The 71,731-nt window shown below is 38.1% G+C and overlaps 4 protein-coding genes across 7 annotated transcripts in view; 3 read left to right on the forward strand and 1 right to left on the reverse strand.

Annotated features, from left to right (window-relative positions):
* Nucleotides 1–2,836: 2,836 nt before the first annotated feature.
* Nucleotides 2,837–31,010, reverse strand: tbc1d30 (TBC1 domain family, member 30). Of its 4 annotated transcripts, XM_022662053.2 has the most exons (14): nucleotides 30,010–31,010; nucleotides 28,219–28,383; nucleotides 14,427–14,488; nucleotides 14,216–14,281; nucleotides 13,192–13,317; nucleotides 11,819–12,004; nucleotides 11,389–11,557; nucleotides 10,932–11,100; nucleotides 10,016–10,121; nucleotides 9,716–9,822; nucleotides 8,574–8,713; nucleotides 6,995–7,201; nucleotides 6,172–6,237; nucleotides 2,837–5,880 (listed from the first exon to the last, which is right to left on the reverse strand). In XM_022662053.2, the coding sequence occupies exons 1-14, from the start codon at nucleotides 30,494–30,496 to the stop codon at nucleotides 4,877–4,879; spliced, it is 3,060 nt and encodes a 1,019-aa protein (XP_022517774.2). In that variant the 5' UTR covers nucleotides 30,497–31,010; the 3' UTR covers nucleotides 2,837–4,876. The 4 variants fall into 4 exon arrangements, with proteins under 4 accessions (XP_022517774.2, XP_022517775.2, XP_015462224.3 ...); XM_022662054.2 differs by lacking the exon at nucleotides 6,172–6,237 and having other exon boundaries at nucleotides 30,010–31,009; XM_015606738.3 differs by lacking the exons at nucleotides 28,219–28,383; nucleotides 30,010–31,010 and adding an exon at nucleotides 24,690–26,593.
* A 437-nt stretch (nucleotides 31,011–31,447) lies between these two features.
* Nucleotides 31,448–44,705, forward strand: gnsa (glucosamine (N-acetyl)-6-sulfatase a). The gene is made up of 14 exons (XM_007252734.4): nucleotides 31,448–31,794; nucleotides 32,025–32,084; nucleotides 33,268–33,474; nucleotides 34,905–34,970; nucleotides 36,621–36,719; nucleotides 36,807–36,974; nucleotides 37,060–37,142; nucleotides 37,518–37,636; nucleotides 37,724–37,827; nucleotides 37,924–38,025; nucleotides 38,291–38,401; nucleotides 39,391–39,501; nucleotides 39,763–39,923; nucleotides 41,353–44,705. The coding sequence occupies exons 1-14, from the start codon at nucleotides 31,618–31,620 to the stop codon at nucleotides 41,426–41,428; spliced, it is 1,644 nt and encodes a 547-aa protein (XP_007252796.2). The 5' UTR covers nucleotides 31,448–31,617; the 3' UTR covers nucleotides 41,429–44,705.
* A 4,480-nt stretch (nucleotides 44,706–49,185) lies between these two features.
* LOC125793959 (scavenger receptor cysteine-rich type 1 protein M130-like) lies at nucleotides 49,186–53,362 on the forward strand. Its single transcript, XM_049473430.1, has 4 exons — nucleotides 49,186–49,427; nucleotides 50,594–50,902; nucleotides 51,031–51,333; nucleotides 52,438–53,362. Exons 2-4 carry the CDS (start codon nucleotides 50,692–50,694, stop codon nucleotides 52,746–52,748), a joined length of 825 nt encoding a protein of 274 aa, XP_049329387.1. The 5' UTR covers nucleotides 49,186–49,427; nucleotides 50,594–50,691; the 3' UTR covers nucleotides 52,749–53,362.
* Nucleotides 53,363–55,253: 1,891 nt separating this feature from the next.
* LOC125793903 (scavenger receptor cysteine-rich type 1 protein M130-like) overlaps nucleotides 55,254–71,731 on the forward strand; it is a 31,020-nt gene continuing 14,542 nt past the window's right edge. The window contains exons 1-7 of the mRNA XM_049473426.1: nucleotides 55,254–55,506; nucleotides 55,689–55,807; nucleotides 67,147–67,348; nucleotides 69,551–69,619; nucleotides 70,685–70,993; nucleotides 71,106–71,171; nucleotides 71,476–71,634. Of these exons, the coding sequence (XP_049329383.1) occupies nucleotides 55,395–55,506; nucleotides 55,689–55,807; nucleotides 67,147–67,348; nucleotides 69,551–69,619; nucleotides 70,685–70,993; nucleotides 71,106–71,171; nucleotides 71,476–71,634 (1,036 nt within the window). The 5' untranslated portion in view covers nucleotides 55,254–55,394. The remainder of the gene's footprint in view (nucleotides 55,507–55,688; nucleotides 55,808–67,146; nucleotides 67,349–69,550; nucleotides 69,620–70,684; nucleotides 70,994–71,105; nucleotides 71,172–71,475; nucleotides 71,635–71,731) is intronic.

Genomic DNA, 71,731 nt, shown 5'->3' on the forward strand with positions numbered 1-71,731 from the left:
TCTGCTATGAAGCTTTAAATGCGGTGAGTACTTGTGAGGTATTTAGTTAACCATCAGGCTAAAAGCAAATGTAACAAACAGGATATAAATTGCAAAAGAACTGCAAACTAGAACTGCTTTTAAGTGTACATCACTTTAAACCTCTGTTAATCGTAATACTATTTTAAAGGCATTGTTATTAATATTGTTATTTTTAACAATACTATCAATAATATTGTAATATTAGTTTGTTTTATTCAGAAATTTCTCTTATAGTAATTGAAGGAAAACATTTTAACAGCACTTAAGATTTTTAGTCTAAACTAAAGTAAATTTTTAAACAAGCCCAAATTGGCCCAAAATGTGTCCATTTCACCAGAGCTTCATTACTAAGACATATCAATTAGTAAGAATGTTCTGGTGTTGGTTTCCCCAAATATACTCAATAAATTCTTTTATAGATAATAGTTATTGTGGCAGGCCTATGTAAAATGTCTCCCTTTTGAAAATAAAAAAGCAATATGTAAAGTTAATGATTATATCCAGTTAATGATTATTTTCATTTATTTATTTTTTGATTTGCCAATTTCTCAATGAATTCACTAATCTTTGGGAATTTAGACTTTTAGTGAGATACTCTTTACACTAGCTTTACTTTTCCACTTTATGAAAGACCTCTGTGATAAAAAAAACCCCAGCTTCTACAGAGATTAGTCTGAGTGAAATCTGTCAGTAGGACAGCAGCGCCCTCTACTGATGGTAATAAAAACCTATAAGAGGAGTAATTGAGTGTGTGTGTGTGTGGACAACCTTTCGTATGGCATGATGTAGTTTTAGGATAATGAAATAAAAAAAGCTCGCTATATTGATTTTATTACATGGAGTCAAATGTGTAAACATTAATGTGATTATTTTTTTACTTATGTTTCCCAATATTGTCTTCATTTCTATGCACCTACCTATGGAAGCCCATTTCCGCCACCTGAAGAAAAAAAAACGTCCTCAACTAAGTCATAATTATGAGATAGAAAAGTCATAATTATGAGATAGAAAAGTCATAATTATGAGATAGTAAGTCATAATTATGAGATAGAAAAGTCATAATTATGAGATAGAAAAGTCATAATTATGAGATAGTAAGTCATATTAATGAGATAAAAAGTCATAATTATGAGATACTAAATCATAATTATGAGATAGAAAGTCATAATTATGAGATACTAAGTCATAATTATGAGATAGAAAGTCATAATTATGAGATAGAAAGTCATAATTATGAGATGACTTTTTATCTCATAAATGACTTACTATCTCATAATTATGACTTTTTTATCTCATAATTATGACTTTTTTATCTCATAATTATGACTTTTTTATCTCATAATTATGACTTACTATCTCATAATTATGACTTACTATCTCATAATTATGACTTACTATCCCATAATTATGACTTTTCTATCTCATAATTATGACTTAGTTGAGGACGTTTTTTTTTTCTTCAGGTGGCGGAAATGGGCTTCCATACCTACCACATGGTTCTATTAGTGCTGGGAGAGTAAAAAATAAAAATTGAATTGGTCCAAAAAAAAAAACCTCAATGTGGAGGCTGAGCATCAGCTTACTGTGTATTATTAGTGTAACAAAGACTCACTTTAAAGACCAGCAGCTAAATCCTCCTCTTGTATGACTGGACCACACCTTCCACATGTGGCTGTGATATAAGCCTGTATGTAGAGACTGTAGGAGGGAAATCTGTCTGAGAGGAAAATCAGGGCAGGGATTGTGGACACCCCTTCTAAATAATGCATCCAGCTATTTTAAGTTGCACCCATTGCTAAAACATTGCTAAAATCTTGTCAAGTCCCTGTTCAGATGTATATCAAACAGAATAGGATTCTTAAGAGCAAATAAACATGAACCTATAAGCACCATGCCGAATGCAAGGCATAAGCTAGAGGAAATAGGAGGGGAGCCAACAATCTCACAACACTTCGCTGGACAGTTTCTTCAACAAAAGCAGAACAAAGCCTTTTTTATTATTTCAGAAAAAAGAGTAGGTGTGCCAATAATTTTGACCATATAGAGTGTACGTAATGGTGCGTATAACCTATTTACTCTATAAACAACTAAACATTTAAGACAAGGGTGCCTTTTGGACTTTGTATAAAACACAGCCTTATAGCTCCAGTAAAATAAAATTTAAAACTTCTTAATAAAACATGTTATTTATTTATGTGAAAACAGTTCAAATAACCCCTGAGAAGTTTAATCTGAATGGGTATGGCTATACTGCTGTATATAAATATATGGCAAATGTATTGGGATTTCTGCAAACTTTATACACAGCTCTGGAAAAAATTAAGAGACCACTTCAGTTTCTGACTTAGTTTCTCTGATTTTGCTATTTATAGGTATACATTTGAGTAAAATGAATATTGTTGTTTTATTCTATAAACTGCAGACATTTCTCCCAAATTTCAAATTTGCAGAAAATGAGAAATGGCTGAAATAACAAAAAAGACATTTTAGACCTCAAATAATGCAAAGAAAACAAGTTCATATTCATAAAGTTTTAAAGAGTTCAGAAATCAATATTTAGTGGAATACACACTACTTACACACTGCTTTTGGATAACTCATGCCACTCCTGGTGCAAAAAATTCAAGCAGTTCAGTTTGGTTTGATGGCTTTTGATCATCCATATTGGCTTTTGATCATCCATATTTCTCTTGATTATATTCCAGAGGTTTTCAATTTGGTAAAATCAAAGAAACTTATCATTTTAAGTGGTCTCTTGTTTTTCCAATTTTTCCATTCATATATGAACTGAACAAAAGATGTAAAATGCACATGCTTACCTTTACATGATTTTTATTTATAGCCAATATTTACTTCTTTTTTTAAACAAACAGAAAAAAATCAAAAAAGTAAATATTTCATGAGACAATCATTTCATTTATCAGTTCATCTTTAGAGTGTCTATATACATATATATTACTCTGGATATGATATATTCTCAAACATCAGATCAATAAGTGCAGTTCAACAGGCCTAAAGTGTCACCTGTGAAAAGGTTTAACATCCACTCTGTAAAGCTGATAAACTGAAAACCAATGAACAAACAATGTGAAACAATGCAGTTTTTTAAGATATCTGTAGAGGACAGCAGCAAAAGGAGAACAATGTGATGGAAGAGCATCTTTGGTGAAGAAAATTAGACATTATAGATAAGAGAATGAAAAGAAAGGTCATGTGAGCTGTGTTTTAATAAATACTCTTTGGGGAAAACAAGACCTTGTGTCTTTTGTAGGAATAAAAATGAGGCATTTACCAGCCAATAATTAGGATATACTGGAATTTCCTGGAGGTGGAGTGAGTTAACTGCTTTGTGTCACTTACATACTCATACATAATACGACTATGGCAAATGCATCCAGCAATCTCTTTATTTTTTACATTTTTTAACCCAATTTAGCTGTGCCAATTAACCCACCCACTCATAAAGACAACACTAGGAGAGCAAAGGCTAACACAAGCATCTTCTGATCCATGTGAAGTGTGAAAAGGAAAGTGCTGGATCCCCAGCTCTGACACAATAGATGAATAGATGAATGTGCCAGCCAGCATCACAATGGAAATGATTAGAGGAGAAAGCGCCATCTACCCACCCAGAGAAAATGGCCAATTGTGTTCTCTCTGACTCTGGCTGCTCATAGTAAAGCAGCAAGGCCACCAGTCAACACTTGTAGTTTCAGCAAAGACATTTTAAATATTGAGACAACTCCCAGCAATAGATGGCTGGCGCTAGAGGTAATACACTCTTGGTTTTCAGAAGAAGAGAAAATTCAGATGCGAAAAGAACAGAACAGAACACGATTATGTATGAATATATCAATAGGGATTTTCTTCCTTCATGTACCCATATTGTGTAGAGAAGGCCCAGAGCTCAGCACAGTTGAGAGAGTTTAAAAATCATCAAACTGTGCAGGACTCTCAGCCTTCAGGACTTAATTTAGTTTATCCATGCTCCACCCACTAATGCATGCTTTTGTAGCGCTGGCTGGGAATTTGACGGAAGCTTGACTGATCATTGGTAGCCTTAACATATTGAGAAATTCATGCATTTACAGTGTGCTATTTCAAATCTCTCACACTGTACATGATTTTGTCACAAAATGGAGGCAAGCTCATTATCAAGCAGTCAAGCTTTGATTAGAAAAACACAGTGTTCATAACATTATTTTGCGACTGTAAACCACAGGTTCCTTACCCTGATCCTGGTGCACCTTCTCACGATTTAAAAAAGGTTTGTTTAGTTTGATAATGTACACAATCATCAAAATATTATGACTACCTCCTTTTTTCTATACTCTCTTACCATCTTATAAAGCTCTACTGCTTATAAAGCATACATGAGCACTTTGTAGTTATATAATTACAGACACTGTAGTCCTGAATCTGTTTCTCTGCATACTTTATCATATTCCTTCCACTCTGTTATTCAAATGGTCAGGATCACACAGGACAGGGTGAGCTTCAGAGGAGCTGATAAGATGGACAGTGAGTAGAAGTAGAAACAAGGAGGTGTGTATAAGTTAAATCAAGTGTGTCAAGAACAGGGCATTAACTGTAAGGTGTAGCTTGGTAAATTTCCCAGCAGTGCTCTGGAACAGTACCTATTTGTCCAATCTAGCACAGGTAGCTACAAAAGTATGCATTAATGACTGGAGCATGGACAGGTCAATTGGAGACCCTTGTGCAATACTTGTTTCAAAACAGCTTGGCATGTGCATATTTCATATGATCTCAGAGACAGCACTTTGAGATCATGTGAGGAATAAAAGCAAACCCACTGAAAAAGTCCTTGCACTTTTTGACAACCTGCTCATCATCATCATCGCCGAGTGGAAGCAGAGGCACTAGCTCCTAGCCGGTTCATGGATTTGCTCATGTGAGGGAAGTGCACATTGGGAGTTCTTGATGTGGGGCCATAAAGACCCAAGTTCCTAGCAGCAGCAGACTTGCGAGGGGCTTTGACACAAGGAAAGGGGGAAAAGATCTGCTGCTGTTTTGAGGGGCTGCGCCTGAGAGAACTGCCGCCACTTTCTGAGCTGGATGAGTCAGAGGTGGTGCGACGAGTGGAGCAAAACTGGTGCGACTGGAGGTTGGATTCCGGCTGCAGTGGTGACTGTTGGTTCAATCCCACCGTCAGTTTTGGCTCTTCTGCTTGGTCTCTTGACTCAGCCTCAGAAGTCCTATTGCCAGACTGGATAGATTCTCCATCGCTAAGAGCTGGAGAAGAATCTGATGGTGCGGATGATTCCAGATCGAGAGTGGACAATCGCTGTTCCACCTCCTGCATCTCTTCTACCTTTTCTTCACACTCATCCTCCTGCAGATGCTGTTCTAATTCTTCTCCTTCTGCTGTAACCTCTTGGACAGGTTCAGATTTCTCCTTATTGTGCTGCTCCTCATCATCTACATCCTCCAAGTTCCTTTCCTCTTCCTCCTCATTCTCTTCTTTTTCTTCATCCTCTTCCTTCTCCTCTGTTCTTTCTCGACTTTCTGTACTTTCATCTTCAGCTGTTTCATGTTTGTGCTCAGGGCTGCCACTGTCGTCATCCATTGTGAAAGAGTCATCAAAGCCCAGCTGAGCCCGTGCCCTGGCCAGGTTTCTTCGGTGGGTACGCACATGGGTGCGCCAGGGAGACTGAAGCCTAGCCCGAGCCCCGTGGTCCAGGTTTGGAGTAGACTGAGCTTGGGGTATTGATCCTGCATGGACAATACCGCTCCTAGAGGCACGCTGGGCAGCTCTAGGCTTTCTCCCTAGAAGAAGATGGTTGACTACAGGTGACGTGTGGACCTGGGAAGCCATGACGCTTGTGGCTGGACATTTACCTACAGAATGACAAACATAATAGGGGCAATAAGGACCAAGTCAGTCAAGCTGCCTTCCAAAGAATATAAATATATTAAATGTACTAAAATCAATGGATAGAAGAGAATTAGAGAATAGAGATAGACAAAAGAATCAATGTATTAAAATCAAGTGTTTGTACTCATCAGCATCCCATTAACCTCATAATATTCATCAGCACAGTATTCCAAACCACCAATATAATTAGTGAATAATTATAAGAAGCCCAGCACCCAAACTGATTGCAGTAGACACCTATGAGGGGTCAGTACCAGAGTCATTGCTTGCCCATTCACTGGGCTGATGAGGAGCAACAGGCTCAGTTTCCACTGGCAGCCCTGAGGAGAACACATGGCAAAGAAGGCCTAAAAATGGTTCTAAAACATATTCTTGTTTATGCAATACTTTTGTTTTACTTATACAATGCTGTGAGAACGTTTTTTTTTCCTTTTTTGTCATACTTAAATGTTCAAACAAATGTAAATATAAAAAAATATAAAACAATGATACAAAAAGCATCTTCAAATGATTTAATTTAGTAAGGGGAAAAAAACAATCCAAACCAACATGGCCCTATGTAAAAAAGTAACTGGTGTTAATTACTTCAAAAGCACATGGACAACTCATCCAGGAGGTCAAAAAGATGACCATGCCTGAAAACCCTGCAATGTGGCTCTACTAAAACAATTCTGCAAAGAAAAAAGTGGGCTGAAACACTCACTGGCAATTATCACAAAGCCTGATTGCAATCGTAGCCACCAAGAATTATTAGGCTATAAGTTATTAAGTTTAGGTATACTTTCCTACATAGAACCAGGTTGGTCTGGAAAAAAAAACAAAAGAAAAGAAATCTGTACGGGTGCAAATATTTTTTTATAGCACTGTATGCTTGCCACACCGTTTTTCTTTTTTCCACACCCTTTGAACCAGATTTTTTTTTAATTGTGTTATTTTTTTTTTACTGTGTTTTACATACAGTACATACCCAGATATTTGTGAAAATAGGGATTAAAATGCAGTAGTTTTATATAATCTACCCTCCTCTAAGACTCTTGTTTCTGTTGTGCTGCAGTATGAGATTCTGCCGCCTCCTACCTGTGTGGATGTAGAGCAGGCCAGCCTGCTGCTGCTGTCGTCTCTTGATGCGTGAGTACTGCTTGGTCAGCGCTCTGATGTCTGTGCTCATGCGCTCCAGCATCATGCTGTTCATGGTGGCCTGATGTTCAGCCCGGCCAGCTCCCACTGCCCCCGGGCTCAGCTCTGCCATGTTACTGGAAGAAGAGGTCAGCTCACCTCTCTGCTCTGCAGGAAAAAGATAGAGAAAATGAATACTATGATTATTTAACAAAATTCAGCTGAATATTTTAGCATAATTGAGAATTATTATGAATACCCTAAATACCTATTATGACATACAGAGAGTGTTAAACAGAAAAGCAAATAAATTTGATCACTTCTTAAAAAATGATCATTGCTGGACACAGAGCTTATTATAACTTTAAAAAAGATACATTTTAGACTCTTCTACACCTCGGTTCATCATGCTAGACACATCAAAGCTTGGGAAGAACCAGGGAGTTCAAATTTACAGTTTAGTTCCTCTACAGTCTTTGACACAAAAAACTCACAAGTGAACTAGCTAAGAGCTTTCCTTAAGCAGGGCCAAAATCAAGCAGGTGTTGTCAGGTTTCTGTTTTCAGGTTCCTCAAAATTATAATTATATCATATTATATTTTACATTCCAAATTGGTAGGATTTGCAATTGCATGCATTCCTACACTCATATATAATAAATACAGTGCTGGAATCTTTTGATCAGTTCATAGCAGAGTTTCAATCAAATCAAGCCTTCAGATCTTTTCGTGTTGTGTTTTCCCTCACTCTGTTTAATGTCTGAAATTCAGAACAGCTGACAAGCCACAAGCTGACACTCTGAAAGATCACACACTGAAAAAAAGAGAGGGAATGGATGTAATCTGCAGCGCTGGACACACAACAAAGACATACTTCCAGGCATCAGTCCACCAGACTGAGCACATGGGTTCCATTTACAGCGCAGACCAAATATAAACACACACACACAAAGACATCATTCCCAATTCACTAATTAGTTAATGCGTGACAGAGTGAGAGACAGTTTAGAGAGCTTCCCCAGATCATCTCAGTGTCACAGTGTGCTGTCCTAGACGTCCCAATGTGAAAATGCACATTTTATTTAACAAAATAAGTCTCACAACTTCCCCTCCTGCAGGAAGTGTGGGAGCAAACAGGAAAAAGGAGCGGCACTGGTTACAGTGGCAGCCAGAAAATCCAAACAGTTACAACCTCATGATCTCTGTTATTACTAAAAATCTAATAATAAAAGGGATGTACTATATGGACAGAAAATGCAAATGTTTGACAATAGTGTGGGATATTTCAATATCAATGTGAAACATGATTACTAAAAACCCAAAATAATTTAAGTCCTAGTCTGGAGTGTGCGTTCACTGAGGAGCTCTTCTTCATTCTACATGCAGCCTCAGAACACTTTGTGAAAACCATTTGCAGTATAAAGAGTCCGCCACTGTGGATGCTCACAGATGATAAAATTTAGTTTCCTGTTTACAATGTTATCACAGCTCTTTTTATGTGTCCATCATAAAAACTCAAAAACAATGACCTGCAGTTGTACCTTTTAAGTGCTTTTGGTATCTCTGGATCTCAGGAGCCAGGAGACCACCCAGCGGCCCCAGGCAGCCCAGAGCAGTGACGATAGAATCTTCATCGTCCATGTCACCATCATCATCACTCTCCCATCCGTGAATCCCCTGGCTACGGTCAGAAAAAATTGAACACAAAACAAATGACATTTACAAAGTCATATTTTATATAATATACAATATACAAAAAAAACTTCTACCTCTAAAATAGCTGGTTTACATGAGAAGAAAATACCTTCTTAACTTATAGTGGAGTAAAATGTAAAACATTTTTATTTAAAAAAATTTAGAGCATTTCTGTTGGTCCATTCATCAGGAAAATGTAATGTAAATAACATGAATCTGGATGTTTTTCTTTATACTGTGTCAAAAACTTTCATCCAAAATCAAAGGGGATTAAAAAGAGCTTATTCTGATTTTGTTGGAGTAACTGTCTCTACTGCTAAAATAAGACATTCTACTACATTTTGAAGCATTGATGTGAGGATTTAATTGCATTGATCAACAAAAGCATTAGGGAAGTGAGGATGTTAAATGATCAAAACTCCACCTCATTCTTAACTCCCCAGTTCATCCCAAAAGTCATTGATGGAGCTCAAAACATAGAACACTGTTCCATTGTCCCACAGCTTAATGCTCATGACTGGAATTCTGCTTCAGGTAGTCCTATATACTATATACTGTATACTATATAATATATAATATACTAATATACTAATAGAAATTCTCCAGAATTACTTGGAAATTTTAACTTTTTTAAATCCATTGACTTCCACTGAAAGATGTTTTTTTTCTTCTCCTATAAAGTGGACACTTTTACTGTACCTTTCTTCCAGACCTACAACCCGGTTAATAAACAACGCTTCAAACGCAAGTATAGAATAGATTTACAGCACTGATAGAAAGCAGTTTATCTTTAGTTCACTCACTTCACTGAAAGCTGTCCGTTAAGTGCTTATTTGAATGTCAACTTTGCATGCCTTCTCTCACTTACACATAGAAGGACACACGCTTAAACAACAGTACAAAATGCTAAACTATGTTGATAAGACTATCTGTACACACACACAGAGTAACACAGCGTAACCCAATCCTACTTCCTCAGGTTACACACCTGCCATTGGCCTTGACGGGAGCAGGGAACGGAGTGATGTTATAGGTGTATTTCTCCCTCAGCTCCGCCAGCTGGGGGAAAGGGAAGTCAGCCATGGAGTAGACCGTCTGTCAGGGCAAAAACACACAAATATACAAACATATTTTCAAGTTTTGACTATGATGTAGTCCTAAAAAAAAAAAAGGGGGGGCAGCGAATGGAAAGAGCAGAGAGAGACATTCCTACTATTACTGCTACTGTTTTGTCTAGGACACAGGTAGCTAAGTAAGGACTGAAAAACACCATCAGAGACTTTCTGACCTGCATGAGCTCATTGGAGTCGATCAGGTTTTGCTCCAGCATCTCTTGAGTCAGAATTCCCATTGTGCTATAAAACTCATCTGCAGTCTGACACTCCTCAATCCTCCTGAGAAAGAAAGAAAGAAAGAGAGAGAGAGAGAGAGAGAGAGAGAGAGAGAAAGAGATAAAAACAGAGAGAAGGATATTGATTTTTCTCTGGCACAATATGCACGGACATGCAAAAGTCATTGAAAAGCATTATGTATTTTGACCATAAGGTGTTATTTTGGTAAAGTGTATAGGTTGTAAGGTATTATCTTGTGAAGAATGCTGAGGAACATTCCAGCATGCTCATGAGGTTCGATAGTGATATGTCCTATGGTCAGGACATTCCATATCTGAAGTTGTGCATTTTAAATGTAATATTTCTCAAACCACATTGCCACAATTGTAGCAGGAATTTATCAAAATAGGCATGATGGTGTAACGATTGGGACCTGCAACATTTGGCTAGAACAGTCCATGATAGCAGATACATTTTTAACAATTTTTAATGATCAAACAAGTTCTGATATTAATAAGTCACTCTATGCATTAAAGATAGTCGTAACGTAAATGATAATGAGCAGATATAGGTTATGTACAGTTTCATTTTCCATTCCCTGTCCTGCAATGTGACTAACACATATGTACACTTTAAGATGACAACACTGAAGCAATTTATAGGTCAGTGCAGCATTCTTTAACTTTCATGGAACATGACACAATTCATGGAATACAATACTAGTCCCATGTCTCTGCACATTCTGAACATCTGAAGTTTAACATTTTCTAACTCGAGTACTCAAAGTTTCTATTCGCTGTATTTGTATGTAAAAAAAAATAAATAAAAATACAGGCCCTTGGTAAGAAGAAGAAAATCCACTGGCTAACTCACTCTCCAAGTTTGGCCCAGATGGCCAAAGCCACTCGCAGCAGCACCTCTGAACCCTCAAAGAAGACAGAGTCCCATATCTTCAGCACAGTGTGGTGGGGCAGACAGGTAGCAAACATGGTAAGGAACCACTGCATGGTGAAAACGTTGGTGAGAGGAGGCTCATAGCTGCCTGCAAAAACACCAGAAGAACATCAATTCATCCAGTCCAAAAGGATAAATCAAAAAAGATTGACTTTATTTGATAAATAACCAACAAAATGCGTTGTATACATACATTTCCTGCTCATTACTTCCTTTTTTTGTATTTTAATACTAATTTTCTATTTGTTGTTGATTATTATGATTCATGTTAGTGATGAATGTAGCCCAGATAGTGTAGCAAGATGACCAGCTATTAAGAACTTATTCATTAGGGTGTTAAAAGAAGTGGAAACCACATGTTGAGGGAGTTACCCACCTCCTCCAGTCCGATTAGCTACTTTCTGTAGGTGGTGAAGATGCTGAGATAGCTCTGGAAGCTTTATCCTCAGCAGATCCCTGAACACAGCCATGTCCACAGACAAAGCTCGAAGGTTATTGGCAAAGTAGCTGTCGGGAAGCACCTTATCAATCAGGTAAATCATCACCTGAAATACACAGTGAGTAAGTGTTTATCAGCATTTGTTTTTGGTCTTTTCTGTATTTTCTGGATTAGACAAGTACAGAGGTTAACAGAAGCAATTGTTCAGTTAGCTTTACAGATCACTCTTGTTTCAGTGTGAGACATTTTAAGGCTTGTGATAAAATACAAGTTTCCCACTTTTCTGTTTTGCTACTACAGCCCACGTAGCACAAAATAAACATATAACAAATACAGTATGATACAAATAACAGACAGCAACTCAGACCTTTAATGCATCTCCCTCATTGCCCTCAGTGACCTCCAAGATGAGTGCAGCCAACACATTAAAGCCCTGACAGTAGCCCACAGTCTTGTTCCATCGCGCATATGCCAGCAGCACCCGCTTCAGCACCACCCGGTCCTGCTCTGCCTCCTGACCACAGTATGAACTGCAGCCTGTCCTGTGCAGATCCTGAGGAGAGGATGGAGATCAGGAGTGAGTGACAGGAGAACTTAGCTCCTTCCAAACGTCCACTTTTTTACAGAAATTCAAAGGTAAATAAACTAAGCCCAGAAATAGAAACATACATTTTATATCAATTGTGAAAAGAAGTTGAAACAATTCTCACTGAATAAATCTCACAGAAAAACATATAAACTGAGCTGCTGGTGGCATATAATAATATAATAATATAAATGTGATCTACATATACAATGTATTCAATTCATAGTTGCCTCACATGTAAAGCAGAAACGCAGACAGAAATTCAGATGAGAATCTGAATATGTTTTTTTGTCTAAATAAAACTCAGTTTGTAAAGATACATATTCATTGTGTGGCCATGAGAGAGAATGAATGAATGAACATGGACTTTGCTCTTATTTGAACTGGTGATGAATCACTGAGGCACTTTGTAGGGAGGAGGCCACACACAGTTCCATTATCCACTCCCAGCTGACGCTCCACACACAGCAAACATCCTGCTGGGCCTTTTAACATTTAATCAGAGTGCTCCAACATCACCATTAAATATCTCCTCTAATAAACATCCGCTCTCTGCTTTCAGCCTCCGTTCATCTGCCTCACAGCATTCAAGTATTCACATAAAAGCAGCCTGTTTCCATTGATTCATAGTCCTGCACTTAATAGTGCAGAACTACGTAACGGCATCTTGTTAATGTGAAAGGCTTTTTTTATTTCTTAATTTTATTTCTATTTTTTTAATTTATCCCATTTTCTCTCCAATTTACACAACCAATTACCCAACCCACTCATTAGGACTCCCCCTATCACTAGTAATGCCCCAACACCAGGAGAGTGAAGACTAGCACATGCCTCTTTTTAAAGTGATGTGTAAAGAGAGCGCCATCTACCCACCCAGAGAGAGCAAGGCCAATTGTGCTCCCTTAGGGCTCCGATAGCCAATGGCGAGCTACATGAATGGGATAAGAACCAGCGATCTCCTGATCGTAGTGGCAGCGCTTAGCCCGCTGGACCATTTGGAGCCCACATAACTAACTTTTTTAGGCAATTGTCTGTTTAAAATAAATAAAAAAAGAACCAAGGTTACCTTTTATATTTTGAAAGGTTTGTTTTTGTTCTATTTGTGTACCATCACACCCCTATAACAATATTACACACCCCTATATAAATATTACCTTGACAATTTGAATTCCAAGAGAGTCATCATCAGGATTGCTGCGCTCATTGAAAGCAAATCTCATGGTCTTCTCCCAGTCTATGGAAATACTGTGAAGGTACTGATCGGCAAGGGTTAACCAGACCTGGTTCAAATCAAAGCACATTCTTAGAAACAATATTTACCACAAACAGTTTTATTATTATTAATACTCTTAAATAGCACTAAAAGGTAATGCTTAGAGATTTACTATTTTTTACAGCAGAACTCATTTTATACCTGCATGTGTTAAAAAAATTAACTTGAAAAACACTATGCAGATGACTTTACCTGGAAATAATAAAAAAAGAAGTCTTTAAAAGGCCCGAAGAAGAAGTTAGATATATGCTTTATGGAACACACAAAAATATTAATTTAAAGTTTTAAAATAAAGGTGCAATAAATGGTTCTTAAAGCTATGCCACAGAACCCATATCTTTAAATTAATATTTTGAATGCCATTTCCAGACCTGGATAAGTAAATGCAACTGTTTAGCCATATAATGTCACACCAACCAATGATCACAGGTATTGATTATGAATTCAAGGTCCAAATTTGAACACCTCTACCACAGAAAGATAATTATTTTCAGAAGTATTAGAAGTATTATTTTCATCATTTTGTATCAAGTATCATTTTTGATAAAGTTTTTCCAAATCTAATCTAATTTGGCATCACTCTGGCCAGCTTAACCTGGTATACTACCCAAATAATTACTCTAGTTGTGAAGAAATGCTATGTTAAACTGCATAGAAATATGCAATAGTGCAAAACACAGGACCTTCTCCCTGTATTTACTTCCTTGCTCCCACCCTATACAGGTCTGACCAATAAGAGGAAAAAACGTTCTCACGAAAAACACATGGGGCACATTTTGGTGTGTTTGATTTTTCACTGCTTAAAAAAACAAACCAAAACAGACTCAATATCCAAACTTTCAATCAGTAAATTACTGGTGTGAAAAGATCATGATTAAGAGGAGAAAAGCACCACATGGACATACCTTCCTCCTCCACTCTTTGGGGATACCAGTGGGAAGTCTGGCCACAGATTTGAGGGCATCGTACCACTACAGTAAACACATTTCAGAACATTTAGTGCCAAAGCACACACAAATACACACTTACCCACTTACTTTTTTCTCATCAATATATCCAGAATCCAGAACAGTAATTTGATTCCATTTACAGCAGACAATGGGCCAGTCAGCTTACCTGCTGAAATCCATTCTTGCCAAGTGACGGTTCCAAAGTGAACTTCAACCTGGTGTCCACCCCTACAAGAGAGAGAAAACCATAAGGAAATACAGTAAAAGTAAACTGAAGATAGTGGTGGAAAATAAAGTAAAACTTTCAAACAAAAAAGCAGTGCAAATGTAGGTCATGCTTATCTCAGTACTACTGCATCTCTGTATTTGTGGTTAAAAAAAAAGAGCGCCCTGTTTTTCTAAAGCTACAAACAAAGAGTGTCATATCTGGGTGACTGTCTGCTCACACAACTGAAGATATCCAGAGATTGATTCAGTATAAAGCTTAAAAATTTTTTAAAAAAGCAGCCCTAGCGAGAACAAATAGAAACCCCATATATTTGGAGTCAATATATGTTGAATTGAGTTTAGTAAAAAAAAAGAAATCATCAAGCGCCTACACTAGTGGCATTGCTTTTCGGTTATTTAATCTAATGACAACAACGTCTAACAAAGTTAGAATTTCATTGTGTTGCATGGATGTTATGTGTAATGATGATGGATTTTTGTTATCATAAATTAAAACTAAATGTTGTTTTCACCAATGTGATGTTTGAAGATGTTGAAATCATGGTAACTTTAACTTCAAGTGAGATGCCTTCTCTATTCTTTGTAAAACTGATGCTGGCATTAGACATCCTGACATCACAACCTACATTCAACCTGACAACAAAGTCTATCAATGTGGGTGGCCAACTGGGATGCTACATTTTAGTCCAGCCCTTCTTATGGATGTGTTTTTGTTTGAATTTGATGAATTAATTGGACTACAAGCATGATAAACCTGACCAAAAAACAAAACAACACAAAACAGAATATGACCAAGCTGTTTGACCAGCAGAACCAGGCTGGTAAACCCAGGACATGCATGACCAGTGTGGGGGAAAATCAACATTTATTCCATGTATTCCTGATTTACTTCATGTATTCATAATCAATTATACTGATTATTACTGTTAATCATTCAATATTCATCCTGTTAATCATTCAATCAGTATGTTATCATTGATTTTATGTGAACTGTGTATTCTCTGCTCCTGGGACATACAGGCTCAGATTTGAGGCCTAAAGAGATGAAAATTGAGTTCTGCCTGGAGACTAGCGGGTCATAGCAAATGGTGTTTTCTGATTTATGAATTATTCTCTCCTAAAAAGCTTATCTTCTGGTACGTGCAGTTTCTGTTCCTCTTTTTATATTTGGTAGTGATCTGTTCCAAACAGATCACGAGTTTGGCATTGCCTCATGTATGCAGGGGGGGACTGTATAAAAATGCCCAGTCGACACAGAAACGGGGCTTTTTCCGACTTTCCTGACTACTCTCATTCTTCATCCATTGCTTTTGCTTTATTTTTCCTTTTTGCAACTTCAAAATAAAAACCTTCTCTTTTTGGCATCCCGGCTCGTTGACTGTCTTTGTCGATTTCCACGACAAATTGGCGTCCCTGGGTGGGCTGCTCGTGCACCGGGACCTCTAGACCCTGCAAGAAAAGCGGAGGACGCTCTTGGGTTAAAAAAAAAGAAACCCAACCTTAGAACCTCAACTGTTTTTTAGAGGAAAAGGCGTTTTCTCTGGGGGTCGAGGGGTGTCCGGGGCCGCTGCAGCCGCACCACGTGTGAGTATATTTTTATATCTTTCTTCGTCTGGTTTGAGCCCCCTGGCACACAGTCTGAGTTGATGTGAAGAGGTTAGAGGCAAAAGGAGGAACCTGTAATTTTTTTTTGGTGCTGTGTGTTTGCCTCAATCCAAGATTTGGGGCATAGCCCAGAAAAAACTGGTTCCTGGGGCCGGATAACCCGCCTTTGTATGACGATATTTAAAGGTTAAAGATTTTTTCCCCTGGTTTTTTGGTGAGAAAACGGAGGGCACAGTCTGACGGGGCTGTGAGCACATAGGCACAGCGATAGAGTCGCGAACCTGCTGGTAAAGAAAAATGGATCGATCCCTCATCTGTGTGTTGAGAGCGGGGGGTTTCGGGCCAGAGGGGAAACTTTGTTAAAGTACATTTTTCTAAGGGGAAATGAACGGGGATGCCGAAAGACAAGTGTCTTATAAATTTTTTTGCTATCTAAATTTTTTTTTGGCTTTGCTCCGCACCGCTTCCGTTCTTTTCTCACTTCTAAATTTTTCTGTCTGGGTTTTATCCTCTCGTCTTTTCCTGTTTAGAGTGAGTGAAACAGAAGTGTGTGCGACAGTGCGACTGACAGAGAGGAAAAGAAAAGGGTGTACGAGTGTCTGTTAAAGGGATTAAAAGTGTACCTGTGAGTGTGAAAGTGTGCGGGTCCAGTTTTCCTGAGAGAGAAACAGAAAATGTGTATCTTGTGTTGGCGGAGAGAAAGAATGTGTGTGTGGCAGTGAGTGAGAAAGTGTATGGCAGCGAATTAAAGAGTGTGTGTACGAAGTCGTGAGTGACAACGAAATAGGAAATGGATGAGTCCCACTGCAGGGGAGGAGTCCAAGGTGGAATAGGTGGAGTTGGTCCAGCCTATTGGGTTTTAGACTGAGAGGTTGATTTTTAATTGTGAATTAACGCTTGTGAGATATCATAGAAAATAGAACATAAGTTCAGTAGGGAAATAGAATAATACACAGAGGCGAACAGAAAAGGAAAAGGCTTTTGTGTGGGTAGATGTGTATGTATATATATATATATATATATATAAGAAAATATAAGGATATAAAAAACCTAAATATACAAGGTAAAGATCTATCTGTAAACGGAGCAGTGCAGTAGATGTTACTAATGGTCATAAATAATTAAATAATTAACAGAGTAAAGTGCAATGACATCTATTATGACAGTGACTAATGTGAAATAGAAATATAATATAATATACATATGCATACGCTATAAGACAGTTCTAAAATAAAAATGTGAAAATGTGGATACCCAATCATGAGTACAGTGTACTTTAATGTAAGCAAGGTTGGGAAAAATGTTAATATAAATAATTAAGTTGTTGAATAATGTCGGAGAGGTATGTGACTGGATAGAATTTATAGAATTTAATAAAGGGATTATGGGGTTGGTTAGCAAAACAAATTAAAAATAAAAGTAACTGGAAATTCCAAAATATACTATGCCATGCAGTACTGCTGTGTAAGATGTCCTCAGAGCAGGACAAATAAACATGGTTTCTTGTTTGATTGTTAAATAAATAAGTTTAATAAATAGAAAATGCTACATAGTGAATAGTGAATGAATTAATGAGTGAGCCATTCCAAACACAGCTTTTTATCAGGTGATTTAGTCAATTATCTTACTATTCGTTTCTCATTCAGACTGATCTCAGTTCAGTCCTAGCTGAATGAGACTTATATAAGACGGATGTAATATCTAATTTCTCTATGTTACATTTTGATCCTCATAAGAGGGATAGTTGATTTCAGAAACCAATGAGAAAAGACCTTATTTATTTGAAAATGAAGGTCTTTCTCATTTTAAATAAGGGGAAATACAATGAGTTTGAAAATGCAGCTCTCTGTTTTGCTTTACAGTATTAAATTAGACTAGAAAGAGATCTGGAAAACGGCATAGATTTAGTTTTCATGCTTATACAATGCCACCTATAAAACAAATGCATAATTTTCTGGCTGTAGCATGAACAAAATCAGCTAAGCAATATAAAATTGTTTCATCTGCATAATGGTAAAGTTTGCAATCTGAAGAAGCAGAGCCAGTAATATAATTTATATATATATATTAAATAAAACTGGACCAAACTTTAACCTTGTGGTACATCTGTGAGATACAGATGCCAAATCTGAATAATTATTCATTGACATGCACTCTTTTGGGTCTATTCCAGAGCAGTGTTATCAAAGCAAATAATTTAAGCTAAATTCAGTGGGAGAGAAGGGGTGATACTGATGGTAATAAGGAAAATCTGTATACAATAATAACAAATAATAAACCATGGGTACTCGGTGCCTTGCACAGGCTTTCACGGCGAACACCAGAGTGTGAGTTTGTGACAGTGTGACATACCTGGGTTTGTGCTCCCTGCAGAAACACTACAGCACTGAATGTTGATGAAACAGTGCTGCTACGCTGTGTGTGGTTCAGTGGGCTAGGCTGGTTAGCCAAAGACGGGTAAGATCCCAACATATTACACAGGGACAACCTAAGACAGGCACAGTCTCGATCTGACCACCACATGCATTTCAACAGAAAACGGAGAAAACATCGTGGAAGGGAAGCGCAGCCCAGGGGGGAGTGAGTGGATGAATGACGTGATGGGGTGTGTGTTCAGTGGAGGCCTGGGCAGGGCAGACCAGCCCAATGGACAGTAAAGAGGGTGAAGCAATTTTGCGTTAAGTTTTCTGAAACAGAAATTCTGTTTCAGAAAAAGGGGGAGAGGTAAATAGATGATCATTATTGCCACCATTATTTGCCCAATAATTATTTTATAGATATAGAGCATTTTTTTTTTAAACTTTTAGCTTGTTTTATCTTTTAAAGTTTGGTTTTAAAACAACCTCTATGCAGATGAGCAATTACTCTCAGCAATATTGTAACAGTCTTAACTTTAAGACACACCCAATCCTAATTTAAAAAGAAGAAATAAGAAACTTAGAAATCACAAAATTGAACTTTCACTATTCAACATGTGAGACACTTTTGGAGCAAGGGAAACAGTAAGTGGGATTTGATAAATTGTTTAAGGAAATATATGTATTGTTGATAATTGTGAAAAGCAATCTGCTTGGCATTGTATATGCATAAATACATATTGAAAATATTGAAAAGTAAATGTAAAGCATTGCTCGGATTTACTTGCTATAATAACGTGGACAAAGCAAAGCATAACATCTGTGTTTATTAATATTGATAATATTATTGTTTGTAATGGAACGATTGATACAGAGAAAAATAATCACGTTCCACTTATACCAATTCTTAAAGCACTAAATAAAATCAACTAAATCTAGAAATCAAGGCTTTATAAAAATCTTGGGAACTGAATAAAGTCAGAATCATAATTTCTTAATAAATAGCACACCGCAGAAAATTAAAGTGGCAGGTAAAATAATATAGCCACAAGCGGTGATGCAAAAGTTAAAGCAAAAGTAACCCAAGAAAGCCCAGTACATCAACATGGAACCATTCCTGAGACAAAAGCCACATTATGTGTAGTTTGTGCAGAGTTTAAAACTTTGGGCCCTGATATTCTATCAATCAGTGTGGAGATGAATGGGAGAATAGAGCAGCTGATCATCAAAAGTTTGCATGGAGCAATGATAATAAACATGATTCAGATATATTTCCATATGTTTGTTCCTTATTTATTATCTATGTAGTATTATCAATACAATATAAGAAGATATGCAGGAAGCATTCAGTGGTAGGTTTAACAGCAGGTGCGTTTAAAGCAGCAGCTTTGGGCTGTGAAGCAGTAAAATATGGTCTGTACAATGATGGTGCAGAATTGAGGTGTGTGATCTTTAACTTTGGTAGTGTTTGTGAGAGTGGAAGTAGAAGTGTTTGAGTTTGTTAATGTGTACTTGTGTGGGTGAAGTTGTGTGTGTGTGTTTGTGTGTGTGCATGAGACATAGTGTGTGTCTAGTGGTAAACTAGGTGTTTGTAAAAGCTAATTTGGCTATAAGAGATTAGTTATAGCCATGGGGAAGCAGTTACACTAAAAGGGAAAGGGATGTGAACAAAAGTAAGGGAAAAAAAACAGTAATTAATGGTGTTGATAATTAAATGTTGCAATTTAAAATTGAAAATGACTAAATGTTAGGGATTTAAAGCACTTTTGACAGTAAAGATCATGATTGAGTATAACTGAAAATCAGGACAACTGAGGAAGGTAAGAAAACAAAAATTGGGCTGAAATCTGTGCACAGACAAAATTTAAATATGAAATAATTAACTTCCAAGGGGAAATTAGAGCTCAAGTTAAGTGTGATAAATGTATTTTAACCATGTATTTTAACTTGCAGGAAGGAGACACGGAGGACCCCTTAACAGACTTCCAAAATGAATAGAGAACCTTAAACATGATTATAACGAATCGAAAGTCTTGTTTCAGATCTGTTTACACAGGGGGAGAAGGAGAACGTGGTGCAAAGGTGGACCAGTCCAGACACAGAGTGAGGGCTACTCCGCCATTGCGCACGAAAGGGGAACGAGCATGGCTGGATTGAGCCTTTCCAGGTGACTGAGAGAACAACGCACGCAGATCAACTGAAAGGCGAGGGTTCTACAGCTGTGCAGCAACAGAGATCGCTCACAGAGCAAGCGGGAGGAGACGAGACAGCAGCAGCTGAATCGTCTGACTCAGACGAAGGCCGCAGCAGGAAGGAGGGGCAGCTGAAATTGCCCACAGCAGCAGACAGCACACAGCAGGGGCGTCAGTGCCTGGCTGTGACGAGGAGAGGAATTGAGGAAGTAACTCATTCAGCAACGTTTCGTTTGCGTCAAAGTACACTACATACAAAGACTCTTAACACATCTCATTAAAAACACACATAGTCTTATCACACACCAACTCATACTTTTCATTCACTGATATTGCAGACATCAAAAGCCAGAATAAAGCTCTTCGTACGTGGGGCTGAGGTAGTCTACGAGAAAAAGGAAGCCAAACCACTATAGACGATGATTTTCATGTATTTTTTCCTTGTTGCTCTGGGAGCAGGACAACAGCAGGACATTGTGCATTTGACCATCACAGATATCATTGTAATCAGCATTTATGTGTTGAAAATTATTATTATTATTATTATTTTTTTCTTATTGTTTAATCAAAATGAAAATTTTTGATTAAAAGGGGGGAAATGTGGGGGAAAATCAACATTTATTCCATGTATTCCTGATTTACTTCATGTATTCATAATCAATTATACTGATTATTACTGTTAATCATTCAATATTCATCCTGTTAATCATTCAATCAGTATGTTATCATTGATTTTATGTGAACTGTGTATTCTCTGCTCCTGGGACATACAGGCTCAGATTTGAGGCCTAAAGAGATGAAAATTGAGTTCTGCCTGGAGACTAGCGGGTCATAGCAAATGGTGTTTTCTGATTTATGAATTATTCTCTCCTAAAAAGCTTATCTTCTGGTACGTGCAGTTTCTGTTCCTCTTTTTATATTTGGTAGTGATCTGTTCCAAACAGATCACGAGTTTGGCATTGCCTCATGTATGCAGGGGGGGACTGTATAAAAATGCCCAGTCGACACAGAAACGGGGCTTTTTCCGACTTTCCTGACTACTCTCATTCTTCATCCATTGCTTTTGCTTTATTTTTCCTTTTTGCAACTTCAAAATAAAAACCTTCTCTTTTTGGCATCCCGGCTCGTTGACTGTCTTTGTCGATTTCCACGACACCAGACAATGAATAAAAAAATCTTAAATAAATAAAAAAAAAATCACGTTTTTAACAAATAAATAAGCTTTAATAAAATGAAACCGGCTCAGAAATGGCTTACAATGATTTAAAAAAGAATGCATTTCTGGACTGATCATCCTGACCAATCTAGATAACCAGTATGACCAAACCTGACCAATATAGCCAAGCAGGTGGTTCAGAAAGAACAGCATCACAAAGCTGGTTGAGCAGCAAAACCAAGCTTGTTAACCACCATGACCAAAAGCAAATGCAACATACACGTTACTGGTGTTAAATGTTTTTCAGCTTTAGTTTTTCAGTTTGGACTTTTAACTGTCTGTCTATGATGTGAGACAGAGAAAGGGAAAATAGCAAAATAGCACCATAAATAATAAATCAGGCTGGACCATTTCCTCCCAGTAGCAGCTGTAATATCACCGTAGTATCGATCTACAGATGTACTAAAAATACTGTAGCAGTCAATAAACGCAATTATAAAGTTATTTTACAACGAAAAGAGCTGCAGTGTCATTTTAAACTCAACTACAAACAATGTAAGCTGCTGTCCGCCTCGCTGCGGTGCTGAATTGCTTCCTACCACAGTTAGCTAGATTAGAAATAACGATTTAATACGATAAATATTAGTACAATTCAAGATGTATGTTCATCGTTTTCTTTTTCTATGCCCTACTTAAACCAACAACGTTCGCTAAACACACTGCTGAATAACAGCTTTAGCCTGAAGCTAAGCGCTGTTTTGTTGTTATATTCCCCTTTAGCTTAGCAGTTAGCTAGTTACCCCAGCTACATGTAGCTATTGCTAAATGCCCCAAAGCGGCAAACACAGGCTAACAGGCAGAGCAGACAGGAGATAATACAACATTAAACACCATATCTAACGCCAAAATCACACCAACATCTCTCAAAACTCCTTAAATTTAAAGACAAACCTGCGTCAGTCTCAGTCATGGCTCTCCGGCTAGCTAAAAGCTAAAAACAGCAGAGCTCAGCAGACCATCATCCACCCCTTTACTCCTTTAAATTAGACCATTTCTCTCCGCAGCTCTGACTGCTGGGGATTATCCAGCACGATTATGTGTGTTAATCTCTGACCCACTCCTATTTCCCCTTTTATACAAGAGGAGAAAACCCTCGGTTCTGAACAAAAACTTCACATAAAAAACTCCTGTCTGAGCTATCTGTACAGCTAAATATGCTAAACTGGTTTGGCAGGCTTAGCCTACCTAGCTAACTAGCTAGTTAGCCAACCTATAGATCAGTAAACACCTAGCCAGCTAGTTAATTACCCTAAAAAGTCTACACAATACCTACACAAAAAACATGTCCAACATCTTCAAACAGCCAATTCAATGCAAACAAATACCCTAAATTGTAAATAACAATGATGTCTACCTATTTGTTAATGTCATATGTTAACAGCACATCAGGCTGTGAAATAACTTTAGTAACTTACAACTTCTGCACAAAATATACACGCTGCAACAGCAAACATCTAACTAAATCTTCTCCTACAGAACACATCCTCAGAACACACAATTTCATGACACCCCATGAGTCTGTGAAAACTTTAGCGTCTTCAAATCCCAGAAAAAATACCTTCAGCAGTTTTAGACATCAGAATAAAATATCTTAAAATAAAATATCACCTTCAGAACAGACCAAAAAAGGTTAAAATGTCCTAAGAAAACGTCTTTATAATAGAAATGAATAACCCAAAGTAGAATTTAATCTTGCTAATGCAAATACATCAGATTATAAATCTTAAGTACATTTTAAATCTTAAAATAAATTACATGAATCAATCCTAGAAAAAGTAACAAAAGAAGCTGGCATAGCACCTGACTGACACCTGCCTGCACATCTTGCAAACACTGCATGCTGATACAATACTTTGGTGCCGCCCTAATGCTATCTTAGCACATTAGACTAGAAGACAGCAACTCCAAATCTCAGAGGAAACAAAAAAGAATTAGCATGCTGAAATCTCACAAATAACAATAATATTCAGAAAACAATATTCTTCTAAATCCACTAAAAATAATTTACAATTAATCTACCAATTAAAATGCTGTTCTATGTTATGTCTATACCTACGTCTATTCCAAGGTGCTAACTCAGCACATCAAACTGTGAGGCACCTTTAAACCTCAAATCTCTCTCTCTCTCTCTCTCTCTCTCTCTCTCTCTCTCTCTCTCACACACACACACACACACAAATATAGCATGTTATAAAGTATATAAAATACTCGCTATAAAAAAAATCGCATAGCAAAAGGTCCATGAATTAACAAACTAATTTAAGGCTAATATGTGCTATTTGATAACACATGAGGCTGCGATACGCCGTCGTCATCTCAAAGCTCAGTAAAGCTCATTTATCGATTAGATATTAAATGTAAAAATACCTTAATATTATTTACAGAAACGTCCACAAATAAAAAAGCTAGATCATGCAAAATAAAAGTGATTGGAAAGACATTTTCCCCAAAATATGCATGAAATAAATTAAATGAAAACAAAAAATAAATTATGAAATATTATTTTAAAGGAAACATGTTAACAGTATGAAGAGACTATGATACACAATCATGATATGAAATCTTAAGGCAGAAAACACCTATTTCAGCTACATTACAGTATTATGGGGGATATTAAATGCAGGCTATAGGTTAGAATATAAGCTAAGCTAACAGAGTTAACCGTTTCAGCACTACGGCCAGCTACACGCGACCCTTCCAAAAACATCCTATCGCTAAATACAGGCTAACTAGACCCCGGGATAAAAGCCGAATTCAGCCGGTAAACACCCAACACGAGGTGTACAGCAGTAGATCATGGTCCAGCTCCAGTCCAGCAGCTGTGTAATCACCTGGCTCCAGCGTGCACAGCAGGCGAGGCGCGCTTCTGGAGATGCCGTTGCGCTTCTTCAGGACATTACTGATGATGTTTCCGACTCCTCCGGCAGCAGCAGCCTGCCGTTTCAGGCAGATCTTAGACCTCCTGGAGGCCACGAACCGCTCCTGCTTCATGGCTGGGTTTGGGCTAAGGCCTCTCGTGAATACTCAGCACGTTTGGTGTCCAGTTTACACGCGTTCCAAGCTTCTGTTTTTCTAAAAACGCGTTCTATTAAGCCTCCTGTAGCTCACCTAGCTCTGAGTCTTTACAGGATGCTGGAAGATGGAAAATGGAAGATGGCTAATCGATCAATGCAGCTAATGATGCAAATGTCCCTTCTTATCATTATCCTCCAGGAAAATAAAAACACAGATCCGTCCGCGTTTCAACGAGCATAAGCTTCTAATTATTAAAACAGGTGAAGAAGGGTTTATCTAAATCAAACCAGAAACGCAGCGTTTCTCTTCCCACACAGCAGCAGCTGTTCCTGCGCCCCTGCAGGAAAGGGAGGAGGATGAGAGGATGAGGGAAAGGGGAGGAGGAGGAGGTGGGCTGCAAGAGGAGGAAGATCCAATCCAAAGAAGGAAAAAGCAGAAGGGGAGGAGAGAGACAGTGCAGACTAAGCATGCAATGATGTCACCTCTGATCAAACTTTAATATCCTAATCCCAACAGATTAAGAGAGCAACATCAGCCAACATCATGACCGTCTTTTCTTAGGATGAAGGAAATCAGGCTTGACAGTAAATAAGAATTAAGATGATCTGTAAAAAGGTTAAACTTTCAGACAATATGAATATAAACTTATACACAAAAAATAATCTTTTTTAATAAAATCAAACAGATCCATTAACAAATCTGAATTGGGTCAAAGTTGATATTTTGTGGGTGCTCACAGTGTAAACACAACACAAATCAATCAAGACAGCAACTGGGGTTATACCAATCTGTTTTTCTGTTTTTGTTTTGTTTAGCTTTAAGTAATATACAGAATAATATATAATGTAAGTATCATTTACAGCTCTGGAAAAAAAGGACCACTTTAAAAAAAAGTGTATATATTTTATAGTAGGTGAAAAAAAAAATACATCATACCTTCTCCAGTCCATTGAGAGCACAGTTTTCCTTAGTTTATATCTAAAAATTCAAATGATTTTTGTTTCATCCAGTAAAACAACACAAATAAATGTAAATATCCAGTAAAGACTATACTTTTTTTTTATCAAAGAAATGTATATTTCTGTCATGTTGTATGCAGTTATGGCAGATATAGCTAAATAATCAAAGGTGTACACTAAATGGACACTGGGTCCTGCCACAAGAGGGCCACCTGCCAAAAGTTAAGGAGCTCCATTGACTCGGATTAATCTGGCCCCACGCACAGGAAGTATATATTTTCACACAGAAATAAACCAAATACAAACACTAACATTACTGCCAGCAATGACTAAATAGTTTTAGAATGACTGTACTATAATTCATTAAACCATTGTTTAAGTTCTAAAAGCTTCAATTTTTGGCTCATTTGATGGGGCAGTGCCCTTGCACCCCTAGAGGAGCCCCCCTTTCTGTTCCACCAATAAACTTTTACTCCAATGTTGCATGTATATTTTAAATAATAAGTGTATTCATAAGGCTCATATACAATATATGTACAAATGTGTGTGTGTGTGTGAATGCATTTAGCTACTTTAAGCTGTATAAATTGCATGAAAACAGCAAACAGCATAAATGTAAATACATTCCTCAAACAGATGAGAATCAATCACACTCTGAGAAAGAAAAGCCCTAGCCTGTCTGACAGTGCTAATCCACCATTAGCACAACAATGAGAAACCAAACAGAATCAGGCTGTCCAGAGCTCCAGACGTTTGTTAACAGGGCGTCATACTGTACCTGCTCAGGGGTCATGCTGCATGTGGACAAAATGGAGAAAAACAACAATTAAGCAACAAATGTACTATTAACATCTTCATTGCTCACATTCAATCTATACATCTACTGTACGTATAACTGTTCTCATTCACTGTAAGCAAATTAACAGTACTTTACAAATAAATCCTGTTTATGAATATAAATAAGGCTTTTGGAGCTTTTGCATGCATTTTCTTTCTGCCAATGGTTAATGTTTTCTGCATTTAGCGCTCATGTTTGTGATTTCAGTGCTGTCGTTATCTAAAATCTCAAACAAATCCCAAATAAACTCTGTGAGAAAAAAATCTGTAAGATTACACACAGCAAATATGATCCTTAAAACTCTAATCTTCAGGAACTGGTGAGGTTAGAAAACCTGAACTAAGTATAAATGTTAAGAATACAGCATGGTGCATTTTTAAATACTAAATATCTACCTGTATATCTAAGAAATATATTTTTAAAATTATTCATAATATTTAAAACATTGGTAATGATACATTACCAATCAAAAGTTTGGACACACCTTAAATTCTGTAGTTTTCTTTTTTTAATGTTCTGCATTGGTAGTTGAAAACTAAAGTTAAACAAACTATCCAAACTTCTGAAAAGCTTTGAAGGCAACAAACAGAGATAGTGGTGTAAAGGCTGCATAAATGGTGTTAAAAAGTTCTGCCCCGCGTTTCTTCCTTTCAGAATATTTCTTTGTTGTTTTGGCAGCAATTTTGTTTTGCTTTACCCATTGGCTACACTGCCCCATTACTTTCAGTGGTAGTGCTCTATTTGAGCCGCATCCAAGCGCTTTCACAAATACAAATGTATGCAGGGCAATAATGAGCATTAATGAGCCTTTCTTGGTGTTGCTTGGTGTGCTTGGATAGCAGAGAATCAAATCCTAGTCTCCTTTAGTAAATGCTACACTGACCAGCAAACTTAAACATAACCTAGTAACTCACTAATTTGCTGATATTTGAATTTTAAAGCAGCATTATGTGAAAGTGGTTTGGGCTCCCCATATGTGATTAGTGTTAGTAAGTTAATATTACAATAATAATAAGAAGAAGAAGAAAAGAAGAAGAAGAAGAAGAAGAAGAAGAAGAAGAAGAATCTGTGTATGCATGTTTGTTGACAAAATGTTAGATTAAGAATTATGACTCTGATTACATAGCGTTACAGGGTTCCCACGAGATGATTCATCCAGTTCCACCAAAGCTACATAGTGTAGTAGAACCATTACTTACGACTGAAATGCTCTCATAAACACATTCAATTGAGCTACTATTTGTTTAATGGATGATCCTGTAAAGTTGCTTTAAATAATCTGCTTTCAGATGCAGAATGATGTCAGTAAGATACATCAGTAAGTAATGTCAGTAAGATAAAAGTGCAGAAATCACTGAGGAGGAAAGACTAACGAGGTTTAAATAAAACTGAAATAAGCTTCCCTTTTAGTTTGAACATAAGCAGCATAAAAGCATCTTATGTAACAGAATCCTTCGGCTAAGAGGAAAACTTAAACCGCTCCCCCCTCACCACCCACACCTTAGCTTTGGAAATGGATGTAATAGGAGAACACAGATTAAGAATTACTTCTTTTCTGGGAGACGGCTTGCAGGCACGCCGTAACTATGTCACATTTCTTCTGCTGCTTGTTATAAAGCCGGTCCTTCCTCCTCAGCTGCCGCACCAGTTTAGCCGACTGGATGCCGATCCTGTAATTCACCTCCTGAATAATCCACTTCAGCTCCTCCGGATCTGAAACAAAAAAAGTGTGTACACCAAAACTGGTTCAAATCTGGAGCCAGCATTACAAACTAGCAACCTAAGATACACACCTGAGAACTGCTAAACTTGGCCAGAGCAACTTAAAATAATGACTAGAGATAAAACAGTAAGGTAGAAAGGTTTTAGAAGTGTGGATGGTGAGAATGGTCTGAACAAAGAAGAAAAATACAGTAAAATGTATATAGGACACAAGGGTAATGGCTGCTTTCTAGTCTGTTGCTAATTGTAGTTGCTATAATTTTTGTCTGTTGCTAAGAAATGCTACAGTATTGCTGTTAGTTGTAACGGTGTGTCTTTGTGGCTGCTAATTTGTTGCTAAGAAATGTTAAGGTACTACTGTTAGTTAATACAGTGTGGCTGGGGGTTGCTAAGGTCTTGCTAAGAAATGCTAAAGTATTGTTGTTGGTTGACACAGTGTGGCTAGGTGGCTACTAAGGTGTTGCTAAAAATGCTAATGTGTTGCTGTTGGTTGATACAGTGTGGCTAGGGGGTTGATATAGTGTTGCTAAGAAATGCTAAAGTATTGCTGTTGGCTGACACAATGTGGCTAGGTGGCTGCCAAGGTGTTTCTAAGAAATGCTAATGTACTGTTATTTGCTACAGTGTGGCTACAGTTTATTAAATTTCTTTTTACTAAATCTAATTAAAAAGATGGTTAAAAAGTTAAGATATTTTTTTTTCATCCATTTTAAATGATCTTAAATGTTAGGAATTAGCAGTATTATAATACTGCTAATTCCTCTTTAAGCACTGTATTACACATACTGTATGTAGTGCTCAGCAGCTTTATGCTAACTGTACTTGATTGGATAGAGACAGACATGATTACAAGCAAGCGATCCCTATTTTTTAAAATGAGTAAAATGATATAGGTATACGTATATACATATAATCCAACATACCTTTGCTATTTGATGACCAAATTAGTACAATTCTTTTCATCATGTTTGCTAAAAATCAGATTATAAGGCAGAAATTAAAACGCAGCTAATACATTAATGACCCCAATGCTTTTTTATTATACTGAATGGAAAAAAATAATTTTGAACCAAAAATTAAACTGATATGTCGCACTTACCCAACTTATCCTGACCTGTTTTAGTCTAATTGTAGGGTCAGTTATGTGTGATTGGATCAAAAGATTTAAAGGACGGTTTAGCTATACAAAATTTATTGAAAGGGAAAAAAACGTTTTATCTTAGCCCAGACATAGATATAGATATTTTGTTAAATGGCAAAAACAGCTCTGGAAAATTAATAAAAGACCACTATTCAAATAAAACTATTGTCATATAGATCATTTATTTGCAGAGAATGAGAAATGGCTAAAATAACAAAAAGGATGCAGAGCTTTCAGACCTCACACAGTGCAAAGAAAAGCAGTTTAAATTCATTAAGTGTTAAGAGTTCAGAAATCAATATTTGGTGGAATAACTCGGGTTTCTATCACAGTTTTTATGCATTCCAGAGGTTTTTAATTTGATAAAATAAAATAAAATAAAAAAATTTAAGTGGTCTTATTTTTTTTTCCAGAGCTGTATTTCTGCAGTGTATTATCGGTTTACTGGTCACTGTATATACTGGAGCAGGACTGACCTTTCTGGCTGAGGTAGCTCATCTGGTGTCTCCTGGTGTGTTTGCCCTGGAGCTCCTGCAGGAAGCTGGAGCCAGTGTTGCTCCTGCTGAACACCGACTCCGGGCCGGACGCCTCGGTGGAGCTGTCCCAGCTGTCCGCCCCCCTCCGGCCGGAGCCGCTGCAGGTGTCGTACAGCTCCACCAGCAGCCGGTCCACGATGGACGAGGCCCTGCGGTCAGCCTGGCAGGACCCATCCCCGCCTTCCCCGCCGGAGAACTCAGATAAGGACCTGCTTAGCGCCACGTCCCCAAACCGACCCCGCCAGCGCCCGGCGGACCCCGCAGGTGAAGCCGCAGCAGCAGCAGCGCAGCCGCTCAGCGCCGCCGCCAGCTCGAACACCCCGCTCTCTTCCTCCACCTCCACCTCATCCTCCTTCCAGCAGCGCGAGTCCTGATCACATATGTCAACTTCTTTCAGCTCCGTCTCGCTCACCTGCACGCGGGACATGCTGGATATTCCCCTCTCAGCGGTTTTCTCAGCGCAGGATACCTGTATTCAGCATTGCTCGCTCGTTCGTGCGTGCGTGCGCGCGCCCTGAAGCTACGACATAACTTTTCCCAAAGTTAGAAGAAGGATCTGGAGTTCCGGGTGCATGCCATTCCTCGAGCCTGCGCGAGCTCCTGCTTCACTCTCCCACACTTCTGCTGTTTCCTTCCTGAATGAAAGCCCCCTCTGCAGGAGGGAATGGTGCAGCCCGGCTGAGGAGCTCACCAACAAACACTTAGAGAGAAGATCAACAGGTGCAGCAGCAGCAGACCTGTGGAGTTATAACCTTACCACAAAGCCAAACCTGTCCAATAAAAGCTGGAAAAAACTGAAAATCCAACAAATTAACAATGAGTTAATTTTATTTGTTGGTATAGTTAGGGCTGAACCATAAGGCAAAATCTGTATAACAACAAACAGACTTGCCAAGTCTCCCGGATGTTGCGGGATATAACGGCTCCCTGAAGCCCGCGATTCAGTCACAGTGTGGTAGAATATCAAGGATTAGTTGATATTCTGCTCCTTGATATAATATATATATATATATATATATATATATATATATATATATATATATATATATATATATATATATATATTATATATATATATTATATATATATATATTATATATATATATATATATATATATATTATATATATATATTATATATATATATATTATATATATATATATATATATATATATATATATATATATATATTATATATATATATAATAAGAGCGATTTTTAATATTATATTTAAATATCTATTGTTTTTTATAATTATATTTTATTCTAACATACATAATATTGTAATTATTTTTATACAACGAATGCGTAATAAAACCACCAAGAGCTTCAGCCAATCAGTGAGCAGCGCAGTCGTCAGCTGACTGGAGCTTCCGCTCTTGCGCAGCACATGAGTGAGGAAAACAGTGAAGTGTGTGTGTTTGTGTGTGTGAGAGTGTGTTTAAGAAGGAGGAGAAGGGCTTTCTGAGCTCTGTTCCACTTTAACACACTAACACTTCTGCTTAGAGACCCCCCGGAGACCCGCAGGGTGCAGCCTAACCGCTGACCATGAGTCAGGCTCGGGTATATCGGCGCTCAGCGGCGCTGCTGAGGCTGTGTTTAATAATGTGCGTCACTTTGCTGAGTAACTCTGCCGCTGAGGGGAACCTGAACCTGAACTGGTACCGCAAACCCAACATAGTCCTGATCCTCACTGATGACCTGGACGTGTCCATGGGCGGTATGGTGAGTTCTGGAGCTTCCTGTGTGTGTGTGTGTGTGTGTGTGTGTGTATGTATGTGTGTGTGTTAGAGAGAGAGAGGTGTGTGTCTGAGGGAAAGGTGTGTGTTAGTGAGAGAGAGAGAGAGAGGTGTGTGCGTTTTAAAGAGAGAGAGAGGGGTGTGGGTTTATGGTGATATAGCCCTCAGAGCTCATCATCTTCATTTTCTCTTTTTTGTGTTTCCTTTCATCCTCAGATCCCCTTAAATAAAACCAGAAAACTCATCGGGGAGGCTGGAATCACCTTTACTAACACGGTAATGTAGCAGTGTCTTTGCTGCTTACACTCAAGCTTTCTCTCTTTGAGAACTTGAATTGAATGATGAAAGAAGTGAATGCATCTATACGTCTGGATTGTGGTTAGGCCTGTCACAAAAAAAAAAAATTGTGAACGATATTTTGTCTCAGAAGTTATTGCGATAAACGATATTGTTGGCATTTTTATAAAATATAAAATGATAACATTAACCCTTTTAAAGAAAATTACTATTAACTATATACTGTATACATACATATCGCATACATAAGTGCGGAGGCAGGGGAACCGTGTGTCTGCCCCATATCCATGACGTGTATTAGCCCCAGTCTGTCCCAGCTGGCATGCGTTGGACCAGCACAAAGACCAGACCCTGCTTCAGCCTTCATTCAAGAGATACACTGATTGTGAATAGAATGCTGAGTCAACATGTGTGACAATATATGTAAGTGCAAACACAAAGGATGATATCACAATTATTAAAATGATTGAGGTCATGTCCATTTATTGAACAATAAGTCGATAATTTAGTTATTGTGACAGGCCTAATTGCTGTGCAATTTACAATAGCACTGATGTGATTATTGCATGATTTTTTCCACAAATGACACCTTTGAGTACCCTTAGAGATTTAAGCTTTTGTTGGGAGTTTATTGAACTTGTTAAGGCTATGGATTTTTAGCACAAATGGATGAATTATCACCAGAAAACATGTCCTGCATAATCACTACAAAGTGTGTGTGTAACAGATTTTAAAGAATCCAGTCTGCATTTTCGAAAGTTCTGTGGACCAATAAATGTTTTGGTCAAAATGAGCACCACTATATTAGGGGATGAACACTTACCCTATTAAATCAAAGGGTTTTTTTTTCTTGTCTTTTTAAAGTGTAATTGTTCTTCAAGCCAAATATCACATCAGATGAGCAATATTCTGATATTGTATTCCATAAAATATTCCATATTCCAGTTCAGCTTGTTTAGTACCCCTCCCCTAATCCTTAAGGTTCTCTGTGGTAAAATAATCAAAACAAGCTTTGTAAGAAATTCTTGCATAATATAGCAGCACCCAGGAAGCATGTCTTTTAATAACGTATTGCAAATGTAAATATCATGTCATATGTGTAATTAATGTCCTGATCTTGAATTTGATTAACAGTGCTAAAATATCTCTCTTTACCTTTCAGTTTGTAGCCAGTCCCCTGTGCTGCCCCAGCAGAGCTAGCATACTCACAGGCAAATATCCTCACAATCACCATGTGATCAATAACACGCTGGAGGGAAACTGCAGCAGTGACGCCTGGCAGAAGACCCAGGAGCCTGAAACCTTCCCAGCTATACTGCAGAAATATGGCTACTACCAGACCTTTTTTGCTGGGAAGTATCTCAACGAGGTAGAGACATTTTTTACTACATGTAGCGAACATTTGTGGTAGGTTTGTGGTAGGGCTGCACACAAAACCATGTCGAAGTTCCGTTTCCACATATTGCCTGTTTGTGATTTGCGGTTTGCATTGAAACATGTCAAAAGCATTTTGCAATGAAATTGCTACATTTACTGGCATGCAAATGTTTGGGCACCCCTGGTCTACAACTCTGTATGGTAAATGTTTTAGTGAGGAGAAGATGAACTGAACCCCCCAAAAATGCATAATTTTAGGGATTACACAATAAAACAGATTAGGGTATTATAATGTTGTACAATATTAGAATTTTATGAGTGAAGATTTGCCAATAAAGTTTAAGTATGCAAAGAGATTTAGAAGTTTTATTTTAATAATTAACTTGTAAAGGTTGTAAAGCTTGTAAAGCTTTTTATAGTTATCGTTAAACCTGCACAATTATGACTTTAGTGGAGGAATCATCTCAAGAGCACTGTTAAGCATGGGGGGTAAATAGTTCACTAATAGTAGTTTCTACAGCAGTGGATAGATCATTGATGATTGCTTCTACAGCAGGAAGGTGCATTAGCATTAGCTGCTAACTGCTAGCCCGACAACGCTACGTTAAAGTGCCCTGAGTGTTCCAGTCAGCCAGGGCGATATTAGCTGGTGGTTTGTCCCACATAGCTTGTTTTAACACTGTAAACATGCGGGCTACATTCCGATGTACTCCCCTTTAAATGGCAAAAGAAGTGGCGCTTAAAAAGGTTAGCGGCTAATGCTGCTCCAGCAGTGCTAGCTGGGGTTAGCAGCAGGCTACATTCCTTAATACTCACCTCCTTTATACACAGTTAGTGGCTAATACTGCTGGAGAAACTAAACTGAAACTCCTGTATAACACAGTCCTTCATTGAATTCATACATACGGCTCACCAGATTATAAGGTGCACTGTCAATTTTAAAGTATTTTCAGTGCGCATTATAGTTAAAAAATGTCAAAAGAGCAGGACATCCCATAAGTCTTATAGAATTTAGAGCTTTTTGTGATAAAGAATTGCTTAAACCCCCCAAATAAGTAATAAAAGCTGTGGCTTTCTACGAAAAGTATTTGCAAGCTGTTTTGCCCAGTGCTTAGTATGCAAAATCATACCTGCTTATACTGTATATGAACTAAGCCCAGGGTTGGGTGGTATGATTGCAATACAGTATACTTTTATATTTGAGTCACTCATTGAAAGCAGGTAGGGAAAAAATGTTTTTTCCTTTGTCACTAATTGCTTTTTTAAAGGTTGTTTAATAGTAACTTTGTATAAATGCTTTATTGTACATTGATCAATGCAATTTAAAAAAGTGGTGCAAAATTACTTAAAAGAAACTGTTACATTGATGAAGATATAAGGTAATTAAAATTTTCTAAAGTTTTATTTTTTTGTGCTCCCTAGTATGGTAACAAACAGGCTGGTGGAGTGGAGCATGTTCCCCCAGGCTGGGACTACTGGTTTGCACTGGTAAGGAAAATGCATGTCCTGTTCATACACTGACTCTAAACACTATGTATTCTGTTTTGAACTATATAAAAATTGTACAAAAAATAAGCTAGCTATAGAACTTGTAACGCATGTGTCTAGTCTTTAATATTGCAAGTTGCAAGATGTTTTTATAAAGGATCTGCCTACATGACTTGTTTTCTCAGTCTTATTGCATATAATGCTCATTTTTACATCCCTGCTTACTCTGCAGACACTATTTAAACTCCATTTGCTTGTAAATTTGCTTTGTTTGTCTATGGGCTTATGAACACAGTACATTGGGCCTTGACGTAGGTCTTGACATGTGAATGAGGGGGAGGAGGAGTAAGTGATTTAGTGGAAGTGGTTCAAGCTGGGGAACATGGCTGATCCTTAACCTTCACCATTTGGACTAAGAAACTGTACTGTAAGAGTAATGACAGAAATACAACTTAAATCTAAATATATCAGTTAATTTAAAACCTTGTGAAAATATTTTCAGGTCAGATTTAGGTCTAAAATGTCCAGATGATTGAAAGGGGAAGATATAGCGTGGGATTGGTTGCTTTGGGAGATGCTGGGGGGTTTGCTGTCTAATGCCAGGCCAGGTTTACACTTTACGACTTTTGAGTCGTCAGTCGTTGTGCTGTTCACACTTTACAACTGGTTGTGCTGAAATTGCGAGTTTTTCAGTTGAAATGCATGAAGAGCTTCGGTTACAGTGCATCACCGGCTGATTGCCTCTCAGCCAATCCTATTGTGGTGTAATAAGAAGTATAGAGAGACTCCGCCCACACATTTGATGCCGACAGGATGTAGGAAAGTTCTTTAGGCCGCTCGTTATACTGCAGTGTAAAACCAAAACTAACCGGACCAAATATTACAGTATACAATGTAACAAGCACACAGACCTGTGTGCAGACACTGGTCCGGCCTGTTTAGGTATTAAAAAGCACTAGAAGTTAAGAAGTTTCTTACCACACGTCTTGCAAAATTAGTCTTTTTGATTGGTTGTTGAAAAGAATTAAGTCTGTCAAATTGGAGGAGAACTAAAAAGTTTCAATTGAATAGCTCTTAGCTTTGGGTTTAGGTTATGTGCAAGAAAATATGTTCGCAGACAAATATGAAATGAGCACACTTTGGAAAAGAAATCCCCTTTATTGAAGAGATGTGGAAGCAATCTGCAACACTCTATTAAGGTTTATTGTGCTGACTTTTTTGTGGTTTTAGGATCCTTGTTCTACCTTTTACTACAAGAGCAGGAGTGTCCCTCACTACCTTTAAGGAACTCCTGAAGACAGAGCTCTTCAAAGAGCACTTACTCTCCTAACACCTCTAACTAACTACCTTCTACTACCAGATCAGGAGCGTCTCTCACTATCTTTAATAAACTCCTGAAGACAGAGCTCTTCAAAGAGCACTTACTCTCCTAACACCTCTAACAAACAAACCACTTTTAACCTCAAATCTTCTTCCCCTCCTTTCCTCCTCTACCCCATTTTTCCCTTTGGTCTCATTAGGCCCTGTCTAGCATGTTTTTACCTTAAACTTCTATGTCTTCTACTACTAAATGTACATCATTATTGCACAAAAAGCTTTGGACAAAAGCGTCTATCAAGTGTAGTTCTCTCTTGCTATTGTCTTTCACAGGAAAGAAACTCTAAATACTACAACTACACATTGTCTGTGAATGGCAAAGCACAGAGACATGGACAGAACTACAGTGAGGACTACCTTACTGATGTTTTGGTAAGAATATTTATTTATATAGAATATTCATTAATTTATTGTTAAGTATTTTAATAACATCTTTAATCCATCTTCACAATCTGTTAGGCCAACGTCTCTATAGACTTCCTTCAATACAAGTCTAACTACAGACCGTTCTTCATGATGGTGTCTACACCGGCCCCTCACTCCCCCTGGACTGCTGCCCCTCAGTACGAGGGACAGTTTACCAAAGTCAAAGCTCCCAGAGATCCTAACTTTAATGTTCACGGCAAAGTAAGTAGATGCTAATGGTCTGATTTCATGTGCCTTTGCTCATGTGCAGCTGACCGTGTTTTGACTACATGCACTTCCCTTGCAGGATAAGCACTGGCTAGTCCGGCAAGCCAAAACTCCTATGGCAAACTCTTCTGTGGAGTACCTAGACAATGCTTACAGAAGGAGGTAAGCTGGAGTAGATATTTAAATTGAAATATTTAATTGTTGTACTTTTTTTTATTAGTTTAGAGCAATAATAAAAAAAAATTCCTTTAAAACATCAGCCTCTATCAAATGTTTGGGATAATGTGATAAATCATAACACTAACCTCAAGTACAAAATACTAATAATTATAATGTAGGACGTTTTGTAAATCTGTTCATTAAAACCTATGGGACTATAATATGCTATAAAATAAAATGATATACATGCCATACAAAATTCTACCTGGAAGACCTGGATTTTTAGTGTACATCTGCTAATTGGTAGAGATGGCACAATCGGGTTGAGTTCAGTTTAACACCTTCTTTAACAAGAATTGGTTTTATGTGCTCCACTAGGTGGCGGACTCTCCTGTCTGTAGATGATCTGGTGGAAAAGGTGGTGAAGAAACTGGAGGTTCGAGGAGAGCTGGAGAACACCTACATCATTTTCACCTCAGACAATGGCTACCATACAGGTACTTTCAGTGAAGAAAATCCAGGGTCATCAGTGTAGTCGATACTTGTTTTGTATACTGATGTTATTTTTTTGCTCTTCCTCTCAGGCCAGTTTTCTATGCCTCTGGATAAGAGGCAGCTGTATGAGTTTGATATCCGCGTTCCTCTGCTGGTACGAGGACCCGACATCAAGCCCAACCAAACCAGCTCGGTAACAGGCTTTCAGAAATATCAGTAAATTACAGCGTTCCTATTATATGATAATTTATACTAACGTAATAAATGTAATGTTGAATTTCTTCTTCAGTTACTCGTGGCTAATATAGATTTGGGGCCAACTATCGTGGACATGGCTGGATGGGACGTCAATAAGACCAAGATGGATGGGATGTCCTTTCTACCAATTATGGTGCGCAAGCAGTGTGAAGAGTAAAAGCACACAAAACAAGCAAATTACTGTTTATACTGTTGTATTTATTGCTTTTAAGGTGCCTGGTACATGATGAAACCATGTCTGAGCATTTTTTTTTTTTTCACAAACCAAATCCTTTTTTTTTAAATGCACCTTCATTAGCTGTAGTATTTGGCTGTGAAAAAGTGAAAAACTGAATAATGTATACAAAACAAATATATTAACTTATATCTATATTGTGGTCTGTGTGTTTGTCTTTCAGACTGGGAAGGCAAACAGCAGCACATGGAGGTCAGATTTTCTGGTGGAGTATGAGGGAGAGGGACACAACGTCTCAGACCCAGCCTGCCCTATCCTCGGTCCAGGAGTCTCAGTAAGAAAATTGTAGTTTGTAAATGGACTCTCTTCGCTGAGTGCGTCAAGACTCAAGCATTTAATACTTGCATTTTAGACTGAATGATCAAAAATCACTGCCTGTACTGAGTAAATCACTAAATCAAAACAGGATAATTTGAGATTGTACATCTTTACATATAGAAGCTGGCAGAGTGATATACATTTGTTTGCTGTTTGTCAAAAACCAGCAAAGAATTCCTTTATGTGGCAGTGATTTTCATATTTAACACTTTTCCTTAACTGAAATACAAAGAGGGTAAGTTTGCAGCATGTTTAATATAAAAGCTGAATATAAGGTTGCAATAAGACTGCTTACTGTTCTTTAAAAAAAAAAATCATAATAAATAAACAAAATTAAATAATGTTGAAATCAAATTGAAAGAAAACCATAGCTTGTGCATCACTTTAAATAGTGCTGCTTGTTTATAAATTATAAAAAGTTATTTGTGATGTAAGAACTAAACCTATAATTCAGAATCTCTTATATATTTGAAGAATAGGTACATTTTGTTTTAATACAATACTGCCCATCCCTAAAACCAACTGATTCATAATTTATCATTAGCTTCTTTTGCCAGGTTTGCAAACAAACAGGTTGATACATGAACTCAACTCAACTACATTCAAGTCACAGTTAGACTGCAACAAAACAAAAGCTAGGAAGGAGGGCAGATAACCATGCTAGCCTTAAAAAAAAAACTAATGCTTGTCAATGTAGTGCATCATGAAATCTGAAATGTCTTCTTACTTGATTTTATAATTTTAACATGAGTGCAACAAAAAATAAACCAAAACCTTATACTTAGTTCCTTTTTAGAATAATTTAAAAGACTGCATAGATAAAACATTCATAATATAAAATTATAAAAAATTCAATTAAAATGCAGATATTTTAAAAGTAAATAAAACTGTTTATACATAAAATACCTAAACCTAAATCTGACTGACTTTTAATTCTGTTTCTAGGAGTGTTTCCCTGATTGTGTGTGTGAGGACTCCTATAACAACACTTACGCCTGCGTTCGCACCGTGTCTCCAGCTGCCAACCTCCAGTACTGCGAGTTTGATGATAATGAGGTGAGTGTAATAGATATAGAATTGAGTTACATATAATCATGTTTATTTATAGCATGTAAGCTTGTGGTCAGAATGCGAAATACTCCACATTTAAAGTGCTGAACGCAATAATGTGATGTTCTGTAAGGATTTTCAATCTCAGTTTAAGGCAGCTTTCAGACACTCTTTATTGTCTGTATTAAAATGTATAAAATCAAGATTCCCCTTTATGGAATTATTGACCAATTTCTATTTCTCACTGCTTTACATCTTCACCTGTAGGTGTTTGTGGAGGTCTACAACCTAACAGCAGACCCCTTCCAGCTCACGAACATTGCCAAGACCATCGACCAGGAGGTCCTAGAGAAGATGAACCATCGCCTGATGATGCTGCAGTCATGCTCAGGACAGTCCTGCAGAACTCCAGGAGTCTATGACTCAAGGCAAGTTCCTCAGACACACTAATACATACTGCTTCAGCTAAACTGACCAACTACAGTGCATTTGTTCCACTTTTTATCATGTTACACCCACAAGCTTAAATCTGGCGTGCATTTATGTTCAGCCCTCTGAACACTGATACCCTGAATAAAATCCAATGTGACTAATTGTTCCCAGAAGTCACCTAGTTAGTAAATCGACTAAATAGAGTCCACATCTGTATCATTAAGTCTCAGTATAACTACACCTGTTCTGTGGTCCCTCAGAGGTCTGTTAGAGAACATTTGTGATCAGTCAGCATCATGAAAACCAAGGAACACTCCACACAGGTCAGGGATAAAGCTGTGGAGAAGTGTAAATCAGGGTTAGTTTATTTTAAAAAAAACAAGCTTTGTGGCCTTTCTCACAGAGTACTGTTCATTCCGTTAGCATACGGCACATCTGCAAACCTACCTAGACATGGCCGGTCACCTAAACTAATCAGCCAAGGCAATGATAGCATTCATTAGAGAAGCAGACAAGAGACCAATGGTCACTCTGGACAAGCTGCAGAGATCCACAATACAGGTTGGGAAATCTGGCCTTATGAAAGACTGGTAAACCATTTTTGAAAGCATGCCATACAAAGTCCAGAGGGGGCCACAGCAAACAATCTGGTCAGATGAGACCAAAGTTTGACTTTTTGGCCTAAATGCAAAGTGCTATCTATGTGTGGCAAGAAAAACTAACAAAGCACATCTTCCTGAACACACCATCTCTACTGTAAAACATAGTGGTGGCAGCATCATGCTGTGGGGATATGAATATTTTTAAGGACTGTATACAGCTGTGAAAAAAATTAAGAGACCACTTCAGTTTCTGAGTCCGTTTCTCTGATTTTGCTATTTATAGGTATATTTTTGAGTAAAATAAATATTGTTTTATTCTATAAACTACGGACAGCATCTCTTCCAAATAAAAGTATTGTCATTTACAGCATTTATTTGCAGAAAATGAGAAATGGCTGAAATAACAAAAAAATATGCAGATCTTTCAGACCTCAAATAATGCAAAGAAAACAAGTTTATATTTGGTGAAATAATCCTGGTTTTTAATCAGTTTTCATGCATCTTGGCATGTTCTCCTCCACATGTGGTGCAACAATTCAAGCAGTTCAGTTGGGTTGATGGCTTGTGATCATCAATCTTCCTCTTGATTATATTCCAGATTTTTAACTTGGTAAAAATTGAAACTTGAAATAGTTTTTTGATGGATGCCATAGAAGAACCCAAAGAGTCTTTCTTGATAGTGTTATTCATTTAATAAACCATAACAAAGAAGCCCCCTTTATGTAGTAAAGTGTAGTGTAGTGTGCTGTATGTTCTATGCACCAATGTCTGTTTATCCTGTTATCACTTAATGTGTGCTTTGTGTTTTTGATTATGATTGCAGGTTTAAGTTTGATCCTCGTTTGATGTTCGGCAGCCTCAGTCCACACATCAGCAGACTGCGGCAGACGCTGAAGTAAAGAGCGAAGGACCCTAAAAGCCTGTCCTGCTGTTGCCTTTGTGTCCTGATCATTCCCTCGAGGACAAGCCAGTCTCTCCAAAGGATATGGTCACTAAACTTCAGGGGGTGTTGCCCCATTTCAAACCACTTTCTGAGAGGGTTGCACTTTTCTGCACAGCAAGTGTCTCTCTTTCTTTCTGTCGTTTTCTCTCTCTTTATTTCTTTCTCTCTCTTTCATTTTGCATTTTCGAGATTAACAACCTAACCCATATTTTGGCCTCTGTATGAGGTGGGGTTGGCAGGGATAGGGGAGGTTTGGATTGATTTTAAATTATCAGTTTCATTTTTTTTGTTTTGTTTTGTTTTTATTTATTTACGTGTTTTAACATGAAAGGTCACTTGATAGTTGGGATTTGTTGCATTGTCTGGGCAGATACATATTGATTCATTCTCTAATCTTCATTTCTAACTATTTGTGTTTAGTCAATACAAAGTTTGTAGGCCATATATTTTTACCATTTTCAACATGTTTGATGCTGCACATATGGAAGATATGCTTAAGATTTTGATGTTGGAGGTAAAAGCCAAAGTTTAAATGACTGTTTTAGCTCCATTATTTTCAATGATCATTGGATATACAGTCTTACGATCAGGGTTCCCAAAAGAACCGTTATTTTTATGAGATGGATGATATATAGATAATGTTGATCCTCTGAGATCTAATTCTGTAATTATTGATAGACTACCGGTATTAACTTTTAAATTGAAGGTGCCACTTAGGCTTTTTGGGATGATGCCATAGAACAGTGTTTTGTCACCCAGCTCTTCTATGCTCCAAACACACCTGATTGAAAAAATAATTGGCTCTGTAAAAACTTTGGGGGTGTATTCAAGCAGGTAATTCACTGAACTTTGCAGGACCAGGGTTGAGAAACACTGCAAAAGAACCAATTCTGTTTTGGGAGAAAAGCAAGAACTAATGTAATGGTTTGCCTGAGAGTCTTTACTTTATTTAGAAACCTTAATTGCTTAAACAACTAATTTACCAGAGATGTTTCAATAAAGATCCAACCATTTCAAACCCTGATCCTGTAGAACTAAGCCCTGCCCTCGTGGTTCTGCTCCAACACAACACTGTCAGATCAGCAAGGACCTGTTTTTAGCCTATTTGCTGAATTAGGTGTGTTTAGAACTGGTGCTAATTCAACCGCATGCAATGCAGATTTAATTGTTTTCTCAGCTCTAGAGTACGGAACCAAAACTGTTTTATTACAAATGATCTCAGTGCTGGTCTTGGTGTAGCACTGCCCTACAGGCCTTAGAGTTTCCCCTAATCCAAACACACCTGATTTGACTAGTGAACTAAATAGTGAACCCTTGCTGGAAAAAAAATCTGGGTGCGTAACAGAAAGAATTATGAAACGCTGTTCTATGGCATTGTGTGAAAAGCCCTTTAAGAGGAATACAAGAATTCTCAAAAGGTCTTACCCTGATTCCACCTGTTTAAACCTCACTGGCCCTTTGCATATGATATTGGACACTCTTGCACTAATTGCATATTCATTTAAGGCAGACATTTTCAATCCTGGTGTTGAAGGCACCCTGCCCTGCAAATATTTATGCTTTTCCTGCTCCCCCATCACACCTGATTCAACTAATCGACTCATTAACAAGCCCTTTCAGAGTTGAACAGGTTGTGTTAAAGCAGGGAAACCCTTAAATTGTGCAGAGCCATGAAGTCTACATCAGTAGAGTGACCCTCAAATCTTTAGAATGTAGGCTGCATTTTTCAGCTGTAATATGAAGTATCCTTCAGTTTGGAACAGCCTTCTGTTTTGTAGCAGCTGAGAAATGCAGCCTTGATTTCTTGATCTACTGTAACATGCCTACTTTTAACCAGTCGCTACAGTGTCACTTCTCAAATAGAGCTGGCGGAGGTTTATGAATGATATCAAACCCTTTAGTTCAGCTGTGAACGACCCCAAGGTGAAACATTACAGTACCGTATTTTTCGCACTATAATTCACACCAGATTATAAGGCACACTATCAATAAACACTTTTTTTTATACACAAGGCACACCGGACTATAAGACGTACTTTAAATGGCACCTAAAATGGCGCAAAAACATTTTCAGACAAGTCAAACCAGTGCTGGATGTTAATCTATATCGATTTTTCTAAAAGCTTAGATTTTAAGATTTCTGCTAAGGCTGGAGCATTAGCATTTGCGGCTAGCCGCTAATGCCGCCTAACTGCTGCCTGACAGCGCCACACTGAGGAACTCTAAGTGTTCTGGTAAACCAGGGCGATATTAGCTAATGGTTCGTCGCACATAGAATAGCTTGTTTTAAAACGGTAAACACACAGGCTACAGGCTGATAATACTCACTTTTCAATGGCAAAATGGCTAGCACAGTTAGCGAGTAATGCTAACACTGCTCCAGCAGTCTTAGCCGGGGTAAGCAGCAAGCTACAGGCTGATAATACTCACCTCTGAACTGACAAAAAAATAAACAGACAAACGCTTAACAGATAATGCTAATACTGCTAGAGAACTAAACTGAAACTCGTGTATAACGCTGCACTTAAGCAGAGTGGCTTTACTGCTCCTTACAACCTGACCAGTAAAATGCATACACAAGGCGCACTTGATTAAAAGGCGAACTGATGATTTTTGGGAAAATTTAAGTATTTAGTGCACCTTTATAGTGCTAAAAATATGGTAAAACGCTTGGCCATAAACAAGCCAAGGTGTTCACCATCTCATCTCACTACCTACCTATGAACCAATGTGAATTACTCTCGACTCTCTTTTTTATGAATAAGAAATGACTATTTTACTATGAGGGAAATGAAGGGGATATGTAAAGCTGAGTTGCTTTAATCATTAAAGTTGTTAGCAACAGTATTTTCAATAAATGAGGGAAACATTTCCACTTTGGACTATTATAATAAATATTGGAAGCCCAGTGTAGCCTATTGATGCTGTATTTTTCACATTACAGCATCAACCTATACTTGTTTAAAAGAAGGGTGTAACTGATTTTTTTTTGTTGCCTTTAGTTTGTGTAGGAATTCTTTGTTACAGCTGCCTATACATAAAAATAACCAACAACAAAAAATGTTCCTGAAACACTTCTTTCACTGAGGCACTTTTCAGGTCCGTGATAATAGCTATCAGTGTTTTGTTTTGCACATAATTCTAGCATTTCTTCGTGTGATTGAGAGTTTCTTTTTTCCTGTAGTTTATGTATGCAAGTATTGAGTTTAATCAATAAAACCAATGTGAACTTATGTTTGCTTATCATTTGTGGTTTATTTGGTACAAAAAAACACTTTGAACAGCAATGCAATGTGACAACTAAAGGCTACAAATGAAAGTAGGCCAGTCTTTGAGTACTGAGTTCCCGCACTGGTGGTTAAAGTCTTTGTAGAATGGTTGCAAATGTAAGCAGTTGCAGTATTTTTTTTTTATTAGTAGTTCTGATCATGCTTAAAGCAGCTTTGTTATATTCACAGTATGAAAATAGCTGTATGTGCCAGTGCTTTCTTCAGTGTTGAAACTACTATTCTAGACTTTTAATAAAAAAGGCAGATGTGCTATTTGTCAGTTCTCTAATGACTGAATATCTATTAACTTTTTAGCTGGGTAGCTAAGCTAAGGAAATACCCATGTGCAGACCTGTATAAAATACTAGAGACCCAGACTTAAAAGTACACTTGTTTCATCAAAAACTGACTTTAGTAGAGATTAAAGGGTTCTTTAAGCTCCACAATTAAGTACTAAAGTATGCAACATTTCAGTACTGAAGTATTGCAGGTAGGTTATTCTTAGATTTACTACTGAAGTACTGAAAGTTATAGTACATTTCTGTGTTTTAGTGTAGTTATTATAGAAAGCAGTGGAAAGTTAGCAGTGCTAAAGGCAGAACAGGAGCAGTGAGGTCTTCTTATACAATCAGCTTGATCTATTGATTCACTCAATGATGAGCAGCTTCAACAAACACTGTGACAGTGCAGAATATCTACCGCTCTGGCTTTAGTGATAATGTGATGTGGGTTTGGTTGGTGAGTATGGTTTGTAACATTTTTAGAATTGTAACGATGCAGCACATAAAACAATTATTAAAGTTAAAGTATTAAACTCACTGAAAATATATAATAAAGTAAAAGTGGAAGTAGGAGAAAGTTAATACTCCAGTAGAGACAGATACAGCATTTTAGCATTTAGGTAAAGTAGTTCTACTTGGTTACTGTACATCTCTGCCTAGAGCCGTTTATAGAATCTGCCGACTCCCTTCAAAAAACTATAAGGCGTTTATAATCTATGATTTTTATGATATTGCTTCATTGCTTCATATAAACCCATTCATTTTAGACCTTCAAGTGGGTACCTTATTCTCCTCACAAGAGATACTTATGTTCTTGTGACAAAACATGCTTTTGGAGAGCAGCCAGATGAGTCAGCGAATTGTGGGCCTCATTTATACGTTTTTAATCTTGATTTAAGTATTAATATGCGTGAGGAAGGTTTTTACGCATGTACCTGCAGTTCCGTGCTTTAACACATGATGTCACTAATTCCCGCTCCCTCTGCAATATTCTGAAGGGATACGCGTGCCTCAAATCTAGATTAAATGTACGCCCGTTTTTTACGCCATATATATTTTTTATAAATCACTGTTCTTGCGTGAGAGGTTGCGCACGCACATTTCAGCCCTGTTTTAATGCGTACGTACCCTCTCACGCAAGAACAGTGTTTTAACCCTTGTGTGGTGTTCGGGTCTGTGGGACCCGTTTACATTTTTTATCAAAGGAAAAATGATACCATTAAATACTAGCTGCGGTTCGGGACACGCTCTGGAGTCAGCATACGTCATCACGTCTAGCGCGCTGTGCCCGTGAGCTGTTTATAAATAACTAAAGTTAATGATCACTTACCTCGGGATAAATCTCAATGCAGCGGCAGCTATTTCTCTTTTACTCATCCAAATATTACAGATATTTAAATATTCATGATTTACTTTAATTATACACTTTTCCTCACTTAATTCTCAGAGTATGGTCAGTTTTATTTATGTATTTAATTTATTTTTGATTAGATGCTTCATAGAAATGCATGAGTAATGAAACCATAATATAATAAATATTTTGTATGAGCCATCAGAGCTAAATTATCAAACTAAGCTACGTTTCACACAATAGTACATTCATACACAGTCAGCTAATTTATCTTTACCTTTTAGTTGCATAAAACACATGATTCATAAACTTTTTATTTATTTATTTACCCATACCCACTAGTTGAGATGTGATACTACAATAAGCATAGTGACAATAAAAACACAGCGAGCAAAAATAAGAATGTTAAGAGAGAAAACCTTATTACATTCAAAGAAAAAATATATATATTCATAAAGGGAGCTAACTCTGCCTCCAGTCGGTCTGACCAGAGTTCACCTTCCCCGGCCCACGTTCATCCCTGTGGAAAAAATAAATCTGAATTAGTAACAGCGGTTTATGGAGAACACGCTCATAATTCCACTATTTACACAGTTAATCACTCAGTTACAGGTAAATCTAGTTATTCCCTCTAACAATTAAACTGTTTACGCATTAAATCACTGAATTACAGGTTATTCTACAGTTTTACACTATTTACACAGTAAATCACTTAGTTATACGTAACAGTGACTTAAAACAGTTAAAACTTTTTATACTGGACGGCCAGGGTATCTTTGTTTCCTAGCGGGGGTTTCCTCAGCGCTGCAGCCGCGTTTGGTACTCTGTAAGTCGGCTAGATGCGTGTTAGCTTAACCGGTAAATTAGCGCGATAAGCTAACGGTAGCTTCCGCCGGTCAGGTCTTACATTAAATGAAGTACAGGCGAAAACAACACATTTTTGATGAACACACACTGTACACCCCCCCTACACATTTAAATTACATACAGGATGTTCGGGTCTACTGGACCCGGGGCTAATAAAGGTGTTTACTCTGTTCTCCTCCTGTCTGGGTGTGTAGATTGTGTGTGTTTTGTTTCTGCCCCTGTTGTTCCTGTACCAGCTTGTAATATTGTTGAAGAATAAAATCGATACCTGTCAGAAATTGAATGCTCTTTTGCCCAAAAAATTAGCCACCATGCATAGCTGCCCAGTGTGATAAGAATGCGACTAGGATTGGCAGATGGCAGTTTCCCCGGTACAGGACATCAAGTCTTTTTTTGAGCTTTTTATCCCAGATTCCATCCTAAACATTATTCTGAATTGCACTTATTTAGAGGGAAGGCCTGTTTTTAGAGAAAAATGGAACGGAGTTTGACCTATTCCATAATTTTGCAGAATTTAAAACATTAAAATGCAGCGGGTCGACCAGACCCATGAACACTGTCTGAGTAACAAAAATATGAACACCATACAAGGGTTAAACGAGCGTACATTTAAGCAAGGTTTGAGGCACGCGTATCCCTTCAGAAGGTTGCAGAGAGAGCGGGAATTAGTGACATCATTTGGACGTTTAACTATGACCACAACTTGGAGGACAATATGCAGTTAAACATTTGATCTTCGGACTAGGTAACTTTTTTTGGACGTTATGGTGACAGGTGCAGGAAATTGACATTATTAAAGAATACATATCATTTTTTATTTATAATATATCAACATCATTGTTATAAATATTGTTAATCAGTATGAATATAGACTATTTGATTAAGCGTCATTTATTAATAATTATTTATTATTAATTATTTAGTAGATTATATTTTTGTATCTATTTAATTAATTAACGAATTTAGGTATTTATGTATGTATTTTTCTATTTGAAAATGCAATCTGTGCGGAAAATTGTTAGGTTGATTTTAACCAGTCAACACCACTCTGATTTGCTGAGACCGCACTGATCACAACCATAGACTGTATATAAGTATGGACAGCACGACAGGGGTTGAAAAGTGAAGCCACAACGTCTCTTACGCCCTCTGGTGGCTGGTTTCAGTACAGCTTTTAACCCTAAAGCCTATTTCCATTCAACTGAATGAAAGATGACGGAATTTTTAATCTAAAATTACACATCCAGGATTTTTTTGGAAAGTTGATTTCTGTACATTCTGCAAGCCCCACTCCTTTGTTAATAACCCCAGTGTTTTTTTTTTTTTTTTACAGTACCCTCAGGAAAACTTTCTCTCCAGTTTTTTTTTTTTGGTAAGTGGATCATTTCTCTCCATCAGTTCATTAGTATTCATACTGTAGATCCATGCGGTTCTTGACTCACTTTCCAACTCGCGTTTTAGGTTTCCAAACCAAAGATTTATTTCTTTACAAAATAATACACTGAACAAAAAACGATTAAAATGCTTATAAACAGAAAACTAGGTACTTATATTCATGTTCCTAATTCCTAAATCCTAAAACTGCGGTCAGAAAAGGTGAGGCTCCTTTGGCTTTTTACTGCTTGTCTTGTTTTTTCTCCTGCCCAAAAAACACTGTAATTATCCGAATCTAACCACCTACAGGTGCCTTTCTAATGCCGTTACTCTTATATTAATACTGTCCCTTACACATACTTTGTTCTTCTCCCTAATTTTAGTATTTACGTTAGGTTTTTAACCTAGCCTTAGGTACTTAACGATAGTTAACTAGGTTAGCCAACTCAGGTTAGCTAAGTAAAGTAACTAAACTTGTTTGGTGAAAATTACGTGGAGTGGGCGGGGTTTGAGCAGTCACACGGCCCCGCCCCCCGCCTCCCACCTCTGTCACGCCAGTTCTGGCTCCAATTTGCATCTACTGCCTCTGCAAGTGCAGGCAAGATGGCAGCTTCCATTTCGGCCATATTTTGGCTTTAAAACGCCTTAATGAGAGTAAATGGGGACCGTCCAGTCCATACTTTTATACAGTCTATAATCACAACCCAAACTCCACAACGCGCCAAGCAGCACATTTTTAGTTGCTGCGGAAGCACAGCTCATTTAGGCTCAGCTCAGCTCACCTCAGGACTTGTTGTGCTACTAAGATATAAGGTAAGTTCGACCAGGTCCTTTATTTTATGATCATGTATGTGTTTGTAGTGTCTTACACCACCTGCACGTGCTGGCCTTGCCTCTCTTTCTAGGTAGTTAGCTAATGTTAGTTGTCTAAGGATAGCTAAACATTGCCATAGTTTAAATGTAATATGAATTGCATTTGAAAATGAGCAGATTTTTAAAACTTGTCTTATGAATAAGCTAACGTTAATTTGAAATAGTTTTTTGTGGGAAAAACCTAGATAAAATAGCTTAATGACGAAGTGTGAGAAAATTAAAACAGCACAATATTTTTCCTCAGGTGTAAGCTTAGCGCTGTTAGCTTAGCATTAGCTCAGTGTTCGTGTGAAGAATAAAGTTAACGTTATATGTAAATTTCATATAAATAAGCCAACTTGTTGTTGAAATTGTTTTGTTAAAATACTTCACATATTTCTGGTCAGGGGTTAAAAGTGTATCCCCGCATTATATTAGCATTAGAAGTAACGTTAAGTAACTTACATGTAAATATTATGTAAATAAGCCAATTTTAAATAGTTTGTTGTTGGAAAAATTCAATAAAAAAGCCTAGCGATTAAAAAAAAAACTTGCAAGATTAAAACTGCACATATTTCTCGTCTAGAGTTCAATGAATGTGTATTCCCACCATTAGCTTAGCATCAGCGTGAAGAATGTAAATATTATATAACGTTAAATAAGCCAACTTTAAATAGTTTGCTATTGGAAAAACTTAATTAAAATAGCCTAGGGGTGAGACAAGGTCTGGAATGATTAAAACAGCGGAATATTTCCAGTCCAGAGTTAACTGTGTTTTTGTAAAAGTGTATGGCTCCCCCGCTGCAAAAAGCCTGCAGTGTGTGGAGCGGTAACGTTAGAGCTTAGATCGGGCCCAAAAATCCAGCCCGACCCGGCCCAAATCCATGCACTTTCTGCCCGAGCCAGACCCGACCTGAGCCATAAACTGTCATTCTGAACCCGAGCCATTTTTTAGTAATTAGAGCGTTAAAATTGAGCTATTTAAAACATTTTCGGGCTGTTTGAATTAGCGAAATCTGTTAAGAATTATGTTAAATAACCTTGCGACGCTGAAGAAGCATAGACCTATTATTATTTCTTTTTTTTTATTCGCTTCTTTCTTTCTTTATTCCTTGTCTGTTGTACAGGCAGTGTGAGGTTGGTAGATGGTGACAGTCGCTGTGCTGGGAGAGTGGAGGTTCTTCATAGAGGGCAGTGGGGAACAGTGTGTGGTGATGACTGGGATATGAGTGATGCTGCAGTGGTGTGTAGAGAGCTGGGCTGTGGAGAAGCTGTAGATGCACTGGGCAAATCTAATTTTGGATCAGGATCAGGACCAATCTGGATGGATGATGTGGATTGTAGTGGATCAGAGTCTAGACTGAAGAACTGTAGATCACCAGTATGGGGTAAACATGACTGCAATGAAACCCACAATTCTGGAGTCATCTGTTCAGGCAAGCTACACTATGTTCATAAAATATGTGCACTGTATTGAATAGTTACATTGTGTGTCTGTGCTGTCTGACTTTGATTTATTAAATCCTGTTGTTATCTCATTGTTTATGCTCTTGTGATATTTTAGGAGCCAGGCTGGTTTTAGGTTCTCGCTGCTCTGGGAGAGTGGAGGTTCTTCATGGAGAGAGCTGGGCCACAGTGTGTGATGCTGACTTTAACCAGCAGGATGCAGAGGTTGTGTGTCGAGAGCTGGGCTGTGGTTCTCCTGTGAAGGTTCTGGGAGCAGCTGCGTTTGGTAGAGGGGAGGGTCAGGTGTGGTCAGAGGTGCTTCAGTGTAGAGGAAACAAATCTCAGATTCACTTCTGTCCAAAATCATCTTCACTCAAACACAACTGCTCCCATGATAATGATGTGGGACTGGTGTGTGCAGGTAAGAACTGCATTCAGCACAATGAGCCTGTGACTTCATCTATTCCTACTTAGACAGCCCTCTGTCTCAGTAGCTCAGCCCTGTGCTCCATTACCTGTTTGCCATTAAGACCTGGTAAAATTAAATATTTGTGACTTATTATATTGTTTGTTTGGGGTGAGGGTGTTATGTTTGTGCAGCATTACTGTTCTGGCATTTGTTTTTTAGTGGATAATAGTGTAATAAAGTGTAGGGGATCTGTGTTTGTCTAGAATACCTTGCAGTGTGAATTTAAAAACATTAAAAACACAGCTAGCAGAAACTTCCTGGTGGATAGCACTAATTATAAACACAATAGACTTTGGACAAATGTAATGAGTTTCTCTAGTCTAACAGACACAAGAGACTGTTGTTTTGGAGATAATTTGTGGATTTTTGGAGCTGCAGTAACACATTATACAAAATGGCTACAGCAACATGTATCCATGTGAATCACATGTAATATTCTGGGTTGGAGTGGAACAGACTTAGAATACTTGTACTGGCAGCACATAGTTTAAAAGCAAGAATGGTGAATTAAGTATGTGTCTACTGTTCTGTTCCTCCAGTCCATTAAGCAGGTAACAAGACTGGTGGAGGTCATATAGTGTCTGGAAAATAACTGCTCACAGGATTGCCAACAAATTAAAAGTCTATGTGTATCTTTCTTTTTTATTTTTGTTATTTTGAAACTGTAAAGGGAAAAAATATTAAAAATGCTAAATAGACGTGTCCACTTCAATGTTATGTGTTCTAAACATTAGGTCATTTTTATTTCCTTCTGTAGTCACAATAATATACATTTTGATTAGGGGTGTCCTATGCTGGAGTTATCTGTTCAGGTAAAACACTGTAAACAGGGACTGTACATTATCTGCCATGTAGGCAAAGTGTACAGCACATATGATTTTTCTTTTTAACCCACCCTAAATCCTTGTTGATTGCCAAGGTAAATTGGTATGTTTAAACTGAGCAATCACCAAACTGTGCTGTACACTGGAATTCTCAACCAACAATTAATTTACTGATTTACTTACTAGTTCATAATTCGGTAAATTTTTCTTGTTCTTATTTTCTCTTACACAGACAGTGTGAGGTTGGCGGATGGTGGCAGCCGCTGTGCTGGAAGAGCAGAGGTTTTTCACAGAGGACAGTGGGGAACAATTTGTGGTGCTGGTGCAAATTTCATAGCGGGTTTTGTCATGTGTAAAGAGTTGGGCTGTGGAGAGCCGTTTAGGACTGATGCAGCTGTTCCAGGATCTGCACCGATCTGGATGAGTCATGTGAAGTGTACTGGATCAGAGTCTACACTGAAACACTGTGGATCATTAGGGTGGGGTGAACACAGCTGTAATCATAATATGGATATTGAGCTTACCTGTTCAGGTATGTTTTAATTAGACAAAAACTGTAATATGTACGTATTACATGTATTACATTTGTGAACTTTCTGAGAATGTTTCGACACATCATAGACAAAATCAAATCAGAGATCATATGATGGAATGTCACTGTTTTGTATACCTATTCCGTATTAAATATTCTATTACATAGTAAATTCTGACAGTTACAGCTAATGTGAGAAGCAGTGATGTTTTTTTTAACATTTGCTTTGACTTTTATTTAATTGCTGAAAATATTAAGCCAAGATATTGTCTAGTCAGTTTCATTTTGTTTGATAAAATTTTATTTAATAAAAAAGGGTCTGCAGTACTGATTTGCTAGAGCACAACATTTGTTTTCAAAATTATAACCTGAATGAAACAAAATGCATTAGTCCTTTCCACTTCCAGACAACTTCTCAAACACTTTATGTGCCAAAACAAAACCAGTCAACACACTATAATTAGAAACATAGTGCCATTTCCAGCTTAACAATTTAGTGCTGGACGATATGACAAAACTTATGTCACAATATATTAATTTTAGTCGATGTGTTATCGTTTTGATATAAATGTGTACAGCTCAACTGAACAACTTCCTGATGTGTACATTATCACACACTGAGATTGCCAGACTACTCTGCTGTTTCACTTAAAAAAAATTAGTCAGTAAAGATGCTGTAAATACTGTACATATCTTAAAAAAAATGTTATAAATTGATGCTCCTTTATTCGTATGCAAATTACAAAAAATATAAATGAAGGTCACACATGCCAGATATTCTAGGCTACTCTAAAATAGTTAACATTTTTACATTTATTATTACAATAACAGCTTAAATGCTTTGCTGTGTAATAATAAAATATACCAGCCCTGCTTAAAATGATTAAAAATAATATGCAAATATGGACAGAATTAAGATATTTAATTATATTTTGACCAACAAAAAAAGTCAGAATAAAAAAAAATTTTTTATTTTTTTTATTTTTTATTGTTTTTCTATAAATCTTTTGTTATGATTTTCAAAATGGCGGATTAGCCACTATGGCTATTTGGCGATGCCAACTGTTTTCCTAGCTAAATTAATCTGTATTATTAACATGGATGAATTGGATAGATTATGTGGTTTGATATGATCTGTGAACTGGGATCTAGCGTCGGAGGTCAGAGGGCACAAAGTAGGGTAATTAATGAGCAGTATTTTTGTTATTTGTGTTCATTTTTTTTATTCATTAATGAAGTGAACATGTTAATTTGACAACTCTAGTATTTTTTCATCTCATTACTAGCCTTCTGTTTTGTTTAGCATTTGTCTATTATACAAGTCTTTATTTAATCTGATTGTGAGAGAGAGAGATTTAACATTTTTGCATTACACACAGATCACAGGACATCCAGACTTGCTGATGGTCCTCATGTTTGCTCTGGGAGAGTGGAGGTTTTTCATGGAGCGTCTTGGTTCACAGTGTGTGATGCTGACTTTGACCAGCAGGATGCAGAGGTTGTGTGTCGAGAGCTGGGCTGTGGTTCTCCTGTGGAGGTTCTGGGAGCAGCTGCTTTTGGTAAAGGGAAGGGTCAGGTGTGGTCCGAGGAGCTTCAGTGTAGAGGAGATGAATCTGAGATTACTCTCTGTCCAATAACCTCTTCACACAAATACAACTGCACTCATGGTAATGATGTGGGACTTGTATGTTCTGGTACAGTATAATATGTGATATTATTGTCTAACATTTCTTTATATAATATACAGTATAGGAGAGAACTTGCTCTTTTACGAGTCTCTTGGTTGTAAATTCAGTTCACACTCAGGCTCGGCTGATGAACGGCTCAGACTCCTGTTCTGGTCGAGTGGAGCTCCAGTACCTCAGTGAGTGGGGTACAGTGTGTGATGTAAGCTGGGATATGAGAGCTTCCGGTGTCCTCTGTGCTCAGCTGAAGTGTGGGAGTGCTGTGGCTGTGTTGGGGTCAGACTGGTTTGGGGAGGGGAGTGGCCGGATCTGGGCGGATGTGTTTGATTGTCAGGGGAACGAAACACACCTGTTAAAATGTCCCATTTCATCATGGAGTCGAACTGCATGCTCTCATAAACAGGATGTTGGACTCATCTGCAGTGGTGAGCTTTTAAGAATCTTAAACATTCTTATCAATGGGCTGTAAAGTGATTTTAGGAGGAAGTGCCCTTATAATGTTCTTATATATATATTGTTTTTTACTTCACTTCAATTAATTTACTAATGTATCTCAGTTTTGAACATGTATATACATTTCCATAGACAATTTTGATTTCTTAAAATCAATTTCTAATTTTGCTCCATATATAGCTCAGCTAATGCAGCAGTACCTGTAAAAAAACAATGTGTTTAATTTCTAAATCTGATTTATTTCAAGTGCTGTAAAAACAATCTTATTAAGCCTGTAAAATCTAAAATATATTTGTGGTACTTTCAGGTTCTTCTCTGGCGTCTCATGAGGGTGTAGTGAGATTGACTGGAGGGATGGAGTGTGAGGGGGAGGTAGAGGTGTTCTTCAGGCAGGAGTGGAGGAGAGTTCTGCTGGACTCCTGGAGTGAGTCTGAGGCCTCTGTGGTCTGCAGACAGCTGGGCTGTGGTTCTGTACTCAACACCTCCAGCTCCTCTTCATCCAGTCCTGAACACAGCTACATGTGTGTGACGGGTTTCAACTGCTCTGGGAGTGAAGCTCATCTGAGGAACTGCAGCAGCTCACAAGCAGTTAACTGCAGCTCCACAGAACAGCTCTACATCACCTGCTCTGGTACATTTAATTCAAATTATTTGAGGTTGTAGTGAATAATGCCTGTTGTTAGGGGGAAATTGTTTTATTTTGTTTTATTGTAAGGGTTATTATAATTATTATGAATCTGAAATGAACCAATCATCATGTGACTACGGGTGAACTAAGAAATCATACTTTGAACTGGTTTCTCTTAATTTTAGGCTACAGCTTCATCAGGCTGGTTGGTTCTGGGGGAGACTGTGCAGGAAGGCTGGAGGTTTTCCACAGTGGATCATGGGGGACAGTGAGTGATGAATTTTGGGATATTGAGGATGCGCAGGTGGTCTGCAGACAGCTGCAGTGTGGAGTCGCCCTCAGTGCTCCAGTACCAGTACCAGCCCGGTTTGGATCTGGAACTGGACCCATATGGCTGAATGAGGTGGAGTGTGAGGGGAACGAGGCGTCTCTGTGGAACTGCAGATATCAGCTGTGTGGAGAGGATGAATGTGGACACAAGGATGATGTAGGAGTCGTCTGCTCAGGTACAGTGTGCTGATTGCTGGTGTTCTTACATTGAACACTTCACCTGTCAGACCTCTAAATTTTCTCTTCAGTGCTGAAAGTGAGACTTAGTTAAACTGTTAAAATAAGACTAAAGTTGTTGCCATGTGGGTCAGCCAGACCTCTTCCTGTACCTTTTTTTTCTTGTTTTTTTGAATGTGTCAGAATGTACGGTATCTAAAGGGCAAACTAAATTGTTTCAAATTGATCTGTATTTTGGTGTCTTTTTTTAGGTATTATGATAAAAGTGCAGTTTACTACAAAGTCAGCAGTAGAGTGCAGTAACACATTCTCTTCTAACTTTACTACAGACTAAGACTTAATGTATTCTTATTTTTGTGTCAATTTCCAAAGCTTTCTTTAAAACAAATATATTCAGGTTTTTTTTTTGTTTGTTTTTTAATACAATATACACTTTTTTGGGGTCCTTTTCTGTTTAAAGGCCCTGGCACTGCTAACTTTTGTACCATTTGAGCACACTGGATTTTTTTGTACCATTTCAGTTTATTAACTGGGCTGGAGAGCTTAAATGGCAAAAAATGGAGTGTTCTAAAACTTTTAACTAATAGTGTAGATTCATTAAGTTTGTTTTAAACTACATGAAAACTCCAGGGTCTAACATACAGCATTTTCTCTCATCAGAGTATAAAGAGATCAGACTGACTGAGGGCTGTGAGGGGAATCTGGAGGTGTTCTATAATGGAACCTGGGGGAATGTGTGTAACAATGGGATGGATGTAGAAACAATGGGTCTCATCTGTCGGGAGCTGAACTGTGGAAGATTTAAGACTGAGAGAGCTACCAAAGCACGAGTGGAATCAGCTCCTAACTGGCTGGATGATGTAAAATGTAGGAAACATGACTCTACTCTGTTTCACTGTCCATCTTCATCCTGGAGTCAGAACAATTGTGATAGAAGCAGTGAGGTGACTCACATTACCTGCTCCGGTATGTTGTTTTTCTTTGTAGTAGATGAGCATGAGTAAAACAGTTTTTCATGGAAAGTTGTGTTGAAAGAAAGTGTTGTGGTGACCGGATCACCCTCACTTTTCCTCATCCTCTTTCCCTGTGTAAGTGTATACAACCTGAGTAAATATAAAATAATTTTTAAATAATCATTTTATTTATTAAGGGAAAAAAATATCCAAACACCCCCTAAAAAATAAAATGTGATTAATTACACTTTTTGGATAGATGAGTATTCAATTTCACTTAACTCAACCAGGCCTGATTACTGCCAGACCTGTAGAATCAAGAAATTCTTTAAATTCCTTTATTCCTGATCATTTAAAATGAGCTTTTTTTATGTTTACTCGGGTTATCTTTGTCTGATGTTAAAGTTTTTTTTAATAATCAGAAAAATATCAGTATATCTGTAGGGGGCAAATACTTCTTCATGGCAATGTATGTGTGCAGGATTGCTTGAGATTTTTTGGGACTACAAGCTACACCTTGCTGTGCTTTTTACTTTCATCTGGTTATGCTGGGAACACATCTTAATAAAAAGTGTAAAGTGTATCAGAAAAAATTACATTTGTGAGTGAAATAATAAGATATTTTACATTGAATTACATTACATTTGGCAGATGCTTTTGTCCAAAGTGACTTACAATAATGGTGTACATTTACTAATAGGAGCCTGTTCTGTCCGAAAATCGCACTGAAAAATTGTTTTTGTCATTGCTGGAATAGTTTGGTGGGGTTAGAGAAAAAGAGCAGTCTGGTGCAGCTTGAAGTTTCCTGTGCGGCCTGTTAGAATGCCTGGTGTTATTTGAAAATCAGCACAACCAGACTGACTTTTAATTCTGTGCGTTGGTGTGAAATGAGGGGGTTTGCCGCTCAATTGAAACTCTCAATTGTTATTGCTGAGATCATTATTTTAGTAATGAGTTTAGTAGTATTGATTTGATTTTTGTAGTATTTATAGCATGTGTCTCCATTTCTAGGAGAGAAGAAACAGCTTGCATTTGAAAACCTTCAAAAATTCTTCTTATTTCCAAACCAGGGTCAGTGCTCAAGTACGAATATTTAACTACCACTCCATTCACTACTTGAATAAGTATACATATTAATCAGATTTGTTCGTGCCTACATTCTAACTTGTTTTGTCAAATAATTCTAAACTTCCCTTTTCATCAGTTGATCTTTGATTTGAGTGAAAACTGATTAAATAAAAACACTAATGCAGTTTGCTGTAGTTTTGTTATAAAAATGTAATATTATTCATGTGTCTGTTCATGTGTGATGTAGATTACATGCCTATTAGGTTGAGAGGAGGAGAGGAAATCTGTTCTGGGAGGTTGGAGGTGTATCATAATGCTGAGTGGGGGTCTATATGTGCTGATCTGTGGGACATCAGGGATGCTCAGGTGGTCTGCAGGCAGCTGGGTTGTGGGCCGGCGCTGAGTGCTAATAGAAGAGCTGTTGATGGTTCTGGTGGACAGAGTGAAGTGTAGAGGGAATGAGATTCACCTGTGGGACTGTCCTCATTCCCTGAAGATCCACACTGGCTGCTCCCACAGTGCTGGAGTCACCTGTGCAGGTGTGCGAGAACATTTTTTAATCTAGTATTAACTTCTCTTAAGATAACTATGGTTATGTTAAGCAGTGTACTCTGTATTTCAGTCAGGTTCAATATTATTATTATTGTGCTCCTCTGACCTGTAAAAGGGAGAATAGCATTTATATTATGGCTGATTTAGGCTCACAACACTGATAAATACACTAAGTAACATTGGCAGACAATAATGCAACAATATTTTTGAAAATACCTACAATATTACCATATCAGCCATATACTTCTTTTGTTTCAAAGACAATAAACACAAAAACAATAAATACAATTTCTTAAATAATGCTGCTCTAATCTCTTTCTCCTTCTGTAACCTCTTTTTCTTGACCATTTTTATGATATTTCTTTCAGACATATTTGTCACATTACCTTTTTCATCTGAAACAACTACAACTTACACCACAGGTACTCTTTTAATTAGTTCCTTTGTGTGATTATTTTTTTTTAAGTTTAAACAACACTATGCAGTGTTCAACAGTGTTTTTATTCTGTGTTTTCAGTACCAGCACAGCTAACAGAGAAAAAGACAGTCCCTCCTTCAAAAAATCCATCATCTAATTTTCCATAAATCTATCCAGTGTCTCTCCTGGTTCTGGGATCTGTGCTCTTCCTGGCCTTAGTGCTTCTGGTTGTGCTGTTTTATCAGAACAGAGTGCTCAGGAGAGGTAGGGAGATTTAGAGATCATCTAAAATCCACTTTCTGTACTTTCTATAATCATCATTAGTCCTTCAATCTGTCATCAGTCTTCTCTTCTACTGAACTGACTCCATGTTTCTTTCTTTCTCTCTCACAGTGATTTCTAAGGCGAGGAGGAAGACTCTGCTTGAGGCAGTCTATGAAGAGGTTAACCATAAATGTGTCACTAACAGATATACTGAAAGAGGTAAATTATATGTAGAGAGTTTCACTGAAGGCAGTCTATAGTTTCACACAGTATGTAAAGTGGATCTAAGGTCAGATATCAAATAGCAATTCTGAGTGTTTAAATGACTATAAATGAAAAAACTACATGCAGTAAATCAATTGTAGCATTGTTACCTTATCTTACAGGTTCAAAATAATGTGTTACTCCACTGACTATAATAGGAAGAATTACATATCTGTTACTATCAATTCAGGCCTGTACTGCTGTTAAAAAGCAGAGGAAAGGGATGGGGTTTGTTAGCCAACTTTCCCATTTCACCTTAAATGGTGCAAGAGACAGCAGAGGCTGCATCATTTAAGGCGGAACAGAACAATTAAATAAAATGAAAGCTAATCCAAGCTCCCCATAACAGGAATTAAGAAATTGACAATTGTTCCTTAATCACCAACCTTTCTGAAGACATACAATGCCATAAAATTAGCTAGGTTACTGAACCTTAGTGCTTCTGATGACGTATCTGGTGCATGAAGTGTTGTCCCAATTCTTATGGGGAGGATTTCACCCTTTACACTCAAAGAATGGTTGGGGTAAGTGGTAGGGCCATGGGGTGAAATGGGATTGGGCTTAAAGCCTCATCTCATTTTCAGACTTACAAATACATTTTTTTGCTGTAGATTTTGATTAAATAATTGAACTTTGGCATTCTGACTGTTCTGATCTCCTTTAACAGGAAGTTTTATCTCTGAAGATCAGCATTCAGGATATGAGGACGTAGATGAGGAGCTTCTCTCAGGTAAGTTGACATATACTGAATGTGTGTTAGAATTTTTAATGCAGAAGAAAAAAAAAAAAAAAAAAAAAATATATATATATATATATATATATATATATATATATATATATATATATATATATATATATATATATATATTTTGTTCTATAGAAAAAAGTTCCATGCAATATGTGTAGGGTTCTGAAGTGTTTTAGCAGTTAGCATCAGGCTTCAGGCCGATAAGACTCACCCCTGAACGGGAAAATAGTGAGCGTGGTTAGCGGGTAATGCTAATGCTAAATTCAATTTATCTTTGACTACTCCAGTATATCCATGTCTGGCACAAGTTAAAAACAATGTCTTGCCTACTGTACAGTTTGTAATAGTGATTTTAGGATTGCCCAGGGGTAACTAAAGGATTGCAAAAGGCATGTTGAGGTGAGTTAATATCCTTTGGTGTGTGTGGGAGTTTTTTTTTTTAAAGGGACACACTTTGATTTGTCAACCAGTTCAGATCGCAGAGGGCGACAGTACCAATACATTGTAAAGCCCTTAGTCTTTTAAAAGTTTGAGTCTTTGAGTAACAGTGTCTTGCTGCCATCATCCTGATGCTGTGCTGCAATGCATTTTTTAATTTTTACAGAAAACTATGGCGAGGTCTATGATGATATCATACCTGCTGAAGAGAGCCCACACATTACAACAGGTTTGGATATTTTAATACGTACGATTTATTGTGGACACATGGTAAACATGCAAATTATATTATATATATATATATATATATTAATCAAAAATATATCTATATATGTCTGTGCAGCATACATTATTATGGTTTTCTATATTATGATAATAAAGTGTGATTTTTTTTCACACCTATAAAGAATGTGTCTTCTTTTTTTTTTTCATTTTTAAAAGCACACTGAGCAACATGTTTCAGTTAATTAATGCATTTCATACTGTTTTAGATAAATAAATGAATCATTACAGAGAGAATAAAGGTTTTCTCAACCACCCTTGTGGTCCCATGGGCTCACAAGTTCCTGGCAGCGCCAGAGTCGGCCCGTTTCTCATTATAGATTAAGCAAGTTTGGACTCTTGTACTTTGTCAGAACGAACTTGGTAAGTTCGGCTCACGAGTGCATACTCCAGAGAACAGGACTTTTATTTTGTAATTGGAACTGCTGTAATCAGTAGAGTAGTAGGTGCATCCTTAGATGCATTTCCACAAACATACCCTACACCCGCCTCACAGGGCAGACAAACCGTCTTTGTTTGGTCCATCGCTCACCAGCCTTGCTGTAGTTCACAGGGAACCCACAATATTCCCACACTTAATCAGAGTTTCTGTAATCACGATTAAAACTAGTTTTATATACTCTGTAAAAGCATGAGAAACACAAAGTTGTTTGTATGTGTAGTTAAAAGAAACTGTGACTTATCTTCATGGTGGATGTTGTGTTTGGATGGTGTTTACTCTCTCTGAAGTTTGTCTCCAGAAGGTAGCTGACTTTGTACCTTCCTTTGCCCACATACACACACACACACAGACACAAGGAGGTGGAGCTGTGTTAATTAGTGCTGACGCTTTTTAAAAATGTGGCGAAATGAAAAAAAAGCTTATTCTGATTTGTCACTGAAAATGTTTGATAATTTCCTCTCCTCTTTCTAATAAGGTCATAGTGAGTGTGATTGGCGGCTGTGGGGAATCTCTGTATGTATACTGGCCTCTTTTTCTGTTAGGATGTTGTTGGAAAGGCAGTGAATGGTATAAATTCCTTTATCCTCGAAGAACTTAACTACTTTCTCCACATCGGGCCGGGGATTGTCGTGCACCGTGAGAAACCACGGACTCACTGCGCCAGCGTAGGGTTTTACAATGGGTTCAAGGATTTCATCTCAATACCTAAGAGCAGGCAGGGTACTGTTGTCTAACCTGTAGAGGCCTGGGCTTCTACAGGCCTCCCCAGACCATCACTGATCCCCCACCAAACCAGACATGCTGAATGATGTTGCATAAAGTGGCATTTAATTGAAAAGTATATATTTCCTTTTTGATCTTATATTCATGTGATTTACACTTTGCTATCATCCAGTCAACCCATTTTAGTATTGCTATAGAAGTACAAATTAGTGAACTGATTTCTTATGATCTCTAAATGGGAGCTTTTGATGTCCATGATTTGGTTTAAATGTATTTCAGCCTTGTTTGAGTATTATTATTTGAGTATAAGTGTAATTATTCTCTGATTCTCTGCAGTGGTGTGTAGAAAGCTGGGCTGTGGGGAAGCCATAGAGGCACCACGGAGAGCTCGCTTTGGATCAGGATCAGGACCGATCTGGGTGGAATATGCTAACTGTGCTGGATCAGAGTCTTCACTGAAGAACTGTAGGTCGTATGATTGGGGTAGACAGAGATGTACCTAATCATGATGAAGACGCTGGTGCTGTTTGTGCAGGTAAGATGCAAAAAAATAAAACATATTACACAGAGATGTAAACAAATGTGATGAGGCCTGTGTTGGAATGTACTGAATTAATTAAACAACTGTTAGTTGTTTTATATACACCCCTGTAAAAAAAAACGTCTTTGTAACATGAAAAGTTTAAGCCTGAACCTAAATTCACTTTCATACACTTAATAAATGGATTATTACAGAGGTCGTTTTGAATGCTTTGGTTTAGAATTAGCAACTAAGAAATAATATATATATATATATATTTTTTTTTAAATCCTTGTATTTCAGTTAATGAAAAGTGCAAAATATAAAAATCACTGCCCCATATAATTTAATTCCCTTCTATTCAAATTAACCTCCCAGCCCTCCCAATGCTGTGTGTTAATATTAATGTTACTCTTTGCTCTTATAAACACATTGTAGAAGTCAGACTGGTGGGCAGATCTCACTGCTCAGGGAGAGTGGAGGTTCTTCATGGAGAGAGCTGGGTCACAGTGTATGATGCTGACTTTGACCAGCAGGATGCAGAGGTTGTGTGTCGAGAGCTGGGCTGTGGTTCTCCTGTGGAGATTCTGGGAGCAGCTGCTTTTGGTAGAGGGGAGGGTCAGGTGTGGTCAGAGGAGCTTCAGTGTAGAGGCAGCGAATCACAGATTCACTTCTGTCCATAATCATCTTCACTCAAACACAACTGCTCCCATGATAATGATGTGGGACTGGCATGTTCTGGTAAGAGCTAAATGGCTTATGTATTAATTTTGAGATTCAGTCTGATTTTTCAGATTTCTACATCTTTTCCTCTCTCTCTTTCTCTCTCTGTTGTACAGACAGTGTGAGGTTGGTGGATGGTGGCCATCGCTGTGCTGGGAGAGTGTAGGTTTTTTATAACAGAACATGGAGATCAGTGTGTGGTAAAAACTGGGATATAAGAGATGCTGCAGTGGTGTGTAGAGAGCTGGGCTGTGGGCAGGCTGTATTTAAAAATGTTCAGTTTGGACCAAGATCAGCCTGGATGGATGATGTGAACTGTAGTGGATCAGAGTCTTCAGTGAAGCACTGTAGATCAGCTGGATGGGTGGAACAAATTTGTAATCGACTTGCTGGAGTCATCTGTTCAGGTGAGCTCTCCTAAATCCTAAAATACTTGTCGTTGGAATGTATATCAGTTGTGCACAATTTATTTATTATAGCATTTCTTCCTAATCTGCCATAATCATGACCTACTTTCACCTATATTAACCCACTTTTATTTGGTTAAGACCACTAGATCAGTCACTGTTTGCTCAATCTCAGACCTGGTTTTGCGTTTAAAAAATAATGTGGCAAATTACTGTATAGAAGAAAACTATAAGCTGTAATAAACCTAGTTAACACTTATAATACAGCCTGTGTTTTAGAGCTTAAGTTCCCATAACTTACAGTGTGATTTCTCTGTATGAACTAGCACATTCAAAATACTTACCGGGTCTTACTAGTACTTAAATGTAGGTAATAACTTGATATACTAAGTCAAATTATTATATGGAGATGAAAAGTGATTTTCACTATAAGACAATATTTAATTATAGAAAGACTATTGCTGTAGGCATGATGGAGAAATACATTTTTGTAATCTTTCCTTTCTGGTAGAAAATAATGGATTTCCATGCAGAAGTCCCATTCACAAAGAAACAGGCGTTAATATTTTTTAGTTAATTACAGTTACACCTTAGTTCAGTGGTACATGGCCAGAGTTTTTATCTTTATATATTTTAAGCAGTTAATTAGTACATTTGTTTGTGTTTAGTGCTTAAACTGTTAATTGACTCCATGTGTAAGCCCACACTGCAGTTTTTCACTGTCATCAGTTCTTCACTAATATTAGTTTCATCGGTCCTACAGTAGAACCCTGTGGAACTTCTTAAGGTTTCCAAGTACTTAATGCTGTGTGTTAATGTTAATGTACATGTTCTCTTTCTCTTATAAACTAATTTAGGGGTCAGATTGGTGGGCAGATCTCGCTGCTCTGGGAGAGTGGAGGTTCTTCATGGAGAGAGCTGGGTCACAGTGTGTGATGCTGACTTTGACCAGCAGGGTGCAGAGGTTGTGTGTCGAGAGCTGGGCTGTGGTTCTCCTGTGGAGGTTCTGGGAGCAGCTGCTTTTGGTAGAGGGGAGGGTCAGGTGTGGTCAGAGGAGCTTCAGTGTAGAGGAAACGAATCTCAGATTCACTTCTGTCCAAAATCATCTTCACTCAAACACAACTGCTCCCATGATAATGATGTGGGACTGGCATGTTCTGGTAGGTATTTCACTTCCTTTTGTCAATTTCACACAAAACACTGACAAAAACACACATCCACCAAATTCAGATAACAGACAATATTATGAAAAAAGATATTAAGACATTAAAACATTAAGAAACCTTTAATTTGATTTGTCATTTATGTCCTTGAGGGCTAACCAGACTTTTTAAGTTTACAAGGAGTGCTGCAGAGAAGTCAAAAAGCAAAAGTTTTATACATATGAAAAAATGTTTAGACTTTGACTATGTTGAATTGTTTTTGGTGACCATTTTAAAAGAAACTTACAAAGTCTTATTTTTTTATTTAAAACTACAAGTATGTTTTTTTTTTTTTTTTTAATGTCTGCCATTGATTTATAGGCAGTGTGAGGAATAATAAATTATTTCATTTAGACTAAGATGAGTAATATTTAAGGAACTACACAATCAGTGTGTAATGCAACATGTCAGATGTGTGGCATTCCTAATGTGCTTTCACTAATGTGATTTTGCGATGTGGTAGAGTGCTGATCTTGGGTCCAACAGTATCCAGCACTTTTTAGTGGATTAGTGGATTGACCTGTCAATGTGTTTAGCCATGGCATAGCACATCTTTCTTCTGACTAGCCTTGTAATCTGATGCTTTCTTCTGGGTGCAGTGTTTTTTGATGATCAATGTACACAAATACTATACTGTAGGTGACAAGCGAAGACTTGTTGGTGGTCCTCACGCATGCTCTGGGAGAGTAGAGAAGCTTCATCGGAATTCTTGGCTTCCAGTGTGTGATGCTGACTTTAACCAGCAGGATGCAGAGGTTGTGTGCAGCTGGGAGCTGGGCTGTGGTTCTCCTGTGGAGGTTCTGGGAGCAGCTGCTTTTGGTAGAGCAGAGGGTCAGATGTGGTCAGAGGAGCTTCAGTGTAGAGGAAACGAATCTCATATGTACCTCTGCCAGACATCTCCTTCCTTGAAACCCAACTGCTCTCACAACAAGGATGTGGGACTAAGATGCTCTGGTATGATGAAGTATGTTTGTAAAAGATTTAGATTAGTACTAAACTGTGAGCAATTAGTTTGTAATTACTGTATTATTTTTTTTTATTATTATTGTATTATTGTTGCCTACTATTTTTCCTCTGTAAATTCAGGTCATACTCAGGCTCGGCTGATGAACGGCTCAGATCCCTGTTCTGTTCGAGTGGAGCTCCAGTACCTCAGTGAGTGGGGTACAGTGTGTGATGTAAGCTGGGATATGAGAGCTGCCAGTGTCCTCTGTGCTCAGCTGAAGTGTGGGAGTTCTGTGGCTGTGTTGGGGTCAGACTGGTTTGGGGAGGGGAGTGGCCGGATCTGGGCTGATGTGTTTGATTGTCAGGGAAACGAAACACACCTGTTAAAATGTCCCATTTCATCATGGAGTCGAACTGCATGCTCTCATGAACAGGATGCTGGAGTTATCTGTAGTGGTGAGATCTTACAGTTGCAGTATAATAAATAACTGAAAGTTTATTACTCCCTCATTTTAAGCCAAGTAATATATTTTTTTCTCTTCAGGTTCTTCTCTGGCGTCTCATGAGGGAGGAGTGCGGTTGTCTGGAGGGATGGAGTGTGAGGGGGAGGTGGAGGTGTTCTTCAGGCAGGACTGGAGGAGAGTTCTGCTGGACTCCTGGAGTGAGTCTGAGGCCTCTGTGGTCTGCAGACAGCTGGGCTGTGGTTCTGTACTCAACATCTCCAGCTCCTCTTCATCCAGTCCTGAACACAGCTACATGTGTGTGACGGGTTTCAACTGCTCTGGGAGTGAAGCTCATCTGAGGAACTGCAGCAGCTCACAAGCAGTTAACTGCAGCTCCACAGTACAGCTCTACATCACCTGCTCTGGTAAGCATTGCACAGTTAATATATGTATAATTTTATTTGTATGTATGATAACATGCAAAAGTGCCTCTATTATCCATATTTTTGAACATTTGAGAATAATTATTTGGCAAATATGAGTACATATACATAACACATATCTTGTGAAAGGAGTTTGAAAACATCTTTTGTATTTGTGTAAATTTTAGGTACATCTAACACAGTCCACAGCTCCATCAGGCTGGTTGGTTCTGGGGGAGACTGTGCAGGAAGGCTGGAGGTTTTCCACAGTGGATCATGGGGGACAGTGAGTGATGAATTGTGGGATATTGAGGATGTGCAGGTGGTCTGCAGACAGCTGCAGTGTGGAGTGGCCCTCAGTGCTCCAGTACCGGTACCAGCCCGGTTTGGATCTGGAACTGGACCCATTTGGCTGAATGAGGTGGAGTGTGAGGGGAACGAGGTGTCTCTGTGGAACTGCAGATATCAGCTGTGTGGAGAGGATGAATGTGGACACAAGGATGATGTAGGAGTCGTGTGCTCAGGTACTTCGTATCCTGAATTGCTCAGTTTGTAATGATCTTGTAATCAAGTACCAATGCCCTATCTATGTACAACTGGAGGTACATTTTGAATAATTAATGAAGAAACTTTTGCACGTTTAAATCAATGTGCATAACTAGCTAGCTATCTTTCTCCCGCCAGAGTATAAAGAGATCAGACTGACTGAGGGCTGTGAGGGGAATCTGGAGGTGTACTACAGGTGCTGGTCAACAAATTAGAATAATTTGAAATAGTGCTATCATGAAATTCTTTGAATGCATTTTTTGTGCAGAAAGCAAATCAGGTGTTCACCGCACCTGTCCTACTCGTTAGATTAATCACAGAACTCGTTACCTGGAAAAATATTTGCTCAGCTGAGCTTTCCAAAAGGCCCATTTAGGCCATTTAACTGTGACACTGTTGTTTTATTGAATTAGAATAATGGAGAAACCGTTTCATTGAATTAGAATAAATGCTCGAATTTTTGTTTTCTGTGAAGTGTTCACTGTGCAGTATAAAGTCAGGGTTGAGTAGAATTTCTAAGTTGTAAAATCAATCATGGGTAAGCAGCGCGACCTCTCAACCGGAATAGTGGCTCAAATTCAAGCCCTTCGCCAACAAGGCTTGACCCAAACTAAAATTGCTGAGCAGCTCGGCATCAGCCAGTCTTCCGTCTGCAAAGCTCTCAAGAAAAACTGCAGCAAGCGCACCAACTGTTCCGGCGTCCGAAAAACTTCTGCTCGCGACAACAAGCAGCTGAGAAAGATCGCAGTCAGCAACCGGTTCAAGTCCACTTCCGAGCTCACCGACTTGTGGAACAAGCAGACCGGCGCTGACGTCTCCAGATCAACCACTTACCGTTGCCTGCGCGAACTCTGCTTCAAATCTCGCGTTCCAGCAGTAAAACCGATGCTGAACAAGAAACAAATGGAGAAACGGCTGAAGTGGGCCAAAGAACACGGCGAGTGGACTGCTGAAGACTGCCAGAAAGTGGTCTTCAGTGACGAATCACGCTTCTGCATCTCCTTCGGTGACCAAGGTCCTCGTGTCTGGCGTCGTGGTGGCGAAACCTACAACCACGAGTGCGTGAAAAGATCCGTCAAGTTTTCCCAGAGCGTTATGGTCTGGGGATGCATGTCCGCTCGAGGTGTAGGGAAACTCTGCTTCCTCAAGAAGACTGTCAATGCTGCCGTGTATCAAGATGTTCTGGAAACGTTCCTGATTCCGGCTGTTGAGGAACAGTTCGGCGAAGAAGACTTCATATTTCAACAGGATCTTGCACCGGCTCATGCGGCAAAGTCGACCAAAGATTGGTTCACTGAAAAACAGCTTGAAGTTTTGGCATGGCCGGCCAACTCGCCTGACCTCAATGTCATTGAAAACCTTTGGGCCATCGTCAAGTGGAAAATTCGCGACAGAAAGCCTACTACGCTGGACCAACTGAAGCAGAACATCGCCACTGCCTGGGAAGCTGTGAGTGCGGAAACTTGCGACAAGCTGGTCAAATCGATGCCGCGGAGACTTCAGGCAGTCATACAAGCCAAGGGGGCAGCCACAAAATACTGAGAAAGTGATGATTGTAATTATAATAAAAATTATTCTAATTCAATGAAACGGTTTCTCCATTATTCTAATTCAATAAAACAACAGTGTCACAGTTAAATGGCCTAAATGGGCCTTTTGGAAAGCTCAGCTGAGCAAATTTTTTTCCAGGTAACGAGTTCTGTGATTAGTCTAACGAGTAGGACCGGTGCGGTGAACACCTGATTTGCTTTCTGCACAAAAAATGCATTCAAAGAATTTCATGATTGCACTATTTCAAATTATTCTAATTCGTTGACCAGCACCTGTATAATGGAACCTGGGGGAATGTGTGTGTAAATGGGATGACTGATGAAACTGCAAAATTGATCTGTCGAGAGCTGAACTGTGGAAGAACTGGCAGTGAGTCTTGGTCTAAAGCAAGAGTGGAATCAGCTCCTAACTGGCTGGATAATGTAAAATGTAGGAAACATGACTCCATTCTGTGGCACTGTCCACCTTCTTCCTGGGGGGAGAACAGGTGTGATAATCGCAATGAGGTTGCTTGCATTACCTGCTCAGGTAGGCAGATATGATGAGGTGTTAAAGACTTTAAAGAATGCTAGAACTAATGTAGTTTGTAATTGGAATTTCATAATATTTGATTTTTTGTCCTACCACAGAGAATGGAAATACACTAGATTTGACAAATTGGCTGTGTGATTCATCTCCTCATGAGAGACCGTGCTCAAGTAAGAAAACTTATCATTATCAAAATGATCATGTCTTTGATAAACTACATTTTCTTTCTTTTTGACTGCATGTTCTGCCAGCATGCTTTCACTAATAAGCAATTCCTGTCTTTGCTCGCACTGTTTTATTTGTAGTTTGCATATTTTTTTGCACTTTAACATATTTTAGATAACACTTCTACAGTGATAGTTTTAACAAAGGTTTAGAGAGGAATTCTGGGTAATGGAGTCCATCAGAGTGTCTATGTAAGTCTGAGGAATTCAGGAATAGACAGGACAGGTGTGGTGGATGGGGGTGGGTAATATGGCCCTAAAACAATATCACGATATTTCATGGCATTTATCGCGATAACAGTACTCTTGGTGATATGACAAAACACTGAATTAAAGATATTATTTTAAAAATACACTACTGAAACAAAATAAAAATTAAATTCTGTTTTTGCATATGATATGGCACCCCCCCCCAAACTACGATATAAAAAAATACAAGACTTTTTATCAGATGGTAACAGACATCAGTGATCAAGAAAGTCATGATACTATTAATGCACTCTATATAATCTATATAATTAATAATAAAGTAAAATGAATAATATTGGACAGATAAAAACAGCAACCCCAGTGGTGCCCTGCAGTGATAATTAGGGGTGGGTGATATGGCACGATATTTCAGGGTATAGTATCGTTTTTTGCGTTTGATACGATATGGCACAGCCCTAGTGGTGGAAATAACAGGTGTAACAGACAGCTTGCTGAAGACAGACAAACTACACTCTATTAGAAGCAATATCTTATTTAAAAAAAATATTAGTTTAAAAAAATCAACTGTTTCAACTAAAACGGTAAAACAAGGTAAGTGCTTTTTTTTTTACTATGGCTACTTCTGTTTTTTTTTTTTTCCTGCTCTCTTCTGCTTGTATATATTTTTCATCTTACAATGCTTTTTTGTGGTTTACCACATCTCTATAAGAACATATTTCATCATACAGTATATACGACTGTTGTAAATGTTTGTAAGATTTTGATGGATAATCATTTTTTCCCTCTGTGGTGTGTTTGTAGAGCACATTCCTCTGAGGCTGAGGGGAGGAGTAGGAAGCTGTTCTGGATGGCTGCAGGTGTATCATAATAAAACATGGGGGTCTGTATGTGGTGATCTCTGGGACATCAGGGATGCTCAGGTGATCTGCAGGCAGCTGGCTTGTGGGCCGGCGCTGAGTGCTAATAGAAGAGCTGCTGATGGTTCTGGTGGAGGAACTATCTGGATGAACAGAGTGAAGTGTAGAGGGAATGAGATTCACCTGTGGGACTGTCCTCATTCCCTGAAGAACCACACTGACTGCTCCCACAGTGCTGGAGTCACTTGTGGAGGTCAGAAGAACAGACACAAATGAATATATTTGCCTCCTAACTGTTACAGAAACTTTACACATGCTTGAGAAAAATACTTACATCACATTGTTATTTTATGCTCACTCACTAGGCTTCCTGTATCATACTTTGCCTTTAAATAATAAAAGAGGACAGATGGGACATTTTGTCTTGCAAGGTCAGGGACCACTTTTCTCCATTGTAAACAGGCTTGATAGCAACTTCGGTAACTATTGTTGATCATAATGTTGGTCACACACATTTAGTTTCCATCATTTAATAATTGTAATGTTTTTGGGAAGGATAGAAAGTAACAATAGTGAGAGTCTGTATGTGCTTTGCACCAGTCTGTCTAGATCATTCTGTGTTTATAGACATTTCATATGTCATCTTCCATAATATTCATCACAAAATTATTCACATCCAATAAAAGGACTGTGTTCATGTATAAATTGTCTATACATTTTGTGTTTGTTTTTTAGATTCTCAACCACAGACAAGAAGAATCATACTTCCACAAACTCCTCCACCAGCTGTTCCCTCCATCTATCCAGTGTCTCTCCTGGTTCTGGGATCTGTGCTCTTCCTGGCCTTAGTGCTTCTGGTTGTGCTGTTTTATCAGAACAGAGTGCTCAGGAGAGGTAGGGGGATTCAGAGATCATCTACAATCCACTTTCTGTACTTTCTCTAATCATCATTAGTACTTCAATCTGTCATCAGTCTTCTCTTCTACTGAAC

The sequence above is a fragment of the Astyanax mexicanus genome, chromosome 2, assembly GCF_023375975.1.
Source record: "Astyanax mexicanus isolate ESR-SI-001 chromosome 2, AstMex3_surface, whole genome shotgun sequence".
Classification (NCBI taxonomy): domain Eukaryota; kingdom Metazoa; phylum Chordata; class Actinopteri; order Characiformes; family Acestrorhamphidae; genus Astyanax; species Astyanax mexicanus.

Bases quoted from the DNA above. Each gene is read 5' to 3' on its own strand.
- tbc1d30 (XM_022662053.2), bottom strand. From the start codon at position 30,496: ATGTCCCGCGTGCAGGTGAGCGAGACGGAGCTGAAAGAAGTTGACATA. The intron at 28,384-30,009 runs GTCAGTCCTGCT...TTTTTGTTTCAG, and splicing joins GAGCTACCTCAGCCAGAAAG to ATCCGGAGGAGCTGAAGTGG. The intron at 11,558-11,818 runs GTCTGAGTTGCT...TGTGTATTTCAG, and splicing joins ATGAGGGAGATGCATTAAAG to GTGATGATTTACCTGATTGA.
- gnsa (XM_007252734.4), top strand. From the start codon at position 31,618: ATGAGTCAGGCTCGGGTATATCGGCGCTCAGCGGCGCTGCTGAGGCTG. The intron at 34,971-36,620 runs GTAAGGAAAATG...TGTCTTTCACAG, and splicing joins GGGACTACTGGTTTGCACTG to GAAAGAAACTCTAAATACTA. The intron at 37,143-37,517 runs GTAAGCTGGAGT...GTGCTCCACTAG, and splicing joins GACAATGCTTACAGAAGGAG to GTGGCGGACTCTCCTGTCTG.
- LOC125793959 (XM_049473430.1), top strand. From the start codon at position 50,692: ATGAGTGATGCTGCAGTGGTGTGTAGAGAGCTGGGCTGTGGAGAAGCT. The intron at 50,903-51,030 runs GCAAGCTACACT...GTGATATTTTAG, and splicing joins TTCTGGAGTCATCTGTTCAG to GAGCCAGGCTGGTTTTAGGT. The intron at 51,334-52,437 runs GTAAGAACTGCA...TCTCTTACACAG, and splicing joins TGTGGGACTGGTGTGTGCAG to ACAGTGTGAGGTTGGCGGAT.